Source organism: Enoplosus armatus, chromosome 4 (genome assembly GCF_043641665.1).
Source record: "Enoplosus armatus isolate fEnoArm2 chromosome 4, fEnoArm2.hap1, whole genome shotgun sequence".
Classification (NCBI taxonomy): Eukaryota; Metazoa; Chordata; class Actinopteri; order Centrarchiformes; family Enoplosidae; genus Enoplosus; species Enoplosus armatus.
In genome coordinates, this window is record NC_092183.1 from 7,867,462 (window position 1) to 7,926,933 (window position 59,472).

At 39.4% G+C, this 59,472-nt stretch overlaps 3 protein-coding genes across 3 annotated transcripts; all 3 read right to left on the reverse strand.

The window, feature by feature from the left end:
- Positions 1-6,608: 6,608 nt before the first annotated feature.
- Positions 6,609-24,151, reverse strand: ndufs4 (NADH:ubiquinone oxidoreductase subunit S4). Its single transcript, XM_070904629.1, has 5 exons — positions 24,049-24,151; positions 21,286-21,364; positions 8,286-8,458; positions 7,909-7,982; positions 6,609-6,810 (listed from the first exon to the last, which is right to left on the reverse strand). The coding sequence occupies exons 1-5, from the start codon at positions 24,129-24,131 to the stop codon at positions 6,707-6,709; spliced, it is 513 nt and encodes a 170-aa protein (XP_070760730.1). The 5' UTR covers positions 24,132-24,151; the 3' UTR covers positions 6,609-6,706.
- Positions 24,152-25,298: 1,147 nt separating this feature from the next.
- fsta (follistatin a) lies at positions 25,299-31,427 on the reverse strand. Its single transcript, XM_070904002.1, has 6 exons — positions 31,337-31,427; positions 29,967-30,158; positions 29,556-29,774; positions 29,192-29,416; positions 28,373-28,603; positions 25,299-26,401 (listed from the first exon to the last, which is right to left on the reverse strand). Exons 1-6 carry the CDS (start codon positions 31,425-31,427, stop codon positions 26,313-26,315), a joined length of 1,047 nt encoding a protein of 348 aa, XP_070760103.1. The 3' UTR covers positions 25,299-26,312.
- A 4,008-nt stretch (positions 31,428-35,435) lies between these two features.
- Positions 35,436-52,815, reverse strand: itga2.2 (integrin, alpha 2 (CD49B, alpha 2 subunit of VLA-2 receptor), tandem duplicate 2). The gene is made up of 30 exons (XM_070903846.1): positions 52,770-52,815; positions 51,416-51,539; positions 49,464-49,573; positions 49,133-49,224; positions 48,470-48,584; positions 47,867-47,994; positions 47,568-47,716; positions 47,143-47,293; positions 46,415-46,580; positions 46,099-46,175; positions 45,388-45,526; positions 44,090-44,235; positions 43,836-43,979; positions 43,258-43,461; positions 42,958-43,088; positions 42,668-42,831; positions 41,876-42,027; positions 41,642-41,752; positions 41,190-41,275; positions 39,438-39,579; positions 39,084-39,167; positions 38,906-38,982; positions 38,729-38,812; positions 38,516-38,618; positions 38,309-38,419; positions 37,930-38,040; positions 37,545-37,658; positions 37,312-37,401; positions 36,914-37,030; positions 35,436-36,539 (listed from the first exon to the last, which is right to left on the reverse strand). Exons 1-30 carry the CDS (start codon positions 52,813-52,815, stop codon positions 36,450-36,452), a joined length of 3,558 nt encoding a protein of 1,185 aa, XP_070759947.1. The 3' UTR covers positions 35,436-36,449.
- Between the last annotated feature and the right edge of the window lie 6,657 nt (positions 52,816-59,472).

Consider the following 59,472-nt stretch of genomic DNA (forward strand, 5'->3'; position numbering starts at 1 on the left):
TAAGATATATGATGTTTACACCGATTGAAATACTCAAACCCAAGACTCCATGTTTTTTATGGCTGCACCAGTTTCCCCAAGATCCAGTCTCATAGCATTTTACCCTCTTCAAACTGTAAAAGTAGGTATTTGTACTTGTGGTTATTAGCAACAGCGGTGGAATGAAGTACATCTACTCAAGTACTGTCCTTAAGTAAAACTTTGAAATAATTGTACTTGAGTATTTCCATTTCATGCTACTTTATACTTCTACTCCACTACATTTTTGCTTCAAAACATACGTTTAAAAAACATGTTTCATTGCTATAGAATGAACTAACCAACAGCTCCACCTTGAAAAACTACAACAGTAAAATGTTACTTTCACATGAAATCGTCAGTAATCCAACAATATAATATATTACTGGTAATGTACAACACTCACAGGGGGCATTGCTTGACATTATTAGTACTTTTTGATACTTTAAGTACATTTTGCTAGTATTACGTAGTACTTCCACTACTGCTATCTTGTCTTATGTAAAGGATCTGAATATTTCCTCCACCTCTGATTAAGATGGATACATTGTAGTGTACATTATGTTTTAGTCCACAACAACCCAATGTTATATTGGCCATAATTTTGTTCCATAAATTCTTTCAGGTTATTTAAAAAATCTGTATTATTCATTAGTATTATCATTCAGTCCTTAACATGTTGGCCATGTCAATAAAACAGCTGAATAACATTTTTGGTCCAAACTGTTATAAAGGTGCAACAAGCAGCACAACAAAGCTGTAAGAATCAAAATTAAGAAATTGAATTTAATACTTTCATGGCTGTTTTTTTTTCACCTGGACAAAATAAGAAGAAACGAGCAGCTGAAAGTTGAAGGATTCTTGCTTTCTCCTCAGTCTGTCTCTCCTGTTGCTGCCCAGCCGACAGCCCCCCCTCCATCCCCTTCGAATCTGCCTGGTTCACATACACAAGATTAAGTAGCAAAAGTGACATCCAAGACCAATCGGGCCACCCAAGAGAACCGCAACCAGCGGAGAGGCTGTCAGAGCCCCCTTTTGCAACATTAATCTTCAAGCCTCTCCTGCTCTGCCAACTCACATCTCCTTCAAACAGGACAGGGAGGTAGAAAACTGAACTTTTCCCTCCCTGAAGGTTTTCTCCTCTCCATCAATTAACTCTTTGGGGGACAATTCATCGTCACCCGCCATGTGCCAGACAACTTCAAACAGTGGCAAAATGAATTACTTTTCCAGACATTTTTAAAACTTGCCTTTAATTTGGCAACAAGGAGATTAGTGTGGACGTTAGCTCAATTTGTAATCGGCCTAAATGCCTTCGCAGAGACGCGAGTCAGAAATTACGTTTAAGTTGTATGTTGAGGTCTGTAGAGGCATTTCTATGGTCTGTTCCAACCATTAATAAGATGTTAACTTTCAGCGATGGCATTTATCTTCGTTGTCAGAGGGCCGTTAAAATAGACATCGAGGGATCAGCACGCTAACTGAGCTACTTTAACCACCTCAGCTAACCCTTTTGTCTTCTTTGCTGACCAATAGCATCTTTGATCTCTTTCAGGAGGATAACTCTATGATGTGTGTGTGTGTGTGTGTGTGTGTGTGTGTGTGTGTGTGGTGGGGGTTATCCTGACCCTCTGAGGGGGTGGTGTCACGTCCAACCTGATAGCGGTGTGAATGGGAAAACAGAAAAGATGAATACAGCAATTGCTAAATAGCGGAACATGAGTGTGTTATGCTGTGGATGCCTTCAGTCCCAGGAGAGGGCCTTCCTAACCCTAACCTTTCTTCTGCCCGAGACATGAGAAGCAAAGGGGGACGTCGCGCCATCTAACAGCGCTCCTTTGAAGAGAGCAACGCTGAAATCAAGCAGCATGCCTCAAATACTTTCTGCTAGTTTTTCGGTGAGACTCTTTGCACATGGCTGGAAACCTAATCTATTGGAATACACCTACTTTAAAGGACAAGTGTGGTGATATTTTATATTCTTGTTATTGTCCATGAAAAGACCAAAACCAACAATGAATTGATTCTACTAACAAGTCTTGTCTATGTAGCTAAAGTCTGATATATCTTATTCCTCTGTGCCATCCAAAAACTACTAAAACACATCATTGAGCCACACTGTCGCACTGGGTGACAGGTTCCTTCATTACTGTAGTTTATTTTGATTCAGTCCTGCATACACCGTCCTGCTGTCGCAAATACTCACTAGAGCAGCAAATGTGTATTCATCCGCAACTGAAAATAGTCCCCCACAAATGCACTATTTACTCCTTGAATGATGTTTGCTAAAAACCACAGTGCCCAGTTTATAGTTTATATCAGTGTTTATATCAGTGACCCCTTTGTAAGATTTATGTCTTCAGTAGGAACCATTGGGCTTTGGGGCTGAGTAACACAGATAGAATAGGGAGACGGTTTTGGTCTTTTCAATGAGTTTATTGACAATAAGAGATGTAAAATATCACCATCCTTATCCTTTAACATCTGTTTGAAAGTTTGTGTTTTTCTGACTTAACACAGATTCTTTTTTACCCAGAAAGATAGAGATAGATAGATTTTTTTAATGGCATTTTTTAAATGTTTTGAGCACCACAAATGAAACTCCATTCACTTCCACTGTATTGGGGTGGCAGCAGAAATCTAAGAAATTTAAAAACTGCCGCAAATAAAACCAAAGCTTTCATGGATAGACACCACTTAGGGGATAAAAGTGGTTATACATCATTTTATATCAATATATATATAATGACATTGTAAGGTTACTGGAAAATCTATTAAAAACGGTTTATGTATAAAATAATTGCTTAATAATCTAAATTAATTAAAGACCTGTTAAGTTAGAAACATCACCACGTTGATGCAAAAATCATGAAAATCCAAAAAGCCATTAATCAGTCCCACTCATTGATTTGTATTGTTACCCACAAAGACCTCATACACCCAGAGATATTAAAGTAAAAGGTACCACGTTAGAAACAATATATATTATATTAAAAAATTTATATAATTTCACAGTATAAATCAACATATTGCTCAGCCTTTTAGGTGTCATGTAGGTGAACTGACCCCTGTGGCTGTGATTATTTCGAAAAAGCTTCAGTCTATAAAACTTTAAAAAGATAATATGGCAAAGCTGTTTTTGTTGTCTCATAATAAATGATGCAAGAATAATAAACAGTACACTTCAGGTAAACAGGTTCTTTTACAGTGTTGCTGAGCTTTTGTTTGTGTAACCAGAAGTCATCATCAATCTGTCATCTGTGCCCTTCAAAACAAAATCCAGTCCACACAGTGTGCTGAAAACACACACACACACACACACACACACACACACACACATACACACACACACACACACACACACAAACACAGGGAAGCAGGTCTTTGGCTGCAGACAAGCAGGGTTGCGTGCCTCATCGCCTGGTTTGGGGAGTTCAGAGTCGTGAGCGACCGCAGACAGCAGTGATCATTAGGTCATCGTGGGCCAGCGAGTGGTTTGCGTGAGTGAAGGTGTGTGTGTTATTTAGAGAAGCTCCATTAACAAATAACATCTTGGCACGCGTTCAAACTAAAACTTTCACATCAGGTCTTCTGTCCAGCTGCTGAGTGGAAGCAGGACGCATGGCTCGATAACAGCCTGCCTGTTCGCCAACAGAGTGTAGGACTATTTTTTATAAAGTCAGGAGGCTGAACTCTCTTTATAACAGAAAATAAAAACGATTCATGATGGATTCAGATTTCTTCCCCAATGGAAACATTTGTAGATACAGAACCCCTACAGGTATCTATTTGTTATCTGACTGATCTGGACTGCATCATGTTTTTTTAAATTTTGCAAAAAGAGCCACATTTCCCTGTCAGCTCTATAACATTTGAATGCGTGATTGAATGAGGTGTAACACAGATTGTGGTTTGTTTCAGCATCACCCACTGCAGGGCTCTTTTATTGTATCTTCCAGCTGGTGAGGCCAATTATTACTTAACCCATAAAACAATAAAGCATCATGACATTGAAAACACTATAAAACACTGTAATAACGAGCAGGTGCTGCAGTGTATGTTGCACATATCAGTCAAACTCTACTTGGCACATATGCAATCTATGTGCTATGTGTAAATATATTAAACATGCTGTACGCAGTATGGATCAATTACACATGAAGTAAATGTCTTCTTTAATACTGTTTTTAAGAAGAAGTTGGTTTAGCCAAATGACCCAAAAATAAAAGCCACCTCAATACAGTGGAGGTAAATGGGATTTTGTTTGTTTTGGAATATGACATTAAAAGAAAAGGTTTAACAGCAGCATCTCTTTTCAGAATCACTGTCCCTGTCACAGGGCTTTCAAAAGTACAACATTACAACATTATTATTATTATTATTATCATTATTTCTGATGAAAAGAGCAGCAGTGCGAGCCACAGTGGTAAGCACTGTGTTGATTTTCCAACAGGTCGTGCAGCAAAAGGTGAACTAAATTGAACTTTGACCCCCAAATACACTGACCTTCCCAACATGCTTCCAATGGGATTCTGACAGGAGACAGTAGTTATGGTGGTGACAAAGAGTTATGTAAATCTGTTATTATATTCTACTGAGACTTGAATAAGAGATCTGAAACACAGGAGAAAATATGTTACAAGAATATCAGGTTTGAAAATGTATTTTAAATTGTGATGTTTTGTAGTTTTATGTGCTGCTCTACCTCAACAAACTCTTCACTTATTTGCTTGTTGTCTGAACGTTGTTTCTTTGGATAATCCACAGAACAGGCTACCAAAAAAATAGCACCACAAACATCATGACATTCATCTCCATTGTATTCAACGGTCAGATATGTCAGAGGCAGATATCTAAAACTGGGCAGATAAAATTAAAGCTGTCTGCAAGGCATGACACCACCAGGGGTGAGTAAGAAACTGCTTCTTTTGTTATTCAAGTGTACTGAACCTTTATGTGTGGTGACGCTGAAGTCATTACCAATAAATTAGAAAAGTTTGTTAGTAAGTAATGTCAGTATACTTTAAATGGGATATGTATCCTTTTTCCGCTGCCAACACTAGATAACATTGTTTCTATGGCTATTGAACACTTTGAGCCCATGTTTATGCCCTGAGTGATCACAGCAGTTGTATCGCTGATGTTTGCGTTGTAATGATGATTTTGAACAATGCCACTGCGCCGCCACTCTCATCTCACATACATTATTGTGCTTATAGGCCAAGACGTGCGGAATGCTTTCAACTTTTTATGATACAAAGTTGTGCCAAGAGCGTTTTTCCCCGCCGCTTCTCTCCGAGGGGATTTCAAAGGGGGAAAGCAACACATGCTGTCATTCATGTCCTGCCGTTCAGATGGACCATTACACTCATATCAGATCGGCGCTTTTGATGTGCCGAGTGACGGAACAAAATAAATAGCGAGCGCAAGGCTGTGAAAGATTTGCAATGCAGTGCGTTAATTAACGAAGGGCTATACCAATTAGGCGCCCATGATTGGTGTGTGAATATCAGTGCAGTCACGCAGTTTGGGACTCGGCGCAGAGTAACACCACTGTTTACTGAACACAAAGACCATAAACAAGTGCTGGCAACAAGCACAGTGCCAAGTGTGAATAGCTGGGCATTACAAAGAATTTATGGCTTTTCCAAAGATCTCAACTTTATCTCAATAGGGAGAGGAACATAGTTAACAATTGTTTGCTTCTTGAGAAATTTTGTTTTTAGGCATATAAGATTAAAAGGGGCCTTTTATCAGTATGTGCCTCATATAAAACACGCCCACATTAAAAGCACACTAATTCACCCGCATTAAAAGTCACACCATTTGGAATTTGGCTATAAACCTGAGGGTATATGTGGTTAAGACTCTTGAACCTGACCCAACCAAGTGAACTGGGTTTTTTCTTATATGATAGCGTAGCTGTAGAGCTTTGCTGTATTTCTTTGTTGTGATAGTAAACATGGATATTTTTGGTTTTTGGAAAGGTGGTCGGACAAAACAAAGATGTCTCGTTGGGCTTTATGAAATTGTGACAGGCATTTTCTCTTTTTTTTTACTTATTTTTATAAACCATATTTATAAACAATAAATAGATTAATCAATAGTGAAAGTAATTGTTAGTTGGATCATCAGTTTAAAACTTCCAGTACTTCCAGATAAATGGTCCCACAGAAATCAAAATCACATGTTGGTGTCCCAGGTCTCATCAAAAAGGTAGTGGTAGGTGAACATTTTTGAATAATGCTCATAAAAAGACACAGTAACCTCACTGCACAGATGTTGCAGTGAAAAAAACCTGTTCCAAGTTTCTATTTAAATTCCAGTTGTGCTGCTCACCAAACACTGAAACAATTCAGGTAAAAACGATGGAAACAAACACTCACGCAGGAAAAATGTCACTGGTTTTGGCCTTCAGATGTATTTATGCCTGAGTTTAAACAGGTTCTAATTGTAATAATATGTTCCCCTTTGTTTTGCTGTTGCACAACTCGACCCGGAGATCAAGCGCTTCATTAATCGAGTGGACTGCGTTAGGTAGTCAGTAATGAGGTGAATGTTTGAAGAATAAAGCGATAATGACCCAAATGTTTAGTTCACACATATATAGTTATGCATTTATTGACAAGAATGATACAGGTCCGGGACAAACTGAGGGCAAGCCAAGTAACAGATGGGTGTCTTCAGTTTACTTAGCAGACCTCCTGGTCCTCTTGTCCCAGGAGAAGTTTGATCCGTAGGATTTCACCCGGGGCTTTGAGCTCCTCTTCTCAGTTACATCGTAGCTCCAACCTGAAGGAAAAAACATCAGAGTTAAGTGATGGACGTATATTCACTTTGGGCGAGTTCCAACCACAATGAGGTGTTCTGTAGACATCAACAGGCTGTGTGTTGTCAGAACTGCACTAATCACATTCATGGTGCAATAAACAGAGTAAGCCAGTTTCCCTTGCTTAGTTTCAACAAACTTTCCCAGATGGTTCAGGTCTCTGAGTCGAAGTGAACTTTCTGTTGCAAGACAGAAAACTACATCAACCATGTTTACCTTTAACCAACACTGGACTGCTTTGAAAGATCTTCAAAAGTATTCTCTTCATGTTTTATCACTTGATTTGTTATGAGGCCCACACGTTTGTTGCCGTAAAGGTATTTTAACAGGTTTTACTACCATCACTATCACCTGATGATGATCCTGGTTTGAAAGGTTTAATAAGCTTTGAAAAACCCAACATTGCCGATATCCAAAGCGTATGGCGGTCTTTGCTAGACTAAAAAGAGTTGAGTTTATCTTCAAGAATGTGCTTACTGATTTATAAACTGCAGCATATCGACGGTTCTGTTATCCAGCTTTTCATGCCTCATTTCCAGAATTGAGTTTCTCACATATGCAATGTAACGCTTATCCATTAATGTACACTAAATACACTGTATGCATTATTATATTAAATTATATTATGTATATCATTTATAATAAAAACCACATAAGCGTGACTGGTGAAATAATATGCTTGTTAAAAACTAAAACGAAAGCTTTCAGTTACCATTCAGGATGGTCAAGTGCTGCAGTGATACTTCACATTAACTCTGTTTTAGATTGAATCAAAGTGCACATTGATCCAGATTAAATCTAGTTAGTGCTGCACAGAGCAAATCCCTCTCTGATGCAGTCAATGCAGCAAAACTGGCAACCACTTCACTTGTTATCAGCATCCCAATCCTCCTCCTAACAACTGTAACTTACAACTAATAGTCGTCAAATATCTTTCCATTTACTTAAAATGTGTTCATTTAAAATTTAGCTTACTGTCTGTACAGTCTGTTCATTCCACTGATTACATTTTGGTAAAACTCCAAGAGATGGTGTGTGTCATTACAAAGATTTTTTCGTACCATTTTTCTCAGCAAAAGCGATGGCATCTTCCTTGGAAGAGAAAGTGAGCATCATGTTGGACAAGGGATCCCCACTGAAAGGCAGAAAGAGCCGTTAGCCGCATAATAGTCACATCATCGGAGGCAGAAATCAAACGTTTTATGATCCAAAAGAAACAAACATTACACCGAGGGTCTAAGGATGGAGGGTGTCGTATGTTACACATATACATTGTAAAATGCTTTGAAGCTGTATTAATTAAGTTAACTTGAAACAAAAAGTAATGCAATTCCCTATTAATATAATTATGAAAAGAATGACAACACAGAAAAGAAAACTAATCTCATTTCAGTTTCTGAGCTGTAGAAATTGGCAGGTGCAGGTAGGAGGTTCTCACCTTGAGGACCAGCCCATCAGCGGGTTCTCCCAGCGCTCTCTGGTGTCAAAGTCCATCTTCCACTTTTTGGTGCTGTTGACTCCCGACTGCATGGCCGTTTTGGCCGGCACAAAGATGTGAACCTTGCGTGTTTTGATGTGCTCCTCTGGGACCCCTGTCACACTGGTGATGTCCTGAGAGACAGACGGAAAGAAAGCACATCCTACTGTAAATAACAGAGTTAATGTGAATTTCAGACTGGAGAATACAGGAACTACAACTATTTAAACCTATATATACTGTAGTTATCCAATAGAAAAGTCATAATAATAATTTATAGAAAAGTACAATAATCAAGTTTGACCTCATTTGATCAAACTCAATAACAATCCCATACTGATTTGCAAACATGGAGGTAAACAACTGAATTAAATTTTTTAAAAACTCAGTAACACATTGGCCAGTAAATTCATTATGTAAAATCATTAGTAAATGATTTATGGAGAATTAATCAGTGCAGCCACTTTTCTAAGCAACAAAACATGGAACTTAGAAGAAGGTTCAACTGAGCAGTCAAAACTAAATCCAATTTATGCTACCATGTGTATGAAAATAACAAATTGACATTTTTTTGGTTGCAGACCAGCCAGCGGTCGTCCAGAACAAATCTGACTTTCATTTGACTTGGTAACTGATGTCTTTTTCTCTCCCTGCACAGAAGATATATGCGTGTGTTGAGAAAGGTCATCTGAAAGTTAGCCTGCAGGTGTTAAAAAATACAACTTTAAGCTCTGACAACATGTTCTTGGTGTCAGAAAAATGGGGTTAGGAAAATGTTGAGTGCCTATAAAAAGTACTTTATGTTTTTATATTTTTGTACTTCGCATCAATCTGTAGAGATTTATTTTCACTTTTAAATATCGGGGTCAAAAATAGCTCAAGTACATCTTCAGTGACAGAAAAGCAATAAAACATCCAAGGAGCGAACACGTTTTATAAGCACCGTAAAATAAACTAAAAGTTTGGATTGTATTTTTATGGTTTTTGTGATCCGATGTTCACTCTGTGGGCATTTCTGTCTCCGCCGGCACAACATATGAATCTTTCCTGAGCTTTAACTGAATTTTTCTTTTTTTATTGATATGTTTCTTGTAAATGTCCAACAGTGTTCAGTGGGCTGAGTACTTCTCTCAGGCAACAGTTCAGTAATTCACAGTTTTGATTTTTAGACTTTAGATTTGTGTACAATTTTAATACATCTGCAGAACAGCATTATGAAAACAAAAGCCATAGCTTGCATATGTGCATAGGTGAACACTGAGTCAAAGGACAACAGAATAAGAAGAATATAACAGCCATCTTTATGCTGTTATTCATACTCTTTTGCATTGAGGTGGGTGAAATTAATGCCTAATACTTGAGGTGATTTATTCCAGACCATCAGAAAGTAGGCCAGCGCGACAAGAGGAGGAGGAGGGGCCTTTGGGGCGTACTAAATGCATATTCCTGAGCAACTGGAGCCCCTTCAAGCTCCTATCAAGGATCTGGTCCAATTCTTCAGGGAATTAGCAAACAAGCAATGGGAAGTCGGCGACAAAACACAGACGAACCTCCCAGCACGCAGGCACCAGCCACCCAAGACTGAGGGCTTTCCAGGGCGCTCTCCTTTCAATACAAGAATTTTACACATTTCAATGGCCATTACAACTTCAAAGAATCAAATTTTCATCATTGTCTGTCATCTGCCAGTTGATTTGTAGAAAGGGGGTCGTTTTGCATGAACTCCACACAAAAGCCCGCCTTTCCTTTGGCAAAGGAGCTTCCAATGGTATTTAAGCCTAGTAAATTACAGGTCCAACTGCTAAACTACTGCTCGTTTCAGTGAAACATCTTTTGCCATGCTCAGAGGCAAGAGCAGACTGAATTTAATCATAAACAAGATCTGCACTTTGAAAAGATTGTTAAAATGAAAGGGAAAGGACGAACAAAGGGGGGAAAAAAACTTCACAAGTGCTTGGTAATTATTTCCGGCTGCCCCATCTACTTAACCTTAACAATTCCTTCTTGTCACAGAGAGGAAGAAAACATGTTCTCTTCACCCAAAGGGGGTAATGGTGGACAGCTCATGACACAATAACACACAGGACAGTGTGAGAGAGCAACACAATGAGATGCCAGGTTTTCTTCCCCCATCTTGGAGCCTGCAGCAGGTGATCAAAAGTGTTTTAAAACGTAGCTTTCTGCAGGATATACGTTTTTATTTTCAGTGGATAATGTTCAAAAGATCTGTACTCCAAAAGCGAGAGGTAAGAAAAACTTCCTGAGATTTTTGGAGAAAAGACAAGAACTATTAAAATACTTTGTACACAGTGGACCACAACACATTTGGAGTTGTGAATCGAGGGGGAAAAAAATCATGTACAAAAAGTACCTTTTGAGTTGAGGTAAATCAAATTTGCAGTCAGAAACATTTAGCATTTAGTTCTGCGGTCTGGTCTGTTCTGGGGGGATAGATGCATGAAAATCCTTCTCCGAGACGTATTAGAAATTATACCCTTGGGATTAGCAGGCCAGACTATGGTTAGGCGTATGTACGTTACATAAACCATAACTGACACATGAGGCCCATGTATGGTAAACTGGTGCAATAATTTGTCCAGATGTAGCAGACCTTAAATCACATCTTAGGCGTGGATGAGCACAAAAGGTCCTTCATGAATGAGGGAGGATGTGTCAAAACAAAAGCTCTGCCAAATCACTGAAAACACTCTGCTCATTATCTGGCATTGTTTGCAAAAATACGAGTCTAGACTTCTATGATACTTGCATGCATTACACTGAAAGCTAGGAGGGTTATCGGCATAACAGACTCACCCACAATACCCGGATTCACAAAGGGAATGATTGTGGCTGGAATGTGGTGTGTTCCCAGGAAGACTAGAGAGGGCCATCACAAAAGGAAAACCCACACGGTGGGCACTTTTTCTTCTGCCATGTACAGGAAGCAAAATGAGAACTATCAAGTTTGACACTATTCACAGGGCCTTCACGGGGCCCTACAATACCTGGCTGGGCAGGCAGAATGCCGGGCTTAAGAAAGGGGGGAAAAAGGCTGGCAAAGTCTCCGTCACGTGAAAGCGTGTCGATATTTCTGACACCTCCAGGCTACGTGCCAAATAAAGAGCATAGGGGCTTGTTGCTGTGGGGCCGCTGGGCCCACCAGAATGCTGAAAGCCGGTACCCCTAATGCTCCAACAGAGACCTGGGATGGGAGATTTCTGTGTAAACAAGGTTCAAAGTGGCAAAACTAAAGGAAATAACGACATATCAAAAAGCAAGAACAGTAAAAAGAATAGTGTAAAGAATAGTTTTCTTGTGGGGAGTTGAGGTGCAAAAAGCCTCTAAATCAAAACATTTGTGGAAACTGTAGTCAGACTAATGTGAACGCAAAATAAGTGTCCTTCATACTGTTATATGAAGGACACTGTTATACTGTTGTAAGCTCCGGTGTAGATCATGAAAATCAATTGAACTGATTTTAAGTTTTTAAATTGACAAGTTGTGATGTCTATCTTATTCCTCTCGGTAGAATCCATTTAAAATGTTTGGCAAACAATAAGAGGATGCTAGCCCGATAATTAGACTGAATTGCCTTTTCGTTTCATATTCATGTCTATAACAGCCTTTTCTCTTTGGGTTGTTATTTTACCCTAACCAATAAGCAGTGGGTGACATATTTGTACCATCACATCAAAAAAATGTGCTGATTTAAAGGCACAGTCCGACATTTTGTGAAATGCTCTCATGGGCTTTCTAGACTACAGTTACATAAGAAGATCAATACCACTGACCTTGGCCGTTAAACTTAAAACTACAGCCAGGAAATGGTTACCTAAGCTTAGCATAAAGACTGGACACAGCTCGCCTGGCTCTAATTAACTAACAAGTTACATCTCATTTGTTAAAACCAAACCACCAAAGTGTAAAAACAACAAGTTTTTACAGGGAGTTTTGTGATGGCCTTTTTCTTGGCTGGGAGCAGTGACTTCCTGTAGTCACTGTGAGGTTGCCAGGCAACCAGCATAAAGTACTATTCCTTTAAGAGCTGTTATTTCTGTACGTCGACCTCCAGCAACCTGTATAGCTGCGTCGATCTCATGCAAGCTTGTCAAAAATATTGCAGCCATTTTTCTGGTTCTGGCACACAAGGGCGACGTCCGTATTCTTAACCCCACCTACAAAACTCTGATTGGCTCTCGCTTTTCAAACCAGGGAAACAGCTGTCAGTGAGCACAACACCAGACCACATTGAATCACTGAAAGAAATTGGAGATGTGGTGGGAAGAAACCAGGCTGAGAGAGAGCATCTTCTTCTATAAGTGTATGTGTCCTTCACTGGACTCTTAAACTGTCCTCCAGCCACTGCTGTCCCCATATCATTTAGCACATCTTGCCCAGTTTCAGATGATTTGCAGGTGAATGGTCACATTTCCTGCACTTAAGAAGTGGTTTGCCAGTAAGAAAAGATCTCACTTTTGGATGCATCTTTGAGAAAATGATTAGATAAAGAAACACAAATCACAAGAACATTTTGATGAAAATATCAATTGCATGCGAAGGGTTGGATGGCGGTTCATACTGGAGCGTCCTGAGGTTTGGCAAAACGTAGACGAGGACTTGAAAAGAGATGAGTATAAGGACCTTGTCTTCTGAGCACATTACTGTTCATTCACTCAGTGAACTGAATAGCCCTGACTTTTTCACTGAATCACTTGATACTCCCTATGTGCCTATTTAGAAAGAGAGGCTTATTTTAAACCTAAAATAAACCATAAAAAAGGAAATTCACATCTGTTCTTACAATGATCCTGGAAGGCTTAATTATGAGATGTGAAAATGATCCACTCTTCAATAAACCAGGGAAGTGAGACTATGTGAGACAAAACATGAAGTTACTATATTGACAGTAGAAACAACATGTTTGACTAAGTGTTTAAGTCATTTAATGAAGCAAAAGCATCAAACATTATCTGGTACTAGCTTCTCCAATGTGAGGATTTGCTGCTTTAACAGCACAGGAAACTGAATATCTTTGGGTTTTGGGACATTTTTCACTATTTTCTGACATTTCACAGACAAACCAAATAATAGTGAATTGAAAACCAAATAAACAGATTAATCGACAATATAATAATAATAATAATAATAATTAGTTGCAGTCTTGTGTATTTTTATCCTAGAAAAAAGGCCCAGATACAGGGTGAAATTGTCCAAACACACTGGTGACGACGTTCTTATTCTTAAGACTTGTTAGGGTTTACAAATGTAAACTGAGGTGCAGACTGTATTTTCCTGTTAGTACAGTAACCAAACAGACAAACAAATTTATAAATAAAGGATGTCAGTGCATGACTGGCTCAGACAAAACATTTCTAGCGTCACTCCTTCCACATTGTTATGGGTAATGGTGGACACAGTGACAGCCATGACACAAGTACAGTCCAGCCTATCATAGCACGAACACGCGTATGCCAAAACTGCAGCTCAGCAGCCAGGAGGGGGTCATAAGGTCAGCCGAGCTGAATCATGTTGAGTCAGCATGTGGTGAAAGCCCAAACACATCACCCTTAACCCCCCACTGGCCAGCCCACACCCAGACCAAGAGCCTCACTCATCAGCCTCCGCCGGTTCCCACCTTCAGACGTCTTTGAAGAGGAGAAAGCGTGCCAATTACTGATTGGACATAGGGGGAGTCTCTAATAGAAACAAATATTATGTTGCTTGCTCATGTGTGGGAGTGGTTCAACATGGAGGAACGAGAAGCAGCTGGCATGAGGGTCATCTCGAATCTCACATTACACATACCGGTATGGAACGGAAAGAGAGGTCATTTATGAATATGTCGGATGCAGACACACTTGTTTGTGTGCTGTACCGCATCTCAAAAACACCAGTTGAAATATCTTCTAGTACAATTCTTTATAAATAACCCAAAAATATTATCATTTATTGGGCAAAAATGCCAAACATTCTCAGGTTTCAGCTTGAGGATGTGCTGCTTTTCTCTGTTTTATATCATTGTAACCTGAATATCTTAGAGTTTTTAACTGTTAGTCGGACAAAACAAGGAATATGAAGACGTCCCCATTGCAGCCCTAAAACAGTGTATCAATGGTACGCGTTATGTAGTAGTGCACATTAAGGCTGTATCTACCAATTATTTTCTCAATTAGTCGATTAATCGTTTGGTCTATAGGATGTCAGCAAATAGCAAAACGCTTTCCAGAGCCCACTGTGACGTCACAAAATGTCTTGTTCCCAAAACCAACATGATATTCAGTATACATCATTGACGAGTAAGAAAGATTAAAAATATTCACATTTGAGAAGCTGGAACCAGAGAATTTTTGGCATTTTTTACTTAAAAAATGACATAAACAATTGATCCATTATCAAAGTTGCCGATGGGTTTTCTGTTATGACTAATTAATAGACTCATTGCTCCAACTCTAGTACACACGTTATGAAAATATATATGAAAATATATTTGAAAATACAACACAAATCATGTTAGGGATTATTATGTTAGCTTTTTGTTATACTAACCTACAATAAATAGACTAAGAGACAAAAAACAAACCAGACTTGATGATAGTGCAAGACACAAAAACAAGTTTGTAAAACTAGAAAAAGAGCTGCTAGTTTACAACTAATGAATGAATGTAAGTGTAGGCAAACAGCAGTAGCAAGCCTTTTTTATCCGCTCTGTAAACACAACACTTAGCAGCTAGACACTTCCTAAAACTACCCAGCGCTGACAGGGCTGAGGAGTCCTCTTAAGAGGCTTAGTCTCTATGGAAGAGAGTGTTAATAAATGAAATACTATTTAGTGGATGATACATAATAAAGCCTCTTGTCTGGCACTCTTCAAACACCAACATCCTCTGACCCACTACTCCAAACTTGAGCCGAGAGATTTTTTTTGCATAAGCGCGCCATATAAGAGGGCAACCAGACAAAACAGACACTTAAGTTGTCTATGTGCGAAGGAGGGAGGAAGGGTGGGAGAGGAGGATGAGAGGGAGAGAAAGGGGGGGGTGGGGTGGTGAATGTGGTCTGCTCCACTGTAGGTCACTCTGTGTCTGAGGCTAGACCGGCTTAGAGAATATACACCCCTGTACTGCAGACTTAAACTGCTTGTGCTAAATATATCCTCATAGTTGGGACAGCTGGATTTTTACTGTGGTTCTGTGTCTTTGTCGTCCTACATGATGATTTTCTTGCAATTTCAAAATGTGAAAGCAAATACATTCTTGAGGTCCAGTGGTTGAGAGTACTTTGCCCAATAACCCTCTCAAAACACATTAAATTGGGCGGAAATGGAGTTCTCAAGTGTCATTGAGCAAATTGGCGTGTCCGATTGAATAGCCGTAACGGTGCACTGAGATGATCTTGTGTTAACCGGCTTCCTCTGAGTGACCTTCGTATCAGGGAATTTTCTGATACCTCTGGATGATAAATCTTCACCGACAGACTCAGAATCTTTCAATTTCAATTTAGCTCTTTCAAAACAACCAACAACCTGCCTTTACACTCAAGTACCTTGCCCCAATCAAAACCCACATATTTTGTCCAGATGTGACGCTACTTGCCAAGCAAGCGCTGCACTCTAAATTCACAAGAAACCAGAGATTTCAAATTAGCAAACTCAACATGTCAAGCATCAAATGGTCCTACCCATTTTAAAGTCTCCCCGTCTTCCTCCCTCCTTCCCCCTCAATTCCTTGGACTCTAATAACTGTCCTCCTCTGTCTCATAAAACCCTAGTGCCTTTAGAGAACTCTATAACAAGGCTTCACAAGCGCTTTAAGATTATGGTGTTGTCTTTATGTGGAGAGAGGGAGTGCACTTGGCCACGGCTGAAGCAGGAGTAGACGCTCAGACACTCCCAGACATAAGTGGGAGATATTGTATTATCGCATATTGAAGCAGCTGCGAAGGTTATAACCGCAGTTGTTTCTGCAGAGGGCCAGAGAGTGAAGCAAAGGCCTGACTCTAATTGAGGGAGGTCGCAGACATTCCGTGTAAAGCTGTGTATCAGTGGCCAGCCAGCCGGACTCTGGGAGCTGCCCAGCATGCTTAATCAAACAGTAATTACAAACAAAAGCAGGTCGGCATGGGCACTCTAGGGAACAGCTTTGGGCACTGGAGCTCCATCACGCAGGTCTGTCTATTTGGCATTATTTCTGACATTCAGACAACTTTAGGCAGGTTTTTCATTTTTGTCAGCTGTTAAATACAAGGAGAGAGATGAAAGCAGCCAAGATCTGCAGTGTGGCTGCAACAAACGATTGTTTTCATGATTAAATCTGCCGATTATGGTCTTTATAATCAATAAATTGTTCGCTTCATAAAATGTCAGAAAATAGTAATAAAATTACAATTTCCTAAAGCCTGAGGTGACATCCTCACATTGTGTGTTTTGTCCTTCCAACAGTTCAAGATACTCAATTTACAATCACGTAAGACAAACAAAAGCAGTAAATCCTCAGAAAACTAGGGAATGTTTGGTGTTTTTATTTGAAAAATTACTTTAAACCTGAAATTACTGATTTTTATCATCACTTAGGGGCAGTGGAAACAATCTGTGAAAACAACACTAACATATTATCACCTTATAAGTTCATATGGCAAATTTGTATGCAAACACAGCCATCAGATACGGACTAACATCTTTAATTTGGATTAGTGTTTCTGTCCACTTGGCCAATGTAAATCCAATATTCAGTCTTTTAGTTTGGTTTTCGTCTCCACTAACTTCTGAGGGAAATATCTGGCTCTTTAGCTGCTAAATGCTCCACTATGTTCACCAGCTAGTTGCTAACTTCTGTCTGTCTTCCGTTTGCTGCTGGACAGGTCGTGTACAGTGGGGTTTTAGAGCTTTTTTTTCTGAAAACAGCTGCCTATCACTGCTGAAAACGAAACTGATGACAGCTGTGAGAGTGACTGTAAAGTTGCAAGCCATAAAAACCAAAACAATGAGCTGAAAGACGCTTTAAAGCTCAGAAATGCAGTTGGGTGATACTTAGATGTGGATGTATCACTACGAGCAACATCTGTCACATTAAACATAGTCTTTTGATCCGTTGTTATTAGAAAAACATTGGTTATAGCTGCTTTAATGACAAGTTGTTTCTGTCGGCAGCCTCCAGCAAAATTGTTCACAAATGCCATTAAAATCCTCTTCACAGGATTAGTTCATATTTTTGACCTGCAGGATATTCTTGCCCTTCATATCTTAAATTCGCCTGTAATAGAGATGGCCATACAAACTGCAGAGACGCGAGTTCCTGTAAGCTTTGCATTTTTTGGTCAGATGAGAACTAAGGACAAGATAATGAGTGTCGCACAAACATTCAGACAGAGTTTCTGGAGCAAATTCAAAATATCGTTTGCCCAGGCCAAAATGCAACCTCATCTACACGAGGTTATTCAGAAATGTTCACTACAGAACAGGCGGCAACCCACTTTCTCCTCGGGCTGCTCGAGAGAGACAGCGTGCGAACCCAGCATAACCTCTCAGTGGATCGAGACCTTTGTTTGATTGGCCTAACCAGAAAGCAATTCACACTTATTGACAGCCTGGTGAATGACTAGCGTGCTGACATACGCTGAATGCCCAAAAGGGAGAGTGCTCTCATTGCCCTCTTCCATGTGAGACGGAGACCACTGTACTGTAAACAGCTGAGGGCCTCTCTTTTTGGCCTGTCTGGGTGAGCATTAGAGTACTTCCCGCCGTCGCCAGCAACAGCATGCCACAAAGGAACCTCTGTGGCCGACAACACTGAAGTGGCCACTGTCTTTTTCGTGAGTCTCAGGGTGTCTCACAAACTTTTTTCCATGCAAGCTTCTTTTCTTTCACCCCCTCCCCATTTTTTAGAGGCCCTTTTTTTCCTCTCCTCTGCTGTTCCTCTCAGTGGCCCCTACTGAGAGGACAGAGACAGACACTCCGCCCAGCCAAAGGTTTGTCTGCCAGTATGGTCAGCTTTGGTCTGGAACAAAAGCGCACTGACGCTGCCCACACACAGCAAACCCCCCCCAAACAAGTCCACAACAGACTCCCACATTCTCCCCAAACTCCCTCTTTCTCCGTTATCTCCTATCTCCTTCGTCTTTTAATGACAAAGCATTCATTTCAAAAGATCCATCTTTGTTTTGTACAGTTGGTGCATTGCTAACCTTGGCCACTTCAAATGCACGCTTGTAACTGTTTAGGCTTTGGCACTTCATTAAAAGAGGCACCAAAGACCTTGTCTCATGACATATAAAGCTAAATACACATGTACCACATAACTGAATGAAAAGGTAATTCTGAACAATGACTTCATAGTCAGACGTTGACCTATAAACTAGATTTGATTACACATTTTTAACTGAAACCTGCTCTTCAAGTGCTTTTGGAGCTACACTGCCTGCCCGAGCCACACCATTTGACAAGTGTAAGCCTTCTCACGGAAAGTCATGAAACAAAGCTACCGATGTAGTTTCCAACTGCTGGGTGAGTGGAGAAAAATACAGCATTTTAGCATCATAAGGATTTTATCATTCCGTACGTTTACATGCACTTAAGAAATTGGGTTACAGTCAGCTTTCTGCAGTTTCTTTCATAAACATCATGTATATGAGAAACTGAGAAATCTGGTTACCGTAATCCGGGAAGGGGATTAGAGAAACCTGATTTTTCTTCAATAGAAACGATTTCTTGGCCATATATAACCAGTAGGGTTGCAACCAACGATAATTTTCATTATCAATTCATGTCAAAACGTAAAAAAAAAGTTAATGTTTGAAAAAAACAAAAAAAATTTCTGTTGATCGACTTGTTGATTAGTCGACTAATCATCATCATGAATGACAAAAACAGAAAGTATTTCTGCATCAGCAGAGGGGCAGGATCAAAGTAGGACAAAATAGCCCCTCTAAGTCTTAGTAAACTGGTTTCCATCACTAAACCTTTGACTATTTGTCGATACGTATACTTGGAATTACAGTAACCAGGTTACTACAGTGCATGAAAACACGTTACCTGGTTTCCTGTGTAACATGGTTCTTGTGTGCATGTACACATACATACATCCACAAGCATCAGATTCCACAAGCTAAATCACGGTAACGAGTCAAAGCAACAAATGTTTACTGTCCAAACACTTTATTTGTCCTAACATGCTGGGTATAAAAAGTGGTAACCCTTTTTAATAGGGGTGGGAAAGATAATTTTTACAAGCACCACAATTCTTTCAAACAATTTAGCATCAATGCATAAGTCTCTGTAGGGGAACTCTTTACACATAAAAGTCTGTTTAAAGGTCTTTGTAACACCGACAACTACGATCGGGGCAAATGACCACGAGCCAGACCTTGGTAGCCCGTGCATCATCTCTGCTCGAGGCCAGCAACTTGAGGCTATGTTAACCGTTACTAGCATAACACACCTGAATCTCCAACCTAACTGTCGACAGTCAAGTTGCGGGTAATGTAGGCGCCAGGTTTAGGAAGAATAATTTCTGGTTCTGCTGCATCGATTATGGTACTTTTTTCATTAAGGAGTAGACACAGTATAAAAGCTTAAGCTCAGCTACAAGAGATGAAGAGAACAATGAATCTTGGACAAAATCACTCTGTTGGGTGTAAAAGTTTCCAACTGCACTAGATAACAAGAGCACCAAAGATTATGCTAACAAATGTAAGCTGCCTTGAGGTCAGTGGAGCACAGATAACTAACTTCAATCCGTGCACTCTAATTTAAAAGTGACAGTGTGGAAACATTATGGATTTTTAAGAAGATGATAAAAGGTGTGCAATTCAACCTGCTGTTCTTGAACCCTTAATCAAGTTTTCCACACTTCAGAAAGAGCGAAATAAATCACAAATGTTACAGTACATGATCACTGCCAGTATTCAGTCACTGACAACCTGGGTTTAGGCTCAGTGTTGTATACATCGGAAGTGACATACACGGACACGTTATGGCAATATGTCACCACAACAGCAATAACCTCACTCTTACTATTGTATTAGTAATTATGCTAGTGTTGTGTGGCCGTAGAGTAAAAAAAACAATATAGAAATCAAATACTTAGATATCACATCAGGATCCATCAAAACTCATTCTGTAATCGACTCATCGCACCCTAAATCTAAATAAAATTGAATTTTGAGGTGACTAGTGATTCCGTCTCATCGCCATTTTCCTCTATTATTTTCTAATCTCTTTGAGTTCATAGTTTGTAGATATAACTTGTCAAACTGTGAGCTGGAAATGTGTAAGTGACCTCAACTGATTTATTATTAATGCTGTTGCTCCAAAAGAATATTACCAAAACCAAATACCAAACCAAAAGCTCAAGGTTACACAAGGTTAAAATGTTCATTGGATTATACTGAGGGGTGTCACTATCTAATGTATCCTCACTGATATATATGGAGTGGACAATATATTAGAAAACAAAAACCACCATAAAAACTGTACATTGTAACTTGACTGTATGTACTGTATGTAACTGGTGGTTTTGACCAGTGGAGACACTATAAGATGTACAACATGGGTATGCATTAATTAATGATCATAAAAGGTTTATACCTCAAATTATTTTTTCTTTTTGAATCTAAATTAAAGCTGATATGATCTTCAGTGGCATCAAACATTGTCATGTTAAAATATTGTTTCACCTAAACTATTAAACTATTCTGTAGTTGCACTAACTTCTTTAATAACTTGTCATCAAATGTCGGAAGGAGTGCGAAGAGAGGATTAATGGCAGCTGTGAGCACACACAGAACTACCAATGATAACATTTGCCCTAACCATCATATTGTTACAAAAGCCTACAGACTAATACAGGCTCATTTTGGCAGCGGACTAGGACAGTTTTTAAACAATTTTTCCAGGAAGGTAATTGGAAGACAGTAGATCAGAAACACACCAATCCGTGTGTCCCGTTGAACAGGGAGGGAGCCTTACCAATTTCTCATCAACTGTAATAAGTTGCGTGTCTTGTCCTGGTTTCTCTGCCAGCCTCAATGTTGATGTGCTTGTAGACCTGAAAACCATTAGACAGACATTACACGCAAAGCACACAAACCGCGAAAGGCAGACAATCAACAAAGAGGTAAATTACGCAAACAAGTTATACTCTGCAAACACGGACTATCTTGGAGAAAGCGGTGTGGCGAGGATACAGTGAAAAGGAAGAGACAAGGAGGGAATCCCCCCCGCCACATATTAGTTCTGTCTGGTGAATCTCTGGCAGACTCTCGCTCTCATCCTAATGACAGGACGTGCTTAATGTTGGCTGTGGTCAACTGTCAGGCGAGGACTGTGTAGCTCTTTGTGAATGTGCAGCCGTGTCCTGTCACAAAACAGCAATGTGCCATCATGGCTCAGCCAGGGAAGGGCTACTCCAGATAATCACATTCCAGATTATTCCCAGATAATCACAATTTTACATTTATTTCAAATGTATGATTTTTGCACTAAGAATTTCACCTAAATTTTTTCATATTTTTGGTTAAAAAATAAAGGGAAAAAATCAAGAACACCACTGTGACCAGCACAACTATGGCCTCTGGTGTAAATGTTTTATATTCTGATCCTTAAGTCATCGCTTGAATGCCTGTAGACAGACTCACTTACAATGTATAATAGATACAATTGTATCTGGTTGGATGAATAAAATATTGTACAATTCATTTCTGTGCTGAAACGATTGGTTCATCAAGTTTAGTCAATGTATTGAAAATAAATAGATTCTGATAACTTATTATGAGTTTTAGTCATTTACCAAGTAAAATTAACAAATATTTGTTGGTTTCCGCTCCATAAATGAGAGTGGTTGTCAACCTTTTCCTTTTCATGGTATTACAAATTAAATGCTTGGAGCTTTTGCCTGCAAATCAGATGAAGTACATCATTTTACAAGGTCACTTTTAATATTTGACAAAGCAAATATTTACTCAAAGAAGAATTGGCTGAACAATCAAAAATTAAAATCGTTTTTAGTTCGAGCCCTGAATAATTCTTATTACTCTTCAAATGAGGATCATGTGCCATTTGTTAAACTATTTCTTCAACTATTGATCTGCCTTTTCCCCAAAATGTTAAAAGAAAAAAAAAAGTTTTCTAATGTAATACAATTTTCAAGGGACCATTCAATAGTGGCAGGCAGGCAAACATCACCATTTGAAGAACAGCATACATTGCAGGGTTATGCATAAATCCATGATCATAATCAAAGATGTTAAATCATGTCAGCTGACACCAACTGATGTCTGCTAGGCCACATGCTAAGTGAAAGCTGAAAGATACTGACAAAAGAAAATACTGTAATATTCTTGAGTCAGTACCTCAATATAATATGCCAATATTGTAAGTAATGTTCTTGCTATTGGTGCCTTTTCCCAATACTTTATCTAAATTAAAGATTATGTGGACTGCAAATAAAAAAAAATAGCAATGTTGATTTAAAGCCAAGCAAGCAGGCAATCACTGATCATCTCATTCATCAAACAGGCCTGGAAAATGATAATTCAACTGTTACTCCGCCCCAAAATATAACAGTGCTGTATCAAAGTATTTATTACTCCAGATATCCTACAGATAGTATCTACTGGCATATCATTGTATCAAATGTTATAGTGTCAACCCCAGATAATGCACTCTCTTATTCTGTACCTATATACATGTTTAAAAGCAGATGACTTTAGGGTGGTCTGCCTAACTATTGATTGAATAATGTCTATTTCACATTATATTTGCTTGCCACCAATGTTTGTGAGATTAGAAAAGATTAGATAAGACTTTACTAATCAGTGTGGGAAAACGTTTTGGAGCACCACAGGGAACAGGTCAAAAAAGAGGCAGATCAGAGATCAACAAATTTGTGCAGGAAAAGAAGGCATACAATAACATTGCCATGATCAGATGTAACCTCAGGAGATCTAACCATTGTTATTTGTGCACTAGTGTGCAGCTCACAAAATATAATGGGTCTGATGCCTAAGGTTAACCTAACATTAAGGGCACATTGTGTACACATTATGAATAAAATAGAATTGAACAGAACAGAGGCCTATCTGTTACTGCAAATTATGCTTTGTGTCTAAATATAAAAACTGTGATGTGTTATATTGATGCTAGTTGTTAGCTTCCTTGCAGCCACCAGTGCAGCCTCCACAACTGACTGTAAGGTTCGCTGTAGCGTTGAAGTTAGCTGTGGTGGGTCTGTCAGTCAGGCCTTTCTGGTGAAGTCTGTTATTAAATAGTCCCCGCCTCGCCGAATATCAGTAATGGTATGCAACCCATGTTGTGTGGAGCAGAGAGAAACGTTTAATTACGTTAGCTCTTGAACTGATTTCTAGCTACACTTGCTAGACCTAGACTTAGCTAATTAGCTGACTAGCCAAGTGCTGTAAGGACACGGGATAACATTGAGATTAGCTGATAGCATAGTCACTTTAAAGACTAACTATGAGAGCAACAACGTAGTTAAGTGTGTAAACGTATATACTGTGCCAAATAAAGAGCGAAAACATTTAACATGTTTTATTTATATGCTTTATGCTTTCACGCTGGCTAGCTCACATTCACTCTTATTAGCCTGTGACATGCCAGACATAAGGCCTCCTTGCTTCGTCTTTCGTCGACTTAGAGTTAAATATTTCAAACAAAATGACTCGTGGTAACACACGCGAATAGAAAATTTACAAACAATTAATATTGAATTACCTGATAGGATTCAGAGCCAATTTAGAAGCGACATTGAGCACAGACAAACGTCCCAAGCCGAGAAGTGACATTGAGGACGCCATGATTGTTGTCAACAATGACGTACGGCGGCCGAGAAGGAACAAACAGTGCGAGCGGGTGACGGAGACAGCTGGCAAAGAGATGGAGGACTTATGCCAGCGACTAAAATTACTTTACAGGGATGTGTTACATACAGCCAGACATGTCCAGACATATCTAGCCTCTATTTACGCCACTGATGTTCGTTTCATATAACAAATAACGACGATGATGGTGTTAATGGAAAGAAACTCAGCACATCCAGAGGAACTTGCCTTTGCTTTTGGCGTCTGGTAATTACTTCATACTCCCAAAAGCTTCTCTTCTTTTGTTCCTTTGTTCCGTTTTTATTTGAGAAAATTAGCAATATAATGTTCTATGTAGCTATCAAATCCATGTTTGTCGAAAAATGTAGATAAAATGTGACTCAAACTTTTATTAAACTTTCAAAACATAGGCTATATGAGCTTTCCAATGTTTATATCTGTTTAAATGGTTTTGATGAGTTTAATTGATGGTTCTTCCATCTGATGTTGCAACTAGTTTGTGACATTTGAAATGCATATTCACAGTTTATGGAGTGATTGTAGGACTAAAACACTATTATTTACTGTACTAACCATTCTACAGTGCAACATGTACATTTATTTGTGTATTCAATCAGTGTTTTATTGGAACATACTGTATTAGAGGTGGGCATTCTGGATAGTCTTTTATCCGGGCATAAGTAATTCTCAATTCTAATACGTTTCTGGCAAATCAGTTCAGAAAATGTTGGATAAAATCTCCAAGCTTGTTTGTTTTTGGCTAATCCAAATGAATTAAATACTTCATGTCATTGGTGCAAAAATCATATAAAAATCCATGCCCACAATAGCCTAATACACCCAGAGATATAAAGGGATTGATTCCACAGTATAATATAATAATGTAAAATCTCTGATGGTAGATAAATGGATCTCATCTCACAGTACACGGTTTATCATCAAATGTCCCAACCCTTAACTGTCTGTAAGTCTAACAATTAGATTTAGGTCCAACTTCTCCTTTGAATTAAACACATGCATCGAAATTTGATATGTTTGACTACATGTTATTCACAAATCAATGATCCAGCAGAGTCAGAAAAAGTATAAGGAAAAAAACTTTTATTGTTTCACTCTTCATATCTGTACAAATACCATCAAACTTTGTATGTACATATGACATTTACATAAAAAATACAAAACTATATATTCATAACAGAATTTTGTATTTCTCTTGTGATGTTTGAAAATAAAAATGCATTCTGAGAGAAGAAAAAAAAAAAAAGAAACGAAGTGATGAAGTCTGATATAGTGTCGAGTACTGCAGTACGTTAGTCCTATTTAAGCTCTGCGAGAGCAATATGGAGCACATTGGCAAGAAGACAGCACACAAATGTTAATGGCACATTGTTTCCAAAATAATCAAGTATCGTCCAAAACTTACCTCTGCTCTAATGTGGTGAGACAAAATAAATGCTATTGAATAACGTCTTAAGTTGTCGTCTCCATGTGGAAACAAATCTAAAGGGCTAAAACTGAAGAATAACCAAAAAAAAAAACAAGAAAAGAAAAACAAATGGCTCTTTTTTTCTCTTCCATTTCATCACTGCTGTGTTGCAACTTTTACAATGCTCTTTTTGCAAAACCATTGAGAGAATCCCTTTGGTCAGTTAATGTGAGTTGTAAACAAACCAGAAACACTTCTGTACATAAAATGATTGATATATTCCCAATAAATAAACACACAGCCTAAACATGCATTTACGTATGTGTGACATAAACATCTGTGATAGAGATTTGACAGAAACAAGCAGATTTTTACAGCTCAGGGAATGCAATTTACAGCTTGTAGAGGACTTATACTTACACGGTAACATGACAAATAAATAACACTGCTTCTCTTTGGACAAATATATTTCTTCATGATAAAAAAAAAAGAAAGTAAAAGGGACAACAACAAAAAGGGGAAAATGAGTGGTAACACAATATATCATGGTAGATAGTAAGCCTGACATTGTAAATGTATAAATTATAAAACACAAAAAAGTATAAATAAACATCTAGCAGACTGAACTATATGTATACTTCCTTTTTCTTTAAAAAATAAATAAGCATACACATAATGTACAGTATGGACATGATTCCTTGCCCTAGGACTGTTCCCCTAGTGATGGGGGCTTATCCATCCAGTATAGAAGATATATGGACATAGGCCATGTAGTCTGAGTCTTCATCTTCCTCATCCTCCTCCTGGTCTTCTGTGATGGCTATGTGGGAGAATATATGGTAGCCGTTGTATGAATATGGACCAAAACAGCTCAGAATATCACTGAATGTTCTCAAAAAAAAACAAGCTCACAGCAAAGCCACTGGCACACAACCTCCCTTTTGTTTCTTTTTGTGTGTGTGTGTGTGTGTGTGTGTGTATATATATGTTTATGTATGTGTATGCATCTGTGTGTGTGAGTGTGTGAGGAAGGGTCTGTGTCTTGGCATCAACAATTACTGTAGCATCCTCAATTATGCAAGTTCCATTTACATAATCTAGCAAGTCAGGGCTGCAACAAGAGAAAAAAGTGGGATGATGGAAAAGAGGGATAGATGGGAGTTTGGGGGTGGGGGGGTCACAAGGTGGGTTAAAGGGGGAGGCTGGGTGGCGGGTATAGGGGCACTGGGGCTGATTGTTCCAGTGGCTCGGGTCTCTTTTGGGCAGATTCCTGAAAGCAGACACACACAACACAGAAAAGTGCTCTTGTGTTCTCGGATTTGCTAGTTTCTTTGCTCTGATTATTATTTTAGTTTCTGGCTCAAACGTACAGGGAGGGAGGACGCTGTGTCACAGCCTGGCCTTAGCAAGCAGGTCAGAGATCATCAACACAGTTCTGAGGTATTTTCTTTTCTTTTTACAGAAGAGATTTACATCGGACATGTAAAAAAAAAACAAAAAAAAAAACAAACTACACAAGCAAAGAGCAAGAGTGACAATACAAAAAAAAACAGGCAGTCCCTCATCAATCCAAATGGATTTGTCATTTCTGATACATATTCTGGTAGACAACAAATTCACTGGAAACAGCACGAACAATAAAAGTTAGCTGATAAATGTTAACTTTTGTTTTTGTAATGATGAGATGAGAAGTAAGAGAGCGTGGTTCTACAAGCTTCTTATGCTTATCTTGCACACTGTGAAGTATCACATTTATATTTAGCTCATGAGGTGATCATAAAGTTGGTCCCTTGGATTCCATTGCATACCTTAGGCACATCACATTAAGGTACTCAGCCAGGAGAAAGAAACTAACAAGGACACACTCTTCTTCTTGGAATGTAAATTTGATACTTCCTTGAGACTGTTGTTCAATTTGACAGTTCGCCCACAGATTTGTGAGCGTGTGAAGGGCTCTACAGATAAGACGTCTACAGGAATATCAGCGTTGAACTCCATCGTCATTGTCACTAACATGGCACCAATGTTACAATCACCTTATGCACATCATATGAGTATATTTAAAAGTATTCTGTTCTTATTGACATGTTGGCAGTGTGGTGTATGTCACAAGAGGCAGTGCATTTTGAATTGATTGATTACAGCCAAAAGCAACAAAAAGAAAAATAATACAAAAACACAAATACACCATTAACTTGAAATTAGCAATGTGACCATGGAATTTACAAGCTGTAAAGATATGACCACTATCATAAAAATAAACCATTACTGATTTAAAAAAACTGCATGAGATTTAAGGCAACCTGCTCCTGCAGGTCACTAGCATGACCATAAACTTAACTAGACGTTTAAATATCAGGATTGTTTCACTGCAAACAGAATTAGTCCCCTTTATTATTTGCGTTAGTTTTATGGAGTTAGCTTTTCCCAGACTCTTAGATAGAGTCTGCTGATATATTTTTATGCTTTTTCATTCACCTTTCTGTTACTTTGTTTTGCAGAAAAATTGAAAAAAGTAAAAAAGAAAAAAAAAACAAGAACACAAGAACAAAAGCCAGCGACAAAGACAACGTCATGCAAGTTCTTCTATTCCCATGTCCTTTCTGCTTGCTTAAGCTGTGCTTGGTGGTGTGGCTGGGGTGGGAGTTTGGGGAAAGTTGGGACGGGGGGCACTTACAGGGGAGGTTTTTGTTGGGGAAGCAACATGGAATATTGTCTTTTGCTTGGAGAGAGAGGGTGGGGGGGTGTTTTGTTTCATTCTTTTCATATTTTGCTTTTGTTGTTTACTTACAGTTGCAAGATCCCGAGTGCTTGACTTCCAGCAGCACCCCCATAGAACAAGCAGCTTGCTTCATGGCACATTCACTGGGATATGTGGTGTTGTCGCTGGCACACACCGCCTCATCCGTCCTGCTCTCCGGACAGGTCTCGTCACACAGCGAGCAGCGGCCCCGGCTCATCCGAGCATCCCACAGACACTTTTTCCCCGCGCTGCACTGGATGTCCTCACACGACTTGGCCTCTAGAAAGGAGAGGGGAAGAAATCAGTACAGGGGGAAATCTTTGATTAGGTGGATTATCATGAATGCTTTTCAAGCGGGATCAGATGACTGCTGAGTTTTTGGAGAACTAAGCTAGGAATAAAAACTAATTCCTGTTTTATGGTGTTAGGTCTTGGGGTGGGGAACAAAAAGTCGTGTTTTAATTAACATTTTTTAAAACTACATGCCTTTTGACTGCTCTCTGGATAGGAATCCATCTGACTCAAATATTAACTTGAAGCATGTCTTCATGGCCCCCAGCACTTCCCTGTTTTGCTCTCTTTCTCCCTCCCCCTCTCCTTCCCCCTCTCCCATATGGGATAGTGCTGCCAACATCAGGAAATAATAAGATGTCTATCATTTCTTGAGCAAACACAAGCAACAACCAAACACTCCCCCTCTCTCTCCCTAAGACCCCCTCCTCAGTGGAATGTTGGCAAAAATGAACAGTGAATAACTGCAGAGCTGGCCAGGAAGAAAATGCACTCAAACAATATTCAAAGTCAGAGGCTGGAGGCGCTCTCAGGGAGTAAAGTCTCACACTCTCACGTCTCTGGTTGCAGACTTACTGATGCATTTTCCCTCATATGCCACTCCAATAGATCTGCCGAGGAGACAGGTAGCTCTTCTCAGGTGACACGCGCTGGCATAGATGATCCCGTCGTTTCCACACAGGTACTGCTCAGGCGACGTCACTTCGGGGCAAATCCGATTACACGTCACACAATATGCGTTATTTGTCTGGTCCACCACGCATGTGGAGCTACCGGGGCACAAGACGTCACGGCACGTTTCTGTCGAGACAAAGAAATCGGAGGATTTGGTGAAAAATGACACGAGAGAAATGAAAACAAACCGCAGGATTGTTGGCACATGCAGCTTTGAGAAATGTGGAATCTCATTAGTGGGCAGATTTGAAATAATATTACTTACTCTTGCACTTCCCCTGGTACTGCACGTCCAGGTCGGGGTGGCCTTTGCATTTAGCCTTCAGCAGTGCGCATTCGTCTTTGTAGGTCTTTCCATCTGAGCCGCAGACCGGTCCTTTCCAGGTGATGTTGGAGCAGTCTGGTGCGCACACGCAGCGCGGCTTGCTTCTTCTGTTCATCTTGCACCTCTTTCCAGGCCCACAGTCAACATTATCACAGGTTTCTAAAAGAAAAGGTCTGTGTTATATGATGCTGGTGAGGATTTTGGCCTCGTGCGTAAAATTACTCTGGCTCAAGTACAGGAATAATGTACGCACTTTGGTATGAGCACATCAGACCGCCACTAGGATTTATTAAACGAAATGACTGAGGGTGTGTATTATGAGAAAACGAAGGGAAATGAGTGCACCTCCACCTTTGCAAGGTATGCAATTGGGGGCTCCGCCATTGAAGATCATCCACCTAAAGAGCGTGCTGTTGGGGACGTCCTCTTCGGTCCAGGACGTCCCCAGTCTGCCACTCCGACAGCACTCCTCCCTGCTCATCCCGGGCATGTAGAGCACCTGGCACCTCCCGTTCTTCCCCTGCTGCAGCCAGCAGTTCCCAGCTGTAAACAGACAAACAAAAAAAAGCTCGAATGTCGCATGTTGAACGTCTGAAACCGCTGACCCAGACGCACTAGACACACACGCAGCCCGTATTATCCGAGACGCTCCCTCCCTCCCTTTCGCCCTCCCGGCTGTATTTTGTCTTTCTTTTTTTTTGCGAGACTGTTAACACTTGCCTATCCCATCTGTGACTGACAGCTCTTACAATACAGCCACAAACCAAAAAAGTAAGAGGAATCTTTGGAGGGGGGGGGGTTGTCCTTTATTCCTACAGCCTCCTTGTTATCACTGGACAGAAAGTGGAGCGTCTAGACAGCGTTAAATAGCAGCCAATCTCCTTCAGAAAAGCACGGTCTTTAGCTGAACACACCACCGTCTCCAGCGCCGCTGAACAATATCCCAGACATGTACCCACTAGACAATGTCTTGCTTATTAACAAACCAGTGGAAAGTTTATTTTGAACGTGTAAAAAAAAACCCAGAATAGTTATCGTATTTCTATGGCACAAAAGTGTCCCTTGATCCAGACAACAGCAAGATGTCTAAACCGACACAGACACACATGACATTAAGTGTTCATGAACTGGTGTGTTTCTTCAATTGAACAGAGTTCTATTAAATCTATTTGAACTATAGGCTCACAGACAAGAGATGATGGGTGTAAAAGTCTCCAGTTTCTTATTCTTTATCTTAACCAAAGATGTAAAATGGCACATTGCACATAATGCTGAATGCGTGCGGGAAATACATAAAAAAAAGACGCCCATAAAGTCACAGTCGATATTCTGAAGTTTCTTAAGGTTTGACGACAACATCGCGAGGCGCTAAACGCTCATACTAAAGTACCAGAATCTGCTCAGGTATTATGGAAAGCTGGCGCTGCCACCAGCACGGCGTGGCGGCTTGAGTGTGTGCGCCTGGCGAGGGCTGCAAAACTTGCCATATAGTCTCACTTTGAAGTGTCCCATATGGCACCTGTTTTATGGACGCTTTACGCACGCACTGTCTGATGCAGAGAGAGTTTTATCAGCGGGAGAAAGAAAAAAGAAGGAAACTCACTTTGAAAAGTTTCTCGGTTGCAGCAAGTATTCGACACTCTGGCGCGTTTTGTGGCTGACAGCAGTCGAAGTTTTTTAAAAACGGAAAGAATAAAAGAACATTGATGAAGAGCGCTTACCTTGAACTTTTTGATGTTCCATGAGGTGACAAAGCCATATGAACAAGAGAAAAATGCCCGGGTGAAGGTGGTGTTTCAGCATCCTAAACATGATGGAGAGGCAAAGTGAACTACGTATTTGACACAGGCAGCGCAAAAGTAATCTGCTTACGGTGGCAGTGTTGAATAAGTGTCAGTCTGAGAATGCAGCCTCTCTTTTTAAATCTATAAGGGGTCTCGGGTTGACTGTCTCTGGTGGGCGGTCTCCTCTTCTGTGGGGGTGGGGAGATTTTTTTTTTTTTCTTACCAAAGTTCTTTCAATCCCAATCAGGTGACATCGTTACAAGCAACTTTCTCTTGCCACAATAATCAAAGAATATGAGAATTATGTCTGAATTTGTCATAAAACACCATATTTCAGAAATGATGCGGCTTTGCAGTCAAACGAAAGCGAACACAACAGACCAGACAACATGTGTCAGTTGATATTAATTTGGTTTTGATGGAGAATACTATTATTAATGTTTAATTTTAATTCTTGTAGTTTTTTCATCACATTCTGTCAGTGTGAGGTGGGCAGCCCGGTTTACGCATGGCTTGGGTATATGCCTTTAAAGCTACAAGATTAATATAAATAATAATATTACAAATTATTATTATTTTTTATTGTTGTTATTATTATTATGAAGGTCATTGTTACTCATATATCAAGGCCTTTATTGCTGTATAATCAAACAGGCCCACAGCCAACATACCTATCCGGGCATACCATCAGTCCTACAAATTAAGGGTACTACTTGGTGGTAACTGATATTTTTTCCACCAACTGCAGACAAAAGTGTAAATCTTTTGATGAGAGTTGCCTTTTGGAATATATCCGAGCCCAGACAATAATAGAATTCATAGTAGTCCGCAGCCGCACTGCTAATATTAGAACAGACAGTTGTTTGGGTTTCTCTCCCGGGTCAAGCTTTTAAATATAATCAAACCTGTTTCCGAAGAGGCTTCAGACGGGAGAGGAGCGGGGTGTTGCATTTCATTGAATGAAACACACACACACACACACACACACACACACACACACAGCTCTCCACTCACTGACGCACAGGCTGAACTCCCTCAGAAGTCCTTGCGCGACCTCTTCAGCGGAACTCTGGTTACAGCTCTCCAGAGCAAAGAGCAAAGTGTCTGCTGTGTGAATCAGACACCAGGGAGTTAATTATCTTTCGGGCCAGGAAGAAGACACTGTAATCTCTTTATTTAATTCCAGTGAAAAGCCAAAATATGAGCATAAAAGCAATCCAAACTCTACAACATCCCCATATATCCACAGCACTGAAACAGTATGTAAACAGATGCCTTATCATCAATTTATGTCCCATGACAACCAATATGATCATGAAATATTACTAGTCCTATTTTTTGAGGTCTGTCTTGTATCCATCTTATATTTATTATTCATTACAAACAGCACTGGGCAATAACTTTTATTACAAACGATCATTAACACAAACAACGGAGGATTAGAAGCCATGACAGACACAAACAAAGAGGTTTTTTGTTGTTTCTACAACAACACATTAGCATTTCTACAATATCACACAGAATTTACTGTGAAAAGATCATCAAACAGCCTAATACAAGTGGCAATCATATTCCCCAGTGGCATATTATCCATTGAGACCACTTTCCCTCCTCTAACACCAAAGGGAGAATGTTTGATTTGTAGAGACTTATTTCAAAAAAAGAAGTTTTTGCAGCTGCGCTCAAGAAGAAGAACCAGATGACGAAAAAGAAGATGTGTTAATCCTCAATTCACAAGACCAGCTAACAGATCACATATTACTCAGAATAAATAGCCAGAATATGAAACAACGACGTTTATCTCCAGAATTTATCAGCTATATTGAAATAAGTTTTACGTTCCTCCTCCTGTTTCTTAATGATAACATGCAGTCACTGTATACAATACCTCCAAAGTATCTGTGTAGTGACTATTCTACTGCAGAAAAGGCTGATGAAAAGTATATCTAGCTTGTGATGATTATTTTGTGAGTCAATAAGACAACGTAGCCTCATGAAATTTCACATTTTTGGATTTAGACTAAACATTTTACCCAGAGTCTTCATGTAATGACAGCCGAGATGAGGTGTCTGTGTTCAGTAAAAGGATCTTTCTGAGGGGCACATTTACACCAGACTCTTACTTTAATGCCACACTTGAGGAGGTCTACTCTTTTATTAAACTATTTTGAATTTTCATCAAGCAGAGTAAACCACTTGGTTATGGAAATTGACAGATTTTCTCCCATGTTGCTCATACATCCCTGGTAGTGAATCAAGAGTCTGACTAATTTCACAACGATTGACTGTCCATGGCCATTTAGACTATTTTGATTTAGTTGTATATAAACTTTAAATTAATAGTTTTTATGTTGCCCAATGTTTAGGAATGATCACAACCTTAAAAGCATTGCAAAAGCTCCGAGTCAGTATCTGTGACAATCCTTTCTCCAAATCTGTTCACATGATGTTGAGTTATGTTTGGCAAATCATTCAGCGTCTGGTGGTTGTGTGATTTGTGAGATCAGTGTCTTTGAAGAGTTGAAGCTACCAAAACACTTCCTGCTGATGGCATCAGCATAGGGACAGATAATGCTCCCTGTCGCCAGCTCTTCAAACAGACCCATGCATTATAAGTAAAATCGCTGTCATAGTACTGATTGTGATTGGTTGCACACACTCCTGATGTCACGGGGGATGACATTTATTTTGTTTTAATTTGAAACAGAATTTTTGCACTAAAAAAAGCCAAAACTTTAGGCTGTAATACTGTGTGGCTGTAATCTCCAATCTTATTTGAAATAAATGAAAAAATCAGGACCTGGCCTCCACCATGCCAGCACATCAGTCATTTGTAAAGTCTTTTAAAAAGTCTTAAAAGTAGTTCCAATGAAACCGGGAACACAGTCAAGATTTAGGTACCGGTCTTACAAAGTGCAAAAAAAGGCCAAAAGCTATTAAATAATTTGCAATGACATCATTTTTGATTTGCAACAACACTGCAGAAATTTGTGAGGAATCATGCAGGGTCAGTTATTTGACTGTAACTGCCAATCATCTGCAGGAAAACCCTGAGGGATGAATTCACGAAGGTGTTCAAACCCTTCCACTGTATCTCATTTCATCCACTATTTCCACATAGCCCCCTGTACACATATACATAGTATCCAAAGGCTATTTCACAACACCGTAGTGCATGAGTAATTGTGAAACAGAGCAGTTCAATCATTTATCAAATTCTATATATCCCCTCCAACAAAGAAAGCTCGAGCCCAGGCTCCCAAAAAGCCTATTTATTAGAGAGAAATAGTGTATTCCACCTTGCCAGCTCCAAAGAACTGAATGCTAAAGACTCTGCTGGGTGCTGGAGTTGGCTCGTTCAAAAGGAAAAAAGTCAGAAACGCATTCCAAAACAGTCCAGGGACGGACTAACCTGACTGTGGGAGAACACGACAGTCAAAAATGTGAGAGGAAATTAATTGAGTTTGAGGGAAGACTTCAATTGTACTGATGTTTGGTGGGAAGTGGGCCAAGTGGGGTTGCATGCAGGGTCAGGTTTTCTGAAGGTGATCCAGCAAGAGAGGAGGGGAGAGGAGAGGACAGGAGGCAACACGAAACAGGAGAGGACAAGAGAAACACAATCCAAAATGGGTCAAATTATGATGAATTCATTGATAGTGGTAAGGAGTCTTCAAGTCAACAGAGCAGTGAGAAAATGAAAATGAACAGTGCCAACATGTCATCTATATCATGCTGCCATCTTGTGGCAAAGCTGTGCCAATACCCATTTATATCCAGCAGGATTATTTTTGATCAAATCTCTCACAAACTTCCTGCTGTACATAAGAACAAAGGTACACACTGAGTGTATTTAAGGAGTAAATTGCTACTTTTAACATCCACCATGCACCATCTCGGATGCATTTCTGAGAATGACGCATTTTCTGTAGTGAACATGGGGGAGCACAGTGTGTTTTGTTGGTGTAGGACATTGTGTCCTTTTGCCCTACAGATAAACAATATTAGAGTTGAAAAAATGAGTCAGTTAATCTGCAACTATTCTGATCATCAATTTAATGGTTTGAGGAAAAACATTTGCTGGTTCAAATTGATTTTCTTTGTCTTATTGGAGAAAACAACACCTTGGAATCTGGGAAACTATTTTCTGAAAACCATTAACCAAACCGATAATCGATACATTGAGAAAATAATCATCAGATTATTCAATTATGAAAATAATGGTCAGTTGCAGCCCTAAACTATACATTACTAATATATTCATACCTGACAAGTTGTGCCATTGGTGGTAAAAAAAAAAATAAAAATAACATCAATATCACAAATATCACCAATAATAATAACAACAACACAAGTAACTACTGCATGGACCCATATTGACCGAATATGAAAGATCATAATCTTATCTTACACTATATATACAGTACAAACACAGTGAAACAGAGTAATGACAGATTCCACTCTTTGCAGGATAGGCATTGTTTCCTGTTTGCATTTAAACTACTGATATCAATAGTCTTCATGCAAGAAAAGCCCGGAGTGCCAGAGCTGGATGCCAAGGCAGTTCATGCTAGAGACACAGAGAGTATGTGTGCTAAAAATAATTTTCATTTCCATTGAAACTGTCATTTGTTAACCATGTTGCCCAGAAAATGTCAAAACAAAAGGCAATGCATAAAAGAGATGCCTTTACAGCGTAAAACATTTGCATCCTAACCGAACATCATCCAAGGCCTAAAATAAGAATTGTTTAAGGTTCTGTCGTGTTGGGGAAAAGTACAGTTTTTGCATTTATTCAAAGTCAGTGCATAACAGCAAATAGTCAATGTACAGTCCACAAAGCTCAGAAATAAAGACTAATAACAACAATCCTCTGACAGAGGATCGAATCCCAGTTATCCAAAAACTGAACAGCATCCATTTCATTAAAATGCCGAACTTCCAGTGATTGAGCTGTAGTCCATTTGCACTTTACAAGAACCAGTGACAAGTACCATTATCCACACTGGAAACAATCCAGCGAGGAGAGAAGGCCGCAGGTTTCTGCTTAAGTTCACAGCACTTCATCGACATGCGCGTGGCTCTGCATGTCCTCATCGGCCTCCCTCTGAAGCTGCTGGTACTTTCTTTTGAAAAACCCGAACTAGAAAGTAAACAGATTAAGTTCAAACACAATTCTTACATCTATCTAAATCTTAAGAATTTTACAATTTACAAGATTTGAGAATATATTGTCATAGAATATATCCATAATACTAATGTAATGTCCTTACATAGCCTACTTTTCTTATATCCATATTCATACAGTATATATATATATATATATATATATACTATCGTAGATGGTGATAAGCAAATTTCCTTTGAATCTATAAAGCTGCACATTTGTGTGAAAACACAGATCAGGTTCATTCTCCTCTCTCACCTTGGCAGAGGTGAAATGCTCTGTATAAATATTTTACTGATGTTCATCTTTATGTTGAAATGATTTTCACCAAAGCGTAGACAGACTCTTACCTTCCACAGCAGTCCAACAGCCAGAGCCAACAGCAGCAGCCCGGCAATGGCGCTGCCAACGATCACTCCCACTGGAACATCGCCTTTCTCTCCAGGTTTACTGACTGTCACCACCACCTGGACAGCAGGAGGACAGGAGAGGTCAATACATGGGCTGTCTCATTCAGAGACATGGCGTGATTAACAAAAAATAAACAGGCGCTTCACACGTAAGATTATGCCGGCTGAATTTGATTGGCGAGAAACTGCTCGACAATGGTGTTGCAACAAGAGTATACAGAATACCGATGAGTCACAAGAAGTGTTAAAAACAAACTGCTTTAATAAAACCGTCTCCTCCTCCTCCTTCAGTTTCTTTACGTGAGGTACCAAATCAGAATATTGAAACGTGATCTTACTGGCAGCTGTTTGAGGCCGATAATGAGCAGATCAGGGTTGGAGGTCTCAACATCAACACTGGAGGTCAGCTCGATGGTCTGATAGGTGGCCTATCATGACACATGTATACAAATGAGAGCAGTGAAAGCATCAGCATGAATTCATCAATGACTAACATAAGAAAATGAATGGTAATAAAAGAAAGCAGACAAAACAACTAGTATTATAAAATTCATTATTGAATGTATTTTACCGAAATAAATGTGCCACTCCAGATCCTTGTTTTCACTTTCACAAAGTAGTCGCTGTTAACTTCAGTGTCTTTGAGGATGCATTTAATATACTCGCATTTTGCACTCTTGCAGTCCTGTCAGTTAAAAAAACAACATTAACAAAAGGAAATCACCACACTAAATTACTTAAAAAAAATATATATATATTTATTACATCAAGTCACAAATACATGAGAATATGATACAATCACAAAATATTCAATTATGTTATCATATTACGTATTGGAAAATATGCACTTGGATTTGTGCATCACTAGCAAATACATAAGGGAAGATGTCTCCTAAGAAACAACATAAAGTTGACATATATGAAGAGAAGAACACAAAAATAAAGAAGTGACTGACCAGGCTCTCGATGCCTCGGAGGCTCTCCTCAGAGAAGGACTCTTTGTGGCTCTTCACACCGATCTTCAGAGGATCAACCAGGCTGCTGGAATCACAGCTGACAGAACCTCCCTACAGGTAGAGACACCTTTAATCGAAAGATATCACACTCTAAAGCTAAAAGTTAAAGGCATTTCACACAGCCTGACTTAGGGAATCTGAATATGTAGGGGCTATGGAGTAGTTTGGTAAAAAAAAAAAACACAACCGCAGTACTTAACCTTTGCCACCAGACTACTAACACCAACTGTAGATTGGGTGTCAACTAGGACATTTCTGAAGTAAAACAGCATTTAAACTCTTGTCAAAAGTTGCTGGTATTTGGTAACTGAGTACTCACTGCTTGTGTGTCCACACTGGTAACATAGAGGAGCTTATTTCCACCTTTAGTGGTCATCGGCAGCGCAATTGTGAGATACAGGAGGCTGACAGGAAAGTTACCTGTTGAAATCTTTATATACAATTTGTTTTAATAAATATTTTTCTATAACAAATATAATGAGAAATGAGATGATGATATATTATGAGACAGATTCATTTATTGGACCTTCACTGTAAAGTTAAACTCTGGTCCGATGTCGTCTAGATTTTTCACCGTTGTTACCACTGGTTTGGCAGCATCTGCCACGTAGAAATTGATATTTGACTGCCTAGGACAGAGCGACCATAAATATTAACACTTTAATGCATTTGCCATCGTCAACTGTCAATCTTACACTGCGTGAAAATATAATGTTAACGTAACAAAAAATAAAATCACCTAGATAAAACAATCCCTGCGTCGTATCGAACAGGAATGGATATAGCCACGTTGTTGTCTGCAGGTCTTTCCTCTTTACCATCGCTGTAACGAAAGAAGGCACAGAACATTATTACATGTCAATAATCTTAATTAGCGTCACAAATTTTCATTGAATTTCTAATGAATGCAGCGTACCTCTTGGCCTCAAATTTCACCTCAGCTTGTTTTTGCAACTGATCAAGATTGTAGTCAAAATTGATCTGAAATTTCATCTGTAATGAAAAAACACGATTTTCTGCAAATACAAAGACATTTGTATTGCCAAAATAGTTCACATGAGCAGAAGAAATTGTTTTTCTTTTCTTGCACTTACCTCTTGGTTTTTTTTTAATGCTGGGTATCCCACTTGGCAAGTGAGAGTTTGTGTTTGCGTTGAGGTGCATTTGATTCCATCCATCTGTTAATTTATAGTTCAGAACAGTTCAGAACAGCTATGTGGCTTTACTACACTGACAATATATTACCATGAAATATTATTCAAATAACTATTCAGCAGAGACAGAAAAGTACAGAAAATATTCATACTCTTCTAATTAACTGTTTCAGTAAATGTTGAAAAGTAGGTTAAATTATTTGATGATGCATTTATTAAGTGTATTCTGGTGACCATCATGTTAAAAAGTCTATTCACAGCAGCATCATGTCAACATAAACAGCTTTCACTCACGGGAGGAAAGACGGAGGAGTAGTAGAGGTTGCTGGAGTACGTGGCCAAGACCTGAGTGTTGTACGCGTTCTCCTTTTTGTTCTTCACAACAACTTCAAATGACAGTTCTCGGTTATTAGCACTGACCAGGACGGGAGCTGAGCTGCAACACAAGAGCTCTGATTACTGTACTCTGCATCCACCTGATTTCATTTGTGTATGTCGCAGGTTAAAGGACTACAATCACAGTATGAGTATGATGACTAATCTTATTGACCAGAGGGATAGAAATAAGAAGGAATAGTTAAAATGAGCTGTTCATATTGCTTAAAAAAATGTGTTGGCCTTCCTGAACATTTATAAATACAAAGGAGAAATACAGCACCTAAAACTGAAGTTACCTAGATGAACACTGTTGTATTTACCGCCACCTTAAAATGCACAATAGAGTATTTATATAGGAATGAATCCTTAAGCTTAAGAAGCACAAAAAGAGCAGCCAAGTAGATCAATAGCAGCTGCATGTGATCAAATGTGTCTGAATGTGGGAAAGTACTTCAGAGTAAAGTAAGTATTACTTTAAAGTGTTGTATGGTCTCTGTGAAGTCCTTTTTCATATCCTTTATCAGAATCAGAATCAGAAATACTTTATTGATCCCCGGGGGGAAATTGTACAAAACAGACAGGGGCAACTGTAACAGGCTGCATGCACAGCCGGCGCTTGCACACATATTGAAGAAGCCCCATCTGCTTATTCACTGAGCATGTGTCACCCAAACTTTGTAAGCTCTTTCCAAGCTTTCCAAGTCTGACCCAACCATTTTATGGGCCTTAAAGTTGCTGGAAGACTGGAAAACTCTAATTTGTGCAGCTATAAGCAATCAAGACAGACTCATGAAACAGAGAAAATAGAAAATGGTGTAATGGTTGTTAGGAGTTACCAAGGCATAACATCAAATAGAGGATTACCCATTTTGCCAAATTTGGTCTAATCCTCACATAATCTCTCTCCTCTGTTGTATAAATAATAATAATAAATAATGTGCACACTACTAGGCTTTGATGATGGTACTGTCATATCAGCCGGTCAGTTGGTCAGTTCAGTACAGCCTCAAGGGGCTGCTAGAGGGGCTTTTACATAGTCTTGTTTATAAATATGAACTTTGAATATGTACCATGATGTACTACAACACCAAAATATGTGATAGAAGCAGTGCAATTGAGAATTTAAAATTATAGTCACTGACTTTGACAGTAAAAATCAGTTCAAAGGATTAAAGCCAAAGAAAAGAAGTATTTCTTTATACCATTAAATATTCAAGTTCAGAAAAAACATTCTTGTGTATTATCTATTAAGGGTTTAACAAACAAACCCTCAGTTATTTCATCAGGACTATGTAGGTGTGGTTTGACGACATTTGACTGACCCAGTCCCACAACATCAGCTTCTGATAAACCCAAATACAGAAATCTTTCATGTGAAACAACCAAAACTCTTCTGTCCCATCCCTGATAATAAGAAGCTGGTTGAGAAAATGGGTTTTCAGGGCCTTTAAGATAAACGCTCATCCTTCACAAATGAAGTAAACAGTAAAGAAAGACTTGCCCAAGCTTATTCCGTCACACACAGTATCATCTTCAACTCTCAATGAACAACAAGTGAAATCATGAAACAGACCACATCTGGTCTCAAAACTGTGTACTGTATATCTGACCCTGTATATTATATTGTATACATGTAATGGATGGTAAGTATGACATGTTCCATCTCACCTGGACGACTTTGTGTCTGTCTTCACACTCAGCACCAGATCGCTGATGCACACGTCATCAGAGCCACAGTCTTTTGTGAAGGGGATCTGAAACAATAACAGAGCAGGATGCCGCTTTATTCTTCAAAGGCTGTGTTTTCAATAGACATCTATTCTCCTGTAATCTCTGTAGATTTGGAAAAACAAAACGTAATGAATTATACTTTTACTGCATTGATTGAACTTTAATCTTGTTGTTGGGAAAACACGTAGGATGAGAACTGAGAACTTGCGTGACTTAGTGAAACACTGAAGTTTTAAAAGCCAGTAATCATCACACACGCACACCATGTCATTTTAAATGACTGTACAAACACCTCTGCAAAATAACTACCATGTTTAAAGTCACCTGATCTCTTTCCTGTAGATTTTAGAAGACGAAAGACTACAAAAAATCATGTATCAGTCACTTACAAAGAACTCCCAGGCACTCGGAAAAAACATATCGAGGACGGGGTTCACGTCCTCATTCTGCTGCTCGATTTCCACTTTCAGACTGAGGGAATTGACAAAGTCTGGTGTCTCCTGTAGAAGAAACCACACATGGACAAATCAGGAGATAATACTTTACGCCTATTTTGGAATAACAAATATAAAGTAATATCTCTACAAGCCTGATCACATCAAGGTGCTCAATAAAAAAATTACCTGAACATAAACCTGGTAGTCCAGACACAGGGGATTAGATGATATTTTTGCCTTTTCTGTGAGGGAGCGTTCATTGTTTTTAGTGAAGAGTCCTCTTGATGTCACACGTGAAGCCTGCAGGTCAGCGTCCAGAGTCAAAGTGTAGGATATATCTGAAAGAAGTTAAAAGAGTACCGTGTATGACACAATCTTTGACATCTGAGTTCAATCACTTTTTTCTTGAAAATGAATAGGATGGGATTTGAATATCTTTAAGCAAAATTTTGACATTTTGGGAAATATGCTTATGTGGATTTGCTACCTTCAGACAGAGCCAGGCTGGCCGTTTCCCCGTCTTTCCAGTCTTTATGCTAAGCTAAGTATAGGGGCTGCTGGTGTTTGTATGTTTAGTTCTCCTCATCTATACGTTATATTAACGTACATCACCCCTGTCCCCACTGCGTTACATTAACGCACCCACCCCCTACTGGACACTTTATCTGGACACTTTACTTTATTCTGGTCACTGCACTGTTGTTATTTATCTTATCTTATTTTTATTTTTATTCTTATTGTTATTTTAGCTTTTATATTCTACTTATTTGTTATCAAAACAATAGCACCTTCAGACCACAGCAAATTCCTTGTAATGTATGTTACTTGGCAATAAACAGTTTCTGATTCTGATTCTGATTCTGATTCTAACTCTCGGCAATTAAGTGAATAGGAATATTTCCCAAAATGTTGAACTATTACTTTAAGTAACAGGAATCAACATATTCTCCAGAAGCCATGACAGGTACTCAGATTTACCGATGGGTCCAACAGGGTTCTTAGGCCTGAATGCAGCACTGAAACAGAGGTTGGTGATGAAACATGAAAGCTTGCGTCCATTAATGTCACAGGGTTTGTTGAAAATGTTGATTTTATCCGGGTTGAAAGATGATTTAGCTGTGACAGACGCCACACCTCTGGACCTGAAAACCAAGTACAATGTTTAAATGATTACCTGCCTTGCCAGTTCTATAAATAATGGATTCATTTACTGAACTTGATAATCATTTTTTTAGGTTATCCGCACATATTGTGATGGTTAAACTTACCAGAGCTGCACCACTTTGCCATATGCACCAATGGAGATGTCAGGGAGTGTATCATCATTCAGATCTTTGTAGCTATCTAAGGACCTTCCAAAATACTGCAATTGAGGATCCAGTTTGGAGCCAAGGATTTTCTGAAAAAGACGAATGACAATGATCATTATCACAGAGTTTAAAGAACTGAATTATATATATTAATCACATGAGAGACAAAAAATATTTTCGCTTTAAATGCACAGGAGCAACTAAAACAAAAAACTTCTCTATCAGTCAGATACTAAACATGACCGTTTCTCTCCGTACCTGTGAGAACTGTTTGTTTAATGTCTTCTTATCTCCATTGTAGATATAGATTACACCTTTTTCTTTGTCTTCTAGTGGGGCTCCAACTACAACATCACTGTAACCGTCGAGGTCCAGGTCAGGAACGGCAGAGATGGCCATCCCAAAACGTGCGTTCTCAGTCGGGGGCGGACCACTGAGGAATCCCTGCTCGTTCAGTATACCCTTCAGATGATAAGACAGAGAAACTATATGGCCGGTGGAGCTAAAGGTCATGCAAACAGTTCCTTTAAACTATAAATGAAATCCACATGTTTCTTTTACAAGAAAGGCTTTAACAATACATTGAGGGCTGTTTTGAATTTTATAAAGGGAATATATCAGCTTTGAGAATATCTCTTTGACTTTTCACCCACTTTTCATACCAACCAGTGCTGATAGACATCATGAAAGGAAATGTAATCGTGCAAAATGTCTCTTAATTTGCTACAAGCTGTCTATCTTTATGCCTCAGTGTGAATAGTGATGATCACCTCCTTGTCTATTGTTCATCAGGCAACCCAGACCACAAAATGTTCAAATAAAAGTGACATTTTTACCTTGGTGACAGAGAAGACGTAGACCCTGCCCTCTTCTCTCTTCAGCTCGCTCATGAACATGGGCGCACCGACCAGCAGGAGGTCTGTCGCTCCATCTTGGTCCACGTCCAGGGAGCACAGGACGCTTCCAAAGTAAGACCCAATCTAGGACAACAACTGTCAGCTGTTACAGTTTGTTTGTCAGGCTACACACATCGTGTACACAGTTGGTTTCTGTGGGAAAATGTGAATAACATATCCTCTAATGTCAATACCTGTTTCCCTCTTTCTGAATCTATGATAGCGGATTGCTTTTGGGCGTTGACGGTGTAGACAATAACTTGTCCAGAGTGGTTGGAGCGAGGTGCACCAGCCACATAGTATTCTGTAGACGCATCGCTCAGTGTGGTGACAGAGTAACCTGGAAACGACCGCAAGTAACACATTTATTAGTTGACATCTTCTTACTTAGACAGCGTCCACCACTATAACTGAGTACATTTACTCAAATACTGTACTTAAGCACATCTTTTAACTATTTTATGCTACTTTTACTTTGCTACATTTCAGTGGGAAATACCGTACTTTTTACTCCACTACATTTATTTATAAATATAAGTATAAAGGTATATCTGTCATATGATATCAGAAAACATCCACTGTACCTACAAATTATAAATTACACATTTCATAGTTTTTTAACATGTCATTACACCATATCATCATCATTGTCAAGACATGTATACGTGTATATACTGTACATATCCACCCACTTCATGTAAATAAACTTTAGTTTGACTTCAGTATATAGACATTGTGTGTTGTTGTTCATTGTTGCTTTTTGTATATATTTATAAATGCATCTATTTTTTCACCTATTTGAATGTACATAATAGTTCTATGTTTACTTTTACTTTGTTCAGCTTTGTTGTCCTTGTTTTTAGCTTTTAGCTTTTAAGTACATTATGGGCAACAAAAACAAAACTGAGTCAAATTCCTTGTATGTGTACACATACTTGACTAATACAGCTGATCCCGATCCTGATTCTGATAATTACTAGTTACTTTGGAAATGAAAGGTTCTGCACACCTACACACGTGTTTTCAACCAGAGTAACTGGTTGATTAGAGGTCTAGTCAGGCGTAAGTTGGATGGAGCAATGCTGGGGATTTAGTGATTTCACTAAACTCTATGTACTAATAAGAATGATAACAGGGCAAGTTGTCATGCCTCAACAGGTACAACAAAATCAACAACAGCATGAGGGAGATCAAGAGCAGTTTGTACACGCCCAAACTGTCCGTAAAAGAACAAATCATTGCACAAGATCCGTTGTATGAATATTGTAATTTCTCTTGGCAAAATATTTGTAATAGGATTATCATAAATTCATGGATTCTCTAAAAGCCACTGAAATTGTAATCATGCAACTTTTAGAGTCCGCTGAAACTGAAATTTGTATTACCAGCTCAGCCATCCTACACTTCCATTCCTGTATTGTTTCATGCAAAGAAAGTAACAGAATTAAAACTTATAATAGAGTAAATGCAGGGGAGAACTGTTCACGCCTACCCAGTAATGAGCTGTGGTTTCTGTCTTGAAGTGTTCCTTCAAAGGCTGAAACAGGGAGAATGTGTACTTTTGACCCTTTTTGATGGACGACGGTCCCACTCCAAGCATAGGCTCCCACTGCTCCCAGCATCATCACATCCTTAAACAGCACAGGTCAAACACCAGTCAACAGATACCATAGAACTACTACTGTAGATCACAGCATTTATATTTTTGATCTGGGTCACAGACTGAGCAGCTTCAAAACACCAACATATTTTCAGTATCAAAAGTTTCATCTACATTCTACGATGTGAGAACAAACCACATTCTAAATATAAAAATAGGCAATAAAATTGTGGTCAAACTGAAAGAAATGTGGCTCCTCTTTCATGTCAGTGAGAACGCTGTGTTGGTACAGCAGGAGGGCTGTTGTGCTTTATTGTCACTTCAAACCATGGTCACATATGGTATTGTGATAGCTTTTATCAAAAATGGCTATAGTATTTAGGTATTATCACATATTTTCATAGCACTCACACTCAGTGTTTTTCCATTGTTGACCCTGTAGTGTCACAGAGTCACTGTATTATGTAATGGGTGACAGATTCTAGTATTGTGCAAATTTTACTCTTTTGCTTGCGAGCACAGTTTAAAAGTTTAAAAGACAGCCAAACATGTGAACTCACTTTGTCACAACTGATTGCTTGCTTTGTCACAACAGCTCTGTACCTGTTGGCTGGAGTAGTGGGCGCTGAATCCCACCTGGGACATCTCCATCTTGAAGTTATCGCCCCCTTTTCCAGTGCCTTGTGGGACCAGAGTAAACACCAGAATCAAAAACAGAGGAGCAGATCAAGAATCAGATGTGTATAGTACAAAAAAGAAACACATTTTATTTTGGTGTCTCTTGGAGATCTTCAGCTATGACAGACATGTTGTGACGTGCCTGGGTGAGTTTCTTTGAAAAGAGTGTATGAATGAATGTGCAGTGAAGTGCACATACAGACCTGTACAACAACAGGAAGCCACAATAAATAATATGCACCTTCTATGTTGAAGATGCGGTTCCCTAATGTTCCAGCGATGGTGGAGAGGGCCGCCTCTTCCGACACATTGAAGAAAAACCTTTCTGTGGGTAAACTGGCGATGGATTTGATTTCTTTTACAAGGTTATCTGTGTCGATGTTGTTTCTAATGTAATAACCCAGGACCTGATAAAAGAAAAGGAAACATCACAAATTAAGGAGTGCAGAGAGAAAAAAAGAGGTCTAGGTAAAAACGCTGGCACCTCAAAACATCAAATTAATAGAAATGTATGATTTTGGCATCACAAATCAGCAGACATCACATCTTGTGGCCCATTCACATGTAAAATGATAACTAAAAAGATAACTGAACTATAAACTTTAACTGAACTATAAAACTGCTCTAAGCAGTTGGAATTTATAACTACAGCTATGTTTCTGGTTCCATCTCAACTTTTTGGCACGCAGAGACGGTGAGCGGTTAATCAAAAAAGAGGCTCGTATAAAAGATGAAAGCTTAAGTAGAGGAACAGCATGCATTTTTAAAATGCAGAACCCTTCAGTGAAACCCCACAGTGGAACTCAAAGTGAGATTAAAGTCAGAGAAATGCAGCTCAAATCAGGGACTTATCGAATATCGATCCAATGACTGGTGTAGATTTTATTGTTGTACAAAATGTTTAAAACACGCTTCTACTGCTTAATGTATATATGACATGATGAGAGTAAATGGCAGATGATCACTTACAGCGATACCGAAGCGGGTGATGCCTTGTCTCTCACAGTCGGCAATGACTGTATCTCTGAAAGCCTTGTCATGAGACTCCCCATCAGTGACGACCACCATCACCTTGGCAGCGCCTGGTCGAGCGCCGTTACTTTGATGGAAACCCCACTGACTGCAGGGAGCAGACAAAGTGGACACTTTTAAGTTTCTGTCGTGGTTCCATGACAACATTTTTTTTATAAGAGATACAAAATACTGCTTTTTTTGGTAACTGACAGATGTTAAAATTCAACATCAAAATAATTGTTCAGTCCTAATCAGGTAACAAAAACCCACAAACAAACAGACACAGTCACATACAAACTATAGGAAAAACAAGACACCAATCAAGCGATCACACATAATAATAAACACATACATTATGCATACAAGACAACAACACCAACCTGGCATATTGGATCGCATGGAAGGTATTGGTAGATTGACCATACACTTGTGTGATTTCAGACACTGCAGCCATCACCTCATCTTTGGTTTTATACTGGTTCAGTCTGAATTCAAACTTGGAGTCAACGGCATACTGAATGACGCTGACCTGGCATCGTGAAAAATGGTGTGATAAAGCACAGAAAGCTGTCAGTAACGAGCACAAGACAAAAAAGTAGCCAAGTGAATTAACTCAAGATCATCCCCTGCTTCATCTCTGCTTAAATGTCCTGTTATGGCTGATGAAAGACAAAGTCACCTGTGTGTTTTTGGGCCCGATGTCGAGGCCGGGTATTAACTTCCGGAGGAACTCGTTCATTGGATCCCAAGGATAAATGCTGTTGGAGCCGTCCAAAACAATCACGATGTCCATAGGCCCTCCACATGCTAGAAATGTCATGAAAGGAGATCTCGAATCGATTTTCATTTTTTCAATTCATGCCATTACAGTATAAAAATAAATGTTCATCATTTTGCTAGACTTGAAACTTGCCTGAGATAGGTAATATATCACAGTTATCTGTCATTTCCCTTTTTTCATTTGTTAAAATGACGTTATCATGTGGTCAAACAGCTGCAAGCAGAGACAGTGTTCTGTTGGTGGGTTCAAGAAAGCTCTGACATTCAGGAATTGAGAGCAGCAAGTGAAAAGCAGAGCACTGAGGGGCCCAGATGACAAATAATAAATAACATTGCAGAGAATAATTCAAACGTAGCTATGTCTTGTGTTACAAAGGTTGCTGTTTGGAAGCAAACTCTAAAATCTATTACCACGTAATGACATAATATAATAACAGACTGTATGTAACTGTATACACAACTCAAAATATCTGTAATCATATAAAAAGTTGACAGATCTTACTCTGGACGGCAGGAGAGAAGACATGCTGAGGCTGAAAGATGGGGCTCATTTTTGCACATATTCCTGGGTAGAAGTCCTGATTGCCACAATGCTGTCCCCAAAGAGGGCCGCATGTCTGTATCACATGACCACAGAGGAAAAGAGAAGAGACTTAATGTAAAGTTTGTCACTGCCTTTAAAAGCTCCAAGCAAGCTCTGATGTCTGAGTTTAGTGAATAGTGAATCAAATTGTTGTTAATTGTAAATTTGACTGAAGTCATATTTAAGTGTTTTTGGTGGTAAATAACATGCAACATAAGTACTCATGCAGTGGCTGCTGTTTTTATTTAGTAACACAAAAGCTTGGTACTACTTCCTGAAGCAGTAATCAATGTACCTGAACCACTGACACACTTCCTTCCACCTAAAAATAACACTTTAATGTAAATTTCAAAGGAAATCATGACTTAACTGGTTCACGGCACATTGCCGTGTTCATTGTGATTGTTACAAAACATGTATCAGACTTATGAATACTCCATCAAAGCACAAACACAAAGACGGGAAATAGATTTATAAGGAATATGTACTGTAGATAAAAAGCAAAGATACAATCTGTCAGTCTCTGTAATAGCATGATTTCCTTTCCATCTTTTGTGTGAAAACACACGCAAACACACATACCATCAAACCATTGACGGCAGGCATCCTGGTAAGAGTCAGACCCAGGGACATGTTGTCATTGATGTTTTTAACATCTGGAATACTAACAGAATCTGTGGAAAAAGACAACAAATTAGCTCTTACATTAATGTTGAGATTATTGTTGTTAAATCTGGAATTTATACAATGTGTACAATTATCATACAATTGTACATTTATCACATCTTTGCTGTAATACACGTTGTATCTGCTTTTTACTACTTTTTATCTTATCTCTGTTTAGGCATTTTAAGTACCTGGCCAATGTTTGGTAGAGAGGTTAAAGGTGAAACAATAAAACATCAAACCTTACCTTGAAGATTGAGCTTGTCACAGCTGTTTCTGGACCCCGAGACTGGACACTTGTAAACATCCCCTTTCCTGTTTCGACTAAAACCACTCCATGGGGCGCTAACCAGGAGCCTATAGAAAATGACAATATTTATCTCTTTCCCACTCTCATAAACATGCACCATAAGAGTCATTGCTGAATGTTTTTGTGGACGGAGGATAACCAGCTGTACATACAGTATTGGAATGAAACTCATCTAAATTACCTCTGGGCCAATTGTGATACAAAAACAATACAAAATACACGTAAATATCAGTCTGTATCATTATAGCAGTATGTTTGAGTGGTCTGGTTCTGAGCAAGTGCCAACAAGTCAGTTATGTCATTCTTCTAACATCCTATGAAACAGCACTCACGATTCTACAAGTTCACACAGAATATATCCACTTCAAACACTGTTTCCCCACATCACAACATTCAGACGCTGCCCAGCGCCAATACAGCTTAATTGACTGACCCAAAATCCTACATGACTTCAAGACAGTGTTGTTTTTCCCACAGCATCAAGCAAGGCACAAGAAATGGAACACATCAATCTTTTTTATAAGTTAGAGGACAGGAAACAGGATGTATCACTGTTGCTTTCTCATGAATCTGTGGAGTCAGAGACCACGATCAGATATTGAACACTTCCGTCCAGTTACACAAACGGGACACTCCTCCAGACAGTGAGTGACTCTATGAGACTGTGACTCAGAGTGTACCACATCCAGACATCGCTGAGACGTTCAGTTAATGTTTAACTAGATGTTACAAATGAGTGGGCCGACATGTGAGAGGCTTTGAACATGGCAGGATTGTTTGTGTCACACGTGCAGATTGCAGCAGCTCAGACAAATCTGAGTATCTACAGTAGGGTTTTTTTTATGACTACAGTTTCTACAGTTTTACAGGAATTTACCCAGGATGGTGTTACAAGATTCAACAACACAACGTCAACTTATCAGCAGAGCTAGACCGGTGGAATTAGATTTGTCAAACTCCCAAATATTGTATCATATAAGTATCGACCATTTAAATAATCCAGTATCGGTTGTGCTAAATCCATTTCCTGACTGTCTTGTAAATGAGAGGGGTTGGAGGACTTTGGGATGGCTGTACTTTGACATACAGTAAATGCTAATATTGGTATGCTAACATAGTAGTAAGCAAGTAAAAACCACAAACCTCATGGTGGTGCAAGAAGAAAAGTCAGGGAATTAATATCTGTACAGCATTTCATGGCAATCCATAATAGTTGCCTAGAACTTTCAGTCTGGACCTTAGAAGTGGACTGAGCAGCCACTAGCATGGCGAAAACAGGTGGTGGTTCAGTTAAAAACAAAATTAAACAGCTGAACTGGGCACAAAAGTGAGATTTCTTTTTAATCATGGTGTCGCACTAAACTCATGACGAGGTCACAGTTTGGCATAAAGGCAATGAATCCTTATCTCTGGTCGGGTAACAGTGTGCAGAGTTGTTTACATGCCACAGAATACCTAGACATGATTGATAACCAGGTGCATCGCTTTACTGCAACAGGCCTTGAATTGCAAAATGGATACTTCTTCGAGGAGAATTCTCCATGACGAAACTGCACATATCAGTTCAAAGATTCAGCATCAACAACCATCTCAACCCTGTAGAGCATCTTTGGGAATAGGTACATGAACTTTTGTCATGCACACATCTGTTTGAAACTCAAGATCCATCTCTGTGAAGCAAAAATGGCCCACTGAATGTGTATCTGCTCCAAAGTAAACTGCTCTTTGCATGATATTTATACACTCTGGGGATGCCATTATGTTGCAGAGAAATATTAACTAAATAAATGATTAACTGGACACCTCTTGAAAGCCGTATAAAAGCAATGCGGTCTAGAACTCATTTCACTGAACAAAATCCTTGTAAGTGTTATGACTTAAATTCATACCATTTGCCCTCATGGTTTGTCATTTGTTGGACTGTGTAACCAAACTCTTCCCCAGCTGGTCCGCTGAATATCTTGGCACCTGCAGTGCCGACGTTGAAGGACTGTGAGGGCCAGATACTGTCATCTGGTGGAGGAGAAAGATGAGATCGTGTGACAGTGACACTAATAGTTTATAACAACACATCAACATCACATCATTCTCTTTACTGGTAATAATGATCCTATCAAAGCTTTACTACTTTAAACACAACAAATGATATTACTATTGTTTTGCATTTTTGTATCTGTGTATCTAAACCTTCAACACATGATTTGCTTATGAGGGGGGGGGGGTTTGGTGTCTTATCTCCTACAGCGGTTTCAACCATCCTGACTTCCTCCTTTGAGTCCGGTGGTTTTTGTGGCTGAATCATGTACGTTCTAAAAACATCAGCTTGACTCATGATAACAAGGAAACCCACTAACACAGCTTCTCAACACATGAAGGCCACACTGCATGAAGTGTTCAAGATTGTGTCACTAGACATTGCCTGTCCAGGAACAGTGTGTTGCTCCATAGACACAATCCACCTTCACACACATCTCTCTGAACCCCCCCAGGACATGGAATTTGCTCCTGTATGAGAGAGTCTTTCTGCAGTAACAGACCCACAAGCCCATACAGGCAGAGCGCAGCCATCAGCCCGCCTTCCCCTCAATCAGCAGGCAGAGGAATGTGGATGGGTACTGGACTCAGGAGACCTTCACTAGCACAGCTTCCTGCCACACCTGCAGCACAAAATAGCACTTTGCCTCCTCTTGAGGCTCTGCAAACCCCATAACACATTAATATTTCCTTCCATTTCAGAAATGGTGCATATAGGAGAATAATTAAAAGCCTCTGTCTGGATGCTGCTTTAAAGCTTGAACAGGTTATAGAGCAGACATCGAGCAGCACAAATTATGTGATTTTTTTCACCACTATAAGCCATGATGATACACAGTAAAACAACACGTCTGGTCTTATTTCGTCCATGTGGGTTGAGTATGGATCCTGCATTTGATCGCAGAGGAAGAAACGCTGCAGGGTGACGTGAAATCTAATTCAAAACAAAAGCACTTCCAGGCGGATTCATTCAGTAAACTCCTGCCGCTCTTCTGGCGTGTTTAAAGTGTGTGGAAGCATTTAACAATAACATTCAAAGCCAAAAGGAAGGACTGATAAAGCTTGCCGACTCCAGTCTTATCAACATGATATAAAACCCTCGCTGTTCTGGGCGAGACTCCAGATCTTTTTACTCTTTGGGTGTGCGGACGGAGTCGCGTAATGGTGGAAACAACAGGTTCAAAGCCCAAAAACAAGTTCAGTACTTACAAATGACTAGTATGAAGAAGAAGATAGTGCCCCAGAAGAACTCCATCGTCGTCTCTGTCCCATTTGAATGAGGTGATTAAATGAAGCCGCCGCACTTGTCAAAGTTGTGGCTCCGCAGAGTCAGCGGTGACGCGCAGGACAGACTTCCTAAATAAGGAGTTGTGTCCTTCCTCTTACCTGCTGATAGAAACTTTGACCCAAGTATTGGCAAAGGGTGTGAAGCGAAGTCTGTAGTAAAGTGTGACTGGGAAAGGGAAGTTAGGACACGTACTGCAGCTTGAAATCCAGGTATGAGCTGGCAGAGGACCCGAAAAAGAGCCTCAAAATGTCATCTCAAGGTTAAAGTCCTTTAATGCTTTAAAGATAGAAGGTGAAATCTTTAAAGTCTTCAAGTGGAAGCAAACGAAAGATAGTAAAAAGCAAAGACGTCAGTGTTCAAAACAAGTCCACACCCACCAGCCTTCATTTGAATCCCTTTTAATCGTCTTTTCAGACCCACATCATGAGTGGACAAACAACACTTAAATCAACAGATGTCAAATCACAAAAACAAACATCATCAATTAACAGTTAACAATTTGAGACTTGTCTCATCTCTCATCATCCTGAACCCTATCATTTCTGTATTTACAACTCAGCAGAGAGTTATGGCTGAGACAAGAATATATGAACAAATGTGGAATATCAAGAACCTTATAAACCGAGGCCCGAACAATACATAGTCTATTATGAGATCTGTTAGAAGAATGACCAAAGCCTTCTTTCCTTTGGAAAACAATGATGTAAGCCCTTTCATTGGATGATGTGTTGGTGGCAGTGTTAATTGGCAGGATGGTGAAAGAGTTGAAGGACATTTTCGATGAGTGGTTTCATTATAAAATGGTATTTTGGAAAGAATGCTAGCTGGTGCTTGTTGCTTAACACCCAGACAGATAATTACATCTTCTGATGTCATTTTGTTTTGAGAGCAAATAACTCAAGATGAAGTAAAGTCACAATGTCAATATCACCATTAAAGGGAAACTCCGCTGATTTGATGCAAAAAGATCAGTTTAGTGCGACTCAGCCTCTGAAAACTGTTGTACGATGTCCTCTGAGACTCTGGAGAGAGTCTGAGAAAATAACCCTGATGACATCATCTCGGCTACAGAAAGCTGCATTGTGAACTGGAGTTGTGGAATTTGAAAGATGTGTGCCTTTACCAGGCAGGGAGGGTGCAACGAAAAGATGATTTTGGTTGCGTTACAGGAAATGTAGGATCCAGTGTTTTTTGAGCTTGACACATACGAGGGAATAAAAGTCAGGATATCTCGGCCTTTGCTGCTACGATTTTAATCGTTAAAAAAAACAAAAAAAACAACAGCCTTTATTTCTTTATTTACTTCACTGAGAGCCAAGCTGTCTTTTGCAGGGACAGCATGACCACAGTCACACCGTCACACCTGAAAGTAGCCCAATAAGAGCCCTGTCAGATCTGTCGGCCACTGAGCAGTCGGGAGTAAAAGGCCTTGCTCAAGAGCACCTCAGTGGTGGTAATGAGGGAGGGGCAAGCACTGCTCTTCAACTTTCCCCAACTTTCCCTATCCTGCTTGGGATCAAACCGGCAGCCTTCCAGTCAAAAGTCAGCTTCTCTAACCTTTTAAACCTCCACTGCCAAATGTGCAACACTAAATCAACAGAGCACCTCTTTAACCACTTCTACCGGACAACACTGGAGACACAACTTTGAAAGGCTGCTGTCATCCTTACAGGCTGACACGTACTAATCTCGGCCTAATTACCTCCCCTCTGCTTGGACACAGTCTGTTGGAGAAGTGATTACAGCTAAAAAAGCAGCAGTTTTTTGGTGCAAAGACTGAAGGATTTGACTCAGCTCATTTCCAGGAGTGGATGAAACTTATTCTATACATTAAGGTAACAGTATTACCCCACAGTCTCCCTTGTGTTTCATGAACTTACTGCCTAATAATAAAGATTTGAGTTGAACATCATTAGCTATCTCCACCCTTCTAAGTAGATCATGTCAAATCTTAAATCACAGTTATGAACTTAGGCGGATCCTATAAGTTGCCAAACTTTAGGCTTTCATATTACCAACCACAAAAATTCATTAAAGCACATCACTCTAGTCTTCAAAATCAGCCTGCAAACTTCTCTATTTAATAGAAGCCCTGCAATGAGTTGTGAAGCAAATTAAACCTTGTTCAGATGTGGTTGCTAAAATTTCTGATGCAATTGTAATTCATTTATTAATACACCTTGGGGGCTGAAATACACTGAAGCAAGTAAATGAACTGCAGGTAGGCCACAGACCACTGCTGGACTGATCGTGACCCCTCCTTCCCCGATGCCCCCAAGTTCGAAAGAAATGCAGCAAAAGTGCCCTCTTGGATGGCCCTATGGTAGATACAGCACGATGAAGTGCCCTCTAAGGTGGCCCAATGTGAAAGAAAAGGTGATAATGTGCCTCGTGTCCTTCCAGTGGAGAAAATGTGATCCAGTGCACTTCAAGTGAAGAAAACGCGATGCAGTGCCATGTAGGCTGCCCTACATGCTAGAAAAGGGTTTGGAACTGTTTTACCATAAATGCATCATGACTTTCTGGCATGCAGCTGATGCCACAGACCCACGACCCTCAGCTACGTGATTCAGTTAAGTTGATTCAATAGGTTTGGGTGGCCTGGAAGAAACAATGTACAACCTTATTCAGCAGCGGAGCCCCTACGCCCACTCCTCTTTTTGTGCAGTCATGATTGCATGATTGCTGTGTAAGTCATCTGGTGAGCTGGAGCACCTTGAGAATTCAAAATGAGCGAGATTAAGGATTTGTGTGGTAGTGACGCGGAGCAGTTCCTGGAAAAGGCCGGCCTTCTTTTCTCATATTTGTGTTGACAAAACTTGCTTTGAGAAACTTTTCACCGAAGTGTAAAAGTAGTATGTCGTGAGTCTCACTCACAAAGCAAACTACATCAGTTAAATCCCTCTCCCTTTAACAGGACACTGCATTCCTTCATCTGTATACATTATTTCACCAACAACAGGGCTGAGGGTTTTTGGCAGCTTATTCAACAATCTAAGGAAGGATCTCGAAACAGCAAAGCCTGTGGTGTGTTTTCCGGCCAGGCCCTTACATAATGGAGCAGTGTGGGCACGTCATTAAAAATCCCCACTGAGGAGGATCATGAATCATTTGAACTTAGATGGATGTTTGGAGACCATTTATAATCACAGGACAAGCCTTTGTCTTTTTGTTACTATTAAAGGGTCCATTCCTTCACACACATCATAAAAAAGGTATTTTCCCACTTGCCTCTGTTGGCATCTTGCCATACAAGTAGTTTTGGTTTGACTGTATTTCTCCAGGTTTGATCCATCTCTGATACACCAGTCTAATACATTTAAAATGTTAAAACAGCAACATCATCCACAAAAAACGCTGTCAATAGGAGCTACTTTCTCCCAGAGAAATAGTCCTTTTGGAAATTGTTCATAACCAGGTCTGTAATTTGGTAGTTTTTGTGTGCTTTTTTTTCTTTGGTAAATTTGTTTCCGCTCTGAGTTGAATCAACACCTTTCGAACACAGTCAAAACACAAGGTTCACAAAGGTGTTGTTCACTGCAGGGCTATGGCATTACATTTCTGCAGATATTCATGTTATTGTCTTACTCTCTGTGCTGTATGTTACAGTATTATTCAGATAACTTCAGATATTTCATTCACCGTGGACATAACAAATATAACGGCCAATGCAAACATAGAAACCGTACTATTAATCAAAAAATATTAAATCAAAGTTTCTACACATTTTCCTAAATAATAAACATTCCAACAATACATTCAGGCCCTCATTCCCTCTCTGGTGTAAGGGAAACATTCCCAAACACTTCTTCAATCTCAGGCTCCATCTCAACAACATAGATTTTGTCACCAGAGCTCTCGGACGATTATGCTCCCAGTAAGAAATACATCGCTGTTTTAGTTTTGTTGCTGTTTTAAAACCACATTATGCAATACATGCAGAGGCATGAACACAGATACAGAAACTCACACTCAGAGTTCTGGGTGAGTAGACTGCGGCACGGAGCTAATCCCTCTTTCACACCCATCTGCTGACCAATGGGAATCTAAGGCCCTGGTTGTCCCTGTTGCATTGTGAGCCAGACAGTCACATCCAGCCGGCTCAGAGGGGCTCACGAGTCAATGACTGCACACAGACACGGTGGTAATGTGACTTGTGGCTGAAGTTACCGTCCTGTCACATGACCAAATGTTTGGGGGGGTTTTTTTGTTTGTTTTTGTTAGATTTGCACAGGTGCATTTCCAACTATCCTAAAGAGAAGCACAAAAAGTGAAGAATGCAGTTCTTTGTAAATGTGAGCAAGATGATGCATTAGTTGAGTTGGCTACCAGCGGTTTGCAGATAAAGATATCAGCAATGAGCAATGTGCTTCCTCAACAGCATTATGGATGACACACACTCAAGATGCACCCACATGCAAATTAATATTATTTCCCTTTTCCCAGATAATGAAAAGCCCAGATACAGAATATAATATTTATGACAGAACAGTACGCAATGATCATTCCTTGGTCTAGATAAGTGCCACAACTGCTTGTTGGCAATAAATTGGAGACAGACTTGTGGGAGAGGGTTAAGGTTTCGTCTACAGTAGTAACAACTGGCAGATGCAAACAATTTACTTGAACTCACTGCAAAGCATTGTATTCTAAAGTACAGTGAAACAGTATGCTAAAAACATGATATATTACATTGAAAATATGATGGGACGACCACATTCAAGTATGCTACCTAGCTTCAAGTGGTGTCCCATCACTGATCTTTATTTTTGACACCCAGTGTGAGAGGGGGTGAGCAAGGCTGGGACCGGGATTGTTGCGGTTATATGGCATGCATCTTGCATTGCTGGGTCACCAGAATGCCTCAGTATACTGCACCCGACAGACATGAAAGAAATATAGACTATCGCAGAGCAGAATGCAATATTCTTAGATGTAATCCAAGCTCTGAGTCGTATAATGTCAACACATGCTTGGTTCTGAGAGTTACAAAGCACAAAAGAGCTACGAATTTCATTGTAGCAAGACAAATATCTGTGGTGTGTCATTGAGGTTGAGGGATTGTCATGGTATGGTGGTATGGTATTTGTCATTTTCCTCTTGACTCAGGAAACCACTAAGAATTAACAAGGCCATCTTGAACACACGACAAATTTCTGACATGGCTACAAAGATGCTCCTTATCATTTCTTTACATGGAAAAGGTGCCTGCACGAACCAAGGAGACGGTAGAAGCTTGCATTTTCTTACACAATTTGAACAATACAAATGATGTGATGATTAAAGTGCAAGGATGTGGTGGTAAGAAAGACAGCCTTGAGGCCGTGTGATTGCCCTCTTTAATGTTCTGTGGACGTTCCTGTTTTCTTGCTGCAACAAACCTACATGATGTGATTGTCGTAGCTGTAATGAAGAGTGTAAAGGTGGAGTTGCTTGCAACACTTTATCTACACTAACCTTTACTCAATTTGCATTTATTCATAATTTTACTCATAATTTTAGATAAAAGGGTACTGAAGTACCAAAAGTCCTCAGTTAAATCATTGTTGCAGTTTCTTGACAATGAACTGCTGATTGAACATTACTCAACTTGGTCACCAGGTGGTGACAAAGGCTTAGATATAATGTGCAGACGGACAGATTTATAACATGATCTTCCTTACCAATTGATCTCATTACTCATTTTAGCAATTTGTATTACATTACCAGTTGCCATCATCATTTCATTCTGTATCTTGAACTTTTATTTTAATTCTTTGTTTGGTAAAATGAGTCTTTGCAAACCAAAACTTTAAACCCATCCTTCCACTATACATGCTCACACAGTTGAAAGGCTGCCAACTGGGGTACAGTTAAGAAGGTGTAAAACCAAAATAATGTGTTCAGTAAAGAAATATGATTACAGTACAGTATGTACATAAGACTTTTATACACATGCATGTATAGTCCAGTCATTACAGTCAATTAAGATTAATTTAATATAACAAAACCACAAATTGTCCTCAAAAATTACCATGAATTTAAATCACTAAAAATATATCAGGAATTTATTGCAGAGTATTGGATCCAATTACTAGACTGTAAATGTGCATTTCTGTGTATGTGTGACACCCCTTAATGTTTGGACTCATACCGTATGGGATTACAAAACAAGGGGTGCCCCATTTACTCTTCAAATGCAAAGCAAATAAATTGTATTGTTTCATGTCAAATTATCATCAATTACAACCAATATTAAAATATTATTGTTTCTGATGAATCAGATACATGAAAGTTTGCATGATGCAGAAAACAATGGCTAACGGGGCCATTTCACAGTCTGAAACCTGGGAACTAAATCAGCCTTCCCTCTCGTATCTCTGCACAAATCTTCTGTACAACTGTAAATTCAGTTATCTGACAGATAATGTAATTGCATGTTTATTCTTTCTATTCTCAGGACACATAATACATTTCCAAATTTTAGTGCTTTGCTGTCCTGATGGCAATAACTTAAACAATCAGCTGTAATTTGATTACAAATGAGGTGAGATGATGTTTGTATGGACCTGTGCTGCAAAGTGTTGCTCAAACACCAAGTCACCAGATGATGGGAGAGTTTGTTTAAAGGCTCAAACACAAATC

Bases quoted from the DNA above. Each gene is read 5' to 3' on its own strand.
- ndufs4 (XM_070904629.1), bottom strand. From the start codon at position 24,131: ATGGCGTCCTCAATGTCACTTCTCGGCTTGGGACGTTTGTCTGTGCTC. The intron at 21,365-24,048 runs GTAATTCAATAT...AATGGTTTTCAG, and splicing joins TTGGCTCTGAATCCTATCAG to GTCTACAAGCACATCAACAT. The intron at 6,811-7,908 runs GTACGAAAAAAT...TTTTTCCTTCAG, and splicing joins CGCTTTTGCTGAGAAAAATG to GTTGGAGCTACGATGTAACT.
- fsta (XM_070904002.1), bottom strand. From the start codon at position 31,427: ATGTTTAGGATGCTGAAACACCACCTTCACCCGGGCATTTTTCTCTTG. The intron at 30,159-31,336 runs GTAAGCGCTCTT...GTCTGTTTACAG, and splicing joins GGAACATCAAAAAGTTCAAG to CTGGGAACTGCTGGCTGCAG. The intron at 26,402-28,372 runs GTAAGTAAACAA...TCTCCCACATAG, and splicing joins GCACTCGGGATCTTGCAACT to CCATCACAGAAGACCAGGAG.
- itga2.2 (XM_070903846.1), bottom strand. From the start codon at position 52,815: ATGGAGTTCTTCTGGGGCACTATCTTCTTCTTCATACTAGTCATTT. The intron at 51,540-52,769 runs GTAAGTACTGAA...CTCCTCCACCAG, and splicing joins CTTCTTCATACTAGTCATTT to ATGACAGTATCTGGCCCTCA. The intron at 49,574-51,415 runs GTATGAATTTAA...CATTTTCTATAG, and splicing joins ACAAACCATGAGGGCAAATG to GCTCCTGGTTAGCGCCCCAT.